Source organism: Pelophylax lessonae, assembly GCF_965119305.1.
Source record: "Pelophylax lessonae genome assembly, chromosome: 5".
Classification (NCBI taxonomy): domain Eukaryota; kingdom Metazoa; phylum Chordata; class Amphibia; order Anura; family Ranidae; genus Pelophylax; species Pelophylax lessonae.
The window spans coordinates 40,204,055-40,276,143 of record NC_138772.1 but is presented as its reverse complement, the minus strand read 5'-3'; the positions used below and the strand labels follow the sequence as shown (position 1 = coordinate 40,276,143).

At 44.0% G+C, this 72,089-nt stretch overlaps 1 protein-coding gene across 1 annotated transcript; it reads left to right on the top strand.

The window, feature by feature from the left end:
- The first annotated feature begins 37,841 nt into the window (after positions 1 to 37,841).
- LOC309556636 (uncharacterized protein C7orf78) lies at positions 37,842 to 64,462 on the top strand. Its single transcript, XM_082259077.1, has 6 exons — positions 37,842 to 37,958; positions 45,828 to 46,284; positions 48,630 to 48,714; positions 56,157 to 56,299; positions 61,406 to 61,483; positions 64,243 to 64,462. Exons 2-6 carry the CDS (start codon positions 45,838 to 45,840, stop codon positions 64,252 to 64,254), a joined length of 765 nt encoding a protein of 254 aa, XP_082115203.1. The 5' UTR covers positions 37,842 to 37,958; positions 45,828 to 45,837; the 3' UTR covers positions 64,255 to 64,462.
- Positions 64,463 to 72,089: the final 7,627 nt, after the last annotated feature.

The window sequence follows — 72,089 nt, the reverse complement described above, 5'->3', positions numbered from 1 at the left end:
GTAAAGGTGATGTTGGCATTCATGGTTCCCTCAATGAACTGTAGCTCCCCAGTGCCGGCAGCACTCATTAAGCCCCAGGCCATGACACTTCCACCATCATGCTTGACTGTAGGCAAGACACACTTGTCTTTGTACTCCTCACCTGGTTGCCGCCACACACGCTTGACACCATCTGAACCAAATACCTTTATCTTGGTCTCATCAGACCACAGGACATGGTTCCAGTAATCCATGTCCTTAGTCTGCTTGTCTTCAGCAAACCATTTGTAGGGCTTTCTTGTGCATCATCTTTAGAAGAGGCTTCCTTCTAGGACGACAGCCATGCAGACCAATTTAATGCAGTGTGGGGCATATGGTCTGAGCACTGACAGCCTGCCCCCCCACCCCTTTAACCACTGCAGCAATGCTGGCAGCACGTCAATTTCCCAAGGACAACCTCTGGATATGACACTGAGCACGTGCACTCAACTTCTTTGATCGACCGTGGTGAATCCTGTTCTGAGTGGAACCTGCCTGTTAAACCTCTGTATGATCGCGGCCACCAAGCTGCAGCTCAGTTTCAGGGTCTGGCAATCTTCTTATAGCCTAGGCCTTCTTTATGTTGAGCAACAATTCTTTTTTCAGATCCTCAGAGAGTTCTTTGCCATGAGGTGCCAGGTTGAACTTCCAGTGACCAGTATGAGAGAGCGAGAGTGATAACACCAAATTTAACACACCTGCTCCCCATTCACACCTGAGACCTTGTAACACTAACGAGTCACATGACAACGAGGAGGGAAAATGGCTAATTGGGCCCAATTAGGACATTTTCACTTAGGGGTGTACTCTTTTTTGTTGCCAGCAGTTTAGACATTATTGGCTGTGTGTTGGGTTATTTTGAGGGGACAGCAAATTTACACTGTTATATAAGCTGTATACTCATCACTGTATATTGTAGCAAAGTACAATTTCTTCAGTGTTGTCACATGAAAAGGTATAACAAATATTTATCAAAATGTAAGGGGTGTACTCACTTTTGTGAGATACTGTATATAAATGTAGCACTCTCCCCGTAGGGCTTGCTGTGTGATGACTTCTTGGGTCTCCCACACAGTCACTAGGGGAATTTTCACACGTCCATCCTTATTCCCGTTTGCTCGTTACACAATACACAGTCCAGGGGTTTTGGTTTTGTGTTTATTGTGGAACTTGGATGGGAGAAGGGAATAGTGGGATACTCCAACTGAACTATTCATAGTAGATAAGGACAACTCTCATTTGGCCTCACCAGGTTATTTGTGGAAGGAGACACACTTTGACCATACTGCCACTTGTATGGAAGATTTAAGCTGTGGGGATTTTTTAGTTCTGTTTTCTTACCTGCAAAGTAAAGGCATAATGTGCTAGTATGCATCGCATACTAGCACATTTTGTGACACTTACCTGCAAACGAACCCCTCGTCGCCCCCGCTGGGGGCCGCATCTATCTTCGCCCGTCTTCCTTCTGGGTCCCTGGACTCCGGCTGTGTGACTGGCCGGAGCCGGTTGACGTCACTACCGTGGATGCACGTGAGAGCCATTGGTCATGGCACAGGGCTCTGAAGAAACTGCACGGGTGGCCGTTCCTTCAGAGCGAATATGCCGATGACGTCATTGGTGCAGTATACAGTAAATATCTCCTAAACAGAGATATTGATTATTGACAGTAACTATAGGTAAGCCTTATTATAGGCTAAGTCTTCTTGTTCACTCTGGCAACACACTGGATGCAAACAACTTTATCTTCAGGACACTCTCTAGCATCCCCTTTACTGACACCTGTCCACTGACTCTTCCTGTGAAGGGATGGCCCTCACATGACAGGCCCCATGACAAAGATCTGTATACACTGTAGGCAGAATCAAAACTTTTCCAGTGTCTCCCTTCCAGTCAGCTCTGCAGGACCTCTGGGTTCAGCTCCTCTGTGACATTCAGGCCCTCAGGTCGACCACCTGAGGCCAAATGGCAGCTTCTACAGAGGAGGGGAGCCTCCCCCTCCCTCTGGGAACCCAGCTCTCCAGCCGAAGACCACGAGCACATGTGCCCTTGGCATTTATACAGTCACCCAGCATGCATTTAGGCACTTTCCTCTGCCAATCACCATGGCTGTAACAATGTCTGTGCCCTGATGAGACCGAGATAATCTTATTTGGTTCAGATGGTGTCAAGCGTGTGTGGCGGCAACCAGGTGAGGAGTACAAAGACAAGTGTATCTTGCCTACAGTCAAGCATGATGGTGGAAGTGTCATGGCCTGGGGCTGCATGAGTGCTTCCGGCACTGGGGAGCTACAGTTCATTGAGGGAACTTTGAATGCCAACATGTACTGTGACATACTGAAGCAGAGCATGATCCCATCCCTTCAGAGACTGGGCCGCAGACCAGTATTCCAACATAATAACGACCCCAAACACACCTCCAAGACGACCACTGCCTTGCTAAAGAAGCTCCTACCTCCTTCCACTGTACCAACACACAATACCTTACTTCCATCCACTGCACTGACACACACTACCCTACTTCCTTCCACTGCACCGGCACAAACTACCCTACTTATTTCCACTGCACTGACACACACTACCCTACCTCCTTCCACTGTACCAACACATACTACCCTACTTCCATCCACTGCACTGACACACACTACCCTACTTCCTTCCACTGCACGGAGTGGTGCTTGCAGCCTGTCAGGGGGGAGATGTTGGGGTGCAGCTTGATACCTCGGGGGTGGGGGGGGGTGCAGGGGGTTTGCAGCTTGTCAACTCGGGGGGGTTGCTTTTAGTCTGACACCTTGGGGGGGATGGAGCTCATCACCTGAGGGGATGATGGTTGCAGCCTATCACCAGGGGGAGGGGGTGATTGCAGTCTGTGCACCTGGAAGGGGGATGCAGTTTATTACCTGTGGGGGTGGTGGTGTCGCCGGTCATGTGTGTATAGTGGTTGCAGCCTATTACCTGAAAGGGGGGGTGGTGGTGCAGCCTGGGTCTCACCAGTGCTATGAGATCTTATCCCCGGCCTGACTCTCCTCCTGCTTCTTCTTCTTCATGACCACAGAGAGGGAAGGGAGTAGTGGTGCTAGGAGAAGGGGAGCTCTCTGGTGGTTGGAAAGTGGCAGAGCAGGTTGTGCCAACTTGCTCTGCCCGTTGCAACCCCCACCGTGCGGCCTGGCTCCTAGCAGGCCGTGGCCCAGGGGTTGGGGACCCCTGCACTACCCCATTTGCAGCCCCTGCACCAAGACACATGTCTGTACTCACAGACACTGCACTAATGCACAACCTCATTTTCTGACACGACACCAACATGCACTTCTTCCACCTTCATCCCTTTCGATAAAGTGGCACACTTTTGCTGTATAAAAGGTAATTGCCAAAAATATTTGCTTGGATTTTCTCCACTCAAAACAGGACTCCAGAAAAACAGCTAAACACACAGATCAAACACTTATATCTAAACTATTTTTAAAACTTCAGCTGAACCAAAACTTATCGGAAGGTCATCTCTAGCTGAAATAAAGCAGACCCCATACTCTCCTCAATAACACATTTAAACAATGTATATAATAGAATATATTTATACCAGGGGAAGAGGTTCAGAAAAGCCACCATTGAGGGTGACTAAAACCTTTCCTGATCATACTGCTTGCCACCTTTCCATTGAACTTCATAGATTTCCCACAGGGCTCCTCTGAGAATAAATTCCCACCTACTAAGTAGTCTCCAAGGATTACTATGGCTGCATGGAATTTCTTTATAAGGGAACTGTACAGTTCACAGCCTGAAAGGTTAGGAGTGGAGATCTTATTTGTTTGCCTGTCTCCTCGAAACACTATACTGGTTTCCAATGAAATGTTTATCATTCTCATTCTTATGTTTTAAGTTGCTTTTCCAGCAGTTTACTATGCTCCAGTTCAGATCTCTTTTTGCTAATTGCTAACTCATGCTCGGTTGTGGAAACTTTAACGGCATCAATTCACTAAACTCTATCAGCAATTTTATTGTGGTTGTTATTTTATCAAACTATACTTCATTAGTGTTCACTTTTACAAAGACACCTTAAAATTTCATGCAACTATTGTTCATTATTCCTTCCCATGAGACCGAGGCTTGTTTTAAGAAGCCAATTAGTTGTGCTGCAGTGCTCATGTGCTAACAAGGAGCACGCTGATAGGAGGAGAGAGCAGAGTAAGAACGAGATCAGTCTGCTGCTTCTTTTTTCATTGTCCAGTCACAGTCTTAGGGACAAGCAGGGACGCTGATAAGGGGGTAGCACCTGTCCTTCTGTACAGGGCCCAGGCTCCATAAGGTCATCAGGGGGGCCCAGAGCTATAGGAGTGGGCACAATTACTGGAACCATACCCCTGCAGCCCTCCCTGTGTTTACAATGCTTTCGTTTGTGAATGAACAGGGAGCCTCTGTACAGAGTGATTCCTGTTCATTCACTCTGCAGCTGAGGCTGCAGAGAAAGCATTGAGGAATTTGTGTCCTCAATCTCTTTCTCCGCCTCCAAAGTGAGACACTGGGTGTCCTTTTAGACTTCTGATATTTCACCAACCCCCACAGGGCTGTTAAAAAATGTAGCAAATACAAAACTAAGATTGCAAAAAATATAGTAAAAAAACATAAATAAGGGCTCATTCTCACAGGTATTCAGGTTACATGGATGAGTGGTTTGTAATTGTGCCTGGAGCTGCCTGTTAGGTTTGGTTCACTGTTCCTGTCAACTAGCTATATGGGGCCCCATGATTTCTAACAGCAGCTCTGAGGACAAAACCTATAAGGGTAGATTTAGACGTGCATTAAAATCTCCCATTCCTCTGAAGTCCAATCCGTGTTCAGATTACGCTTCAGCACTTCCCCATTTGCTTGAATGTGTAGCATTCGATGGGCTTGCCGACCACAGACCGCTACATGTCGGGTAAACTTTGCCACAGGCTTTTTAATGGCACCTCAATTGACTTGCGGTTTTGCCACAATTGTCATGCGATCTATCGCAGAAAACCGCAAAGATGGTCGCCACAAAAATGAACAGAAGCATTAAAAATCAATGGCACCCAAACATGTGTGGTGCATTGCCAGAATTGCAGTGCGATCCCAAATCACCAGATGTGAACGGGGCCTATTTGCTACTGAACTCCAGCGGTTCAGGCCTCCTGCCCTGCCAGCAGAGCTGTGCTACCGTGTTTCACCAAAAGTAAGCCCTACCCTGAGAATAGGACTTAGCGTGAGTTTCTGGGATGGCGGAAATATAAGCCCTACCCCCGAAAATAGGCCCTATTTAAAGTCCTTGTAAAATCATGTAATCCGTTCTGTAAAAAGATTATATAATGTACATTGTTTCTCCTTGTGTAACTTTATTGTGGAAAATACCTTGTTTACAGTGCAGCTGGGCACTCACGTGACCCGCCAGAGCTCTTCTCTTCTCCTCCAGGCTAATGTCAGCAGCCCCTCCCTCTGCAGTGCTCGTAGTGGGCTGACGTCAGCGCGGATCTCAGCCTCTCCCTCTGCAGTATTCAGAGCGGGAAAGATGAGCTTTGGCAGGTCACGTGAGCGCCCATCAGCACTGTAAATAAGGTATTTTCCACAATAAAGTTACACAAGGAGACACACTGCATATTATACAATCTTTTTACAGAACGGATTACATGATTTTACAAGGTCTTTAACTAAGTTGTATTTCTGGGATCACAGAATTTAACAATGTTGACTCCTAAGCTGGGAGGTGGAGGAACTTTTTTGTAAATACCGTAAATTTGTTGTAGCCAAAATTAATATAAGACCTGGTCTTATTTTTGGGGAAAGACGGTATGTGGCAGAGCAGTGTAAATCTCAGAATTGGATAGACAGAAAAGCAAATCCATTGGCAGGTAAAACAGCTTCCATATGCATATTTTATCAGGTTGCTTAGCTGTCTGGAGTTCAACTTTAACATTAGTTACTAACAGTACATTGGATGTAACTCACAACACAGATTTTAAAGTGCTCTGGTTTCACTTATTGGCCGAGGATCCTCACAACTCCAATGAGACTAAAATCCTCTTATGCTTTGTTTTACATGGATGACATCCAGATGTAAGTTATGTTCCCCAAACTGCTCTCCGCTTGTATTTAAATAAAATCCATACAGGTGTAGGCAGTCTGCATGCTGTCCCGATTCCCACAGCTATCCAATGTATTAAAAAACATCGTCTATATAACTTCCACAACCCGGAGAATTGCTGGAGTTGTGCTGTGTGCGCTGATCAGGTGGGGAGGGCGGTATATTGTGCTCTCCAGGCTCAAATTAAACAAAGAATAGACAAACAGCCACAGCTAGTACATGTTCAGTACGGCTTAGCCCGTTGGACTAAGGATGCGATTAGGTCAACGTTTAATCAAAAACTCCAGAATATTGCTGTCATGTTGCCAAAACTGAAGTTGAAGGTCACTGTTCTTATGTGTTCCCCTTAATTTCATCAGAGACATATAAATTACAGTTCTTTATGTATGTTTTATATATATATATATATATATATATATATATATATATATATATATATTGAACATTTATTATTTTTATTAGTAATAATTAGAATTGTTTTTTTTTTTGTAAAGCCCAACCAAAAATTCAGTTGAATGCTCCATTCACATCGAAGCATTTGGTAAATGCACACAGTTGTGTATTTTCCCCTTCACACCATAATTCTGTGCGGTATGTGCACGTTTTCAGTTGTGATATTGCCGTGGATGTCAATGTTATGTCGACGACACCCCAAACGCAGTGCATTTGCTTGCACCGGATCACAAAAGTACTATGCGAACCAATTGCAATGCTTTTTTTTAACCCCTTAACACCAATGTAACGCAAATTTGCATCCTTCGCCTTCAAGGGTCTGTACCGGGGTGATGCCTTCAGCTGCAAGCATCAACTTGGTACCGTTTTTTAGAGCAGATGGTTGGCTTTCTTGTGATCACAACCGATGCAGCTAAGCAGCCTCTTGCCCGTCATTACAAGCATTGGGAGGGGACGTTTCCCCCCTCCCACCGCCTCTCCGCCCAGGTCTCCTGTCCCAGCGGGAGACCCGAGAGTCCCCAACAAAGCCAGATTCGGAATTGATCGGGTCTCTGATGTAGAACCCTGGAATGTCATGACATCACTTTCGGTTACTGGAGCCTTAAAGGAGCCAGTTTAAAAAAAAAATGACAGTATTCAAAACAGCCAAACTTGGCATTTTAAATGCTTTTAAGTGCAAAGGAGGGATTTGGGGTCTTATAGACCCTTGATCCCTCCATAAAGAGTACCTGTCATTGCCTGATGTCTATATTCCTTGTGACAGCGATAAAAGTGATAAAAAAAAAAAGGTACAGAGTAAAAATAAAAAATACAATAAAAAAGAAAAAAAATTTAAATTGCCCCATCCCTCCGTGCTTGCGCGCAGAAGCGAACTCATACGTAAGTCGCTCCCTCATATGTAAACATTGTTCCAACCACACATGTTAGGTATCACCACGATCATTAGAGCGAGAGCAAAAATTCTAGCACTAGAGACCCTCAGTAACTCTAAATTAATAACCGTTAAACGTTTTTAAATCATCGCCTATGGAGATTTTTAGCCTCTTTACCCCCCGGAGGATTTGGCTGCTCAATAATGATCAGGCCCTATTTTGCGATTCGGCACTGTGTGACTTTAACGGACAATTGCGTGGTCGTGCGACACTGTACCCAAATGAAATAGACGTCCTTTTTTTCCCACAAATAGAGCTTTCTTTTGGTGGTATTTGATCACCTGTGCGATTTTTATTTTTTTCGCTATAAACAAAAAAAGAGCGACAATTTTGATAAAATAACAATATTTTTACATTTTTTTATACAAAATTCTCAAAAAAAAAATGGAAAAATCTAAATTTTTTAACATTTTTGGCCAATTTGTTTTCTGCTACATATTTTTGGTAAAAAAAATAGCAATAAGCGTATTTTGATTGGTTTGTGCAAAAGTTATTGCTTTTACTAACTACGGGAAAGATTTGTCATTTTTATTGTTTTTTTTTTTAACTAGTAATGGCGGCGATCTGCATTTTTTTTTTGCGGGACTGCGACATTGCGGCGGAAAGATCGGACCCCTAACTGACATTTTTGACAATTTTGGGGGTACCAGTGACATTACTACAGTAATCAGTGCTATAAATATGCACTGTTACTGTAAAAATGACACTGACAGGGAAGGGGTTAACTTTACTGGTGATCAAGGGGTTAAGTGTGTCCCTAGGGGCGTGATTATAACTGTCAGGGGGCGTGGCTTGTGAGATCATCACAGAGACATGCGATCCTATATAGCAGAATCGTATAGCCTCTGTGATAATCTAAGGGAGAATGACAGACGGCTGTGTTTACATCAGCTGTCTGTCTTTCTCCCTCTGCTGCGGGAGATCGTGAGTGACCGGCGGCCATCGGAGCCGCTGGTCACACACGCTGGCTCCCCAGGGAATGAGCGGGGGCAGGAGCGCGCCGCCAGTGGCGCGCACTCGCCCCCCACAGGCGACTGAGCGAGCGACGTAGCCCTATATCGCTTTTTACGGTGGGCGGGGTTGAAGTGATTAAGTACTGTAGTTTTTTCCACGAGTGTGTGCAATTTTAAAGCGTAACATGTTAGGTATCTATTTACTCGGCGTAACATCATCTTTCACATTATACAAAAAAACAATTGGGCTAACTTTACTGCTTTTTTTTTTTTTTAATTCATGAAAGTGTATTTCTTTCAAAAAAATTGCATTTGAAAGGCCGCTGCCCAAATACGGTGTGAAATATATTATTGCAATGATTGCCATTTTATTCTCTAGGGTCTCTGCTAAAATATATATATAGTATTTGGGGGTTCTAAGTCATTTTTTAGCTAAAAATACTGATTTTAACTTAAGCAACAAGTGTCAGAAAAAGGCTTAGGCATGAAGGGGTTAAAGTAATATGTGCACTACTTTTTGTGCGGTCCAGTGCGAGTCAGCCCATTTAAAATGAGTGAACTCAAATCGGCCCAGACTGCACCGCATGTGAATCGCACAGGATTCCTGTTGTGAACTGGCCCTTCAGACGCGCGTCACGTTTGCAGTGCCATTCGTTGTTAATGGCACCCCAAATGCATTTTGCTACATGCAAATACACGCAGCAAACAAGGTAAGAAACATGCAAAACTGAATAGGGGAAAAAGCTACATAATCTACTTTGCTGCATTTGTCATGTGTAGGCTGGCCCATTGAAAGGATGGGCTGCCCTATGTGTGTCATGTAGTGCACAACCCCGCCCCCCCCTCCACATGTTTAGAAATTGCTATAAGAGAATGGGGCCTTAGAGCTCCTGCACATGTGCAGCAGGGGCAGCTTGGATTGCTTTTCAGAGGTGTTTGATGTATCACCTCCTCGCTGTCTGCTTTATCCCCTTGGACTCTGCCCTAGTGTGCCACAGTCCCAGGTGTTGCACACATTTGCACGCTGTCTGCAGAATGGCCCCATTCATTTGAATGATTCACTATAAGCGTGCGGTAGCAACCAGGGCTGCTGTTAGAAATCACAGGGACCCGTACAGTCTAGCCACCCCCCCCCCCCCCGCCCAAACATATTAAGACGATATGCCCTAAAAATACACTAAAATCATTATTAGTAGATACAAACATAACAGAGAACCTGTGTGAATTAGCCCTTTTTATTGTTTTTTTACATTAAAAAAATTGTAATTTTTTTATGTTACAAATGTTTACAATTATTTTATTTTACAATTTTCTTAAAATTATTTATTACAATGTTTAATTATTATTATTTTTTTATATACATTGTTATTGTTTTACAGGACAGGAAAGCCTGCAGCACTGTGCGGTGGAAGGTGGGAGGCAGTGAAGGGGGGGGGGGGATCAGAAGAAGGCAGAACAGGGAGGGTGGTCGGTGTCAGAGAGGCAATTACAGGAAGAATGCCCTGTGTCTGTGTCTCTCCCTGCAGCAGCTGAAAGCTGTCAGGAGGGGGAAAAACTGGCTTTCAGCTGCTGCAGAGAGCCACAAAGGGCTTCCTTCTGTAATTGCCCCTCTGCCCGACCGCACCGGTTCCCCGTGCTGTTGGGGCCCCTCTGTGTGCCCGGGTTCCCTACAGGACCATTGGTGGTCCCCCCGTCTCAGGGGCCCAGGTAGCAACCTCCGAAAGTGAAAGGTGATATAATTCCTGCCGTGGCCACAAAGCATCACTACTGTGGCATGTGTACACCCCCAACCACTACCTCTGCAACTAAAGGGGGAGCAGTTTGGGGTAGTAAAATGGCAACTCAACTGCTGGGTTTTACCGCCCCCAATGGCTAGTGTGAACAAGTTCTAAATCAGCTAAATACATTTCAGATGCATCAAAACAGGCATATAAAGTTCTGCAGTTTTCTTTCCTCTAATAATTAGCCACAGCCTGAGTAGAAAGGCCTATCCCTGCCAGCATTCTGCAGTGTGGGTTCCTTGCTCTCTCTAATGCCCCATACACACGTGCAGATTATCTGCAGACTTTTGTCTGCAGACTTTCCTTTTCTATGTAGTGCAAGGGCCTGCCGGATTGCATACAAATTGAAAGTGTTTAGGTTTGACCTCATATTATATGGTTTTGGTAAGTCTGCAGACAAAAGTCTTCAGATAATCTGCACGTGTGTATGGGGCATAAGAGGCCATACACACTATACAATTGTCTTTAGATTTTTTCCTTTAGATTTACCAAAACCATATAATATGAGGTCAAATCTAAACACTTTCAATTTGTATGCAATCAGGCAGGCCGTTGCACTACATAGTTGAAGGTAAATCTAAAGGAAATCTAACAACAAAAGTTGTATAGTGTGTATCCAGCTTAAAGAAGCAGTGGCTACTCTGCAGAGGTCTGACACACCCTCAGGGCTGTGGCTGCCTTTAAATGAAAATGAACTGTACGAATTTACACACCATGTGTTTTGATGCACCTAGAATATACAGTATTTAGCTGATTTATTCTGAAGGTTCCATGGGGCTTTATAAAAAAATGCAAATAATAGATGGATATTTTATCAACAAGGCAAAAACTTGACAACCCTGATGATATTAAAAACATATCTAAACCCCAAAACAAAAAAGTAATATATACTGTAACATCTTACCAGTTGTTCTGTCCCACCTATATGTATTTTTTCTTCTGTTGTTGTATTAAGCTGTATCAGGTTTTCTTCACAGGGGCGTAACTATAGGGGGTGCAGTAGTTGCAATTGCAACCGGATTCCATGCTCCAGGGGGGCTCCCCTGTACACCTGGATAGGAGAGGGGCGGGGCGGCATGTAGAGAAATCACTGTCCTCCTTTTTCCTTCTGTAGCTGCAGGAGGAAAATGGAGGAGATTGGTTCCTCTGTTTGCTGCCCCCACCACTCCTCCTATCCAGTTCACTTGTGTTCTGCTGTCTCTGGGCCCCTGTGTGCTCCCCCGGCCCCCCCCCCTCCCCCTCATCACTGTCCTGCCCCTCTCCACTGTGCTCCCTCCCCTCTCCTGCCGGCTGCTGCAGGGGATGTGTCACAATAGAGAACCAGGAAGGGGTCAGTAAATATGTAATTTACCAGCTCCTTCCTTTTCTGAATGGACAGAGTCATAGTCAGTGACATTGTAACAAAATAAAATAAAATAACAAAAAAATACTATTAAAATACCAAAAAAACAAAAAACTACTGACACCAGTGGGTGAACTTCCAGGTTCGGAAAGGTCACACTTGCGACCAGGCCCTGGCATTCCACCACTGTGGGGAGACCCCAAGATGGCAGGAAGGGGGCCCACTGCAGAACATGTGAAAGGGTCCCGCTGCGGGAACGTAATAAAGGGCCCCACAAGAAGAGTAAAGGGCCCCAGGATCAGTGGGAAGAGCCCCAGGCTTGAGGGGAAGAGCCCTGGCCAGGGGTCTGGGGGCCTTTGATGGTTTCTTGCACCAGGACCCTTATTATACCCCATTATATATTTATTGTATACCTTGGAAAATTATTATTTTCATTGCATATAGTTTTTATCATACTCATAATAATAAAGTAGCATGTGTTTCTTTTTTTTTTTTATATAATCAAGGTTGGATGTTACAGAGTAGCGACCACATCAATGCTTACAGTCTAATATCTCCATAATCATACAGACTTGTATATACCCTCTAGGGATAATTTGGGAGAATGCTGATTAGCTTGCTGGTATATTTTCAGATTTTTCCCAGAGGAAACCAAAAACAAACCCAAGGAGAACAGATGGATTTCGGTCACATTGAAAAAAAGAAACAAGAATTGGTAATGTGAGAATTTGGGGGCAAAAATGATGTCCTGCTGCTATATGCATTCCTAGAATGAACAAAAGTAACTCAAAATAAACATTTTTATTTTTTTGATGGCAATACCAACTATCAACAACAGATGGCACTGCAGGGCTTTGTTTAACCACTTTGCCTCTCACACCTGTTCACCCCCTTTGGACCAAAGCAATTTTTACATTTCTGCTATGGACCTGTTTATTTGGCAATACCTTTTTCATTACTAAAGATAACAAGGTAATACAAATACTGTATTGTAGGAAAAACAAGGCTTTCTTTTCATGATATTGTCTTGCAACAATGATTTTTGCAATCTTTAGGCTCCATTCACACCTGGGCGTTTTTGAGTGTTTTTCAGCTCCAAAAACGCTAAAAAAAAAACGTTCCTAAACGCCCAACAAGTAAAACCCCATTCATTTAAATGGCCCCTGTTCACATCTGAGCATTTTGCAAGATGCCTGTAGCTGAAAAAAGTACATGAGCTTCTTTTTTGGGCTGATTACCAGCGTTTTTGATAGATGTCAATGCCTGCCTCCAAAAACGCCTGAAAAAAATGCCTGAAAATCGCGGTAAAATGGCTGTAAAAATCACGGTAAAACGCTACGCTCAAGTGTGAATGCAGCCTTAGGGCTCTTTCACACGGTCCGCCTCCGTAGGCGGATCCGTGCTGCTCAGCGGGGATCGATCCGCGATCCCCACTGAGTCGGCGGATGACAGCTCCGTCTCCGCTTGCAGTGCGGAGAGGGAGGTGTCACAGCTCCCGCTGCTCTCTATGGGGAATCGGATGAGAGCGGACCGCCTGTCCGCTCTCATCCGATCCCATCCGATCCGATCCCCAGGACGGATGGAAAATAAGCCCCCGTTCACACTAAGGCGACCTGTGAGGCGACCTGGTCGCCTCACAGGTCGCCGCAGGTCGCCTCCCATAGGGAAGCTGCGGACCCGTTCTAATAGGAGCGACACAAGTCGCTCCGACTTAGAAAAAGGGTCCGGAGCTTCTTTGGGGCGACCAGGAGGCGACCGCCATAGACTTCAATGTTATGAAGTCCGTGGCGGCCGCTCCGAGGTCGCGGCGTGCTGCTCGCACCGCGATCTCGGAGGTCACCCCGGGAAGTAGCGTCGCGTGTATGTGAACCGGTGTTAAGGGTTTCCATCCGCCCGGATTTAACGGACAGGATCGGATGCGGATGGCAGCGGGTGTCAGCGGAGGTGTCACCGCTGACATCCGCTGCTCCATAGGGCTGAATGGAGCATCCGATCAGATCCGCCTAAAAAACTGACAGGCGGATCTGATCGGACCGCCCGTGTGAAAGAGCCCTTAGACAATAAAACACAACAAAACTAAATAAAATGCACTTTTTTAAATGGGAAATGTAAAAATATATGTTACATGTGTAAAAATATTAATAAACAAAACAAAAACAAATAAATATTTAAATGTTAATAGTTAATAAAAGAGAAACAAGCAAAAGCCAGGAAAATAATAGAGAAGTAGACAAAGGAGTTAATTAGGGCTGATTGGAGTAAACTAAGGGTTAATAAGGTGGTTAAACAGAGGAACATTTTAACATTAACATTATAAATAAATAAATAAATAAATAAAATATAATTGGTTTTTTTTTTTTTAACTCGTCAGGTTGCTTTAACTACTTATACTATTATAGATATACTGTGGCAGGCTGGCTTGGCTGCGCGAACCTCCGTATGGATATGTCGGTTCGCGGGAGCGCTCCTGTGGGCGAGCGCGTGCCACTGGAGGTGCGCGCCCGCCCCCAATAGGCAGCGGGGATTGCCGCCGGAAACCCGTGATCACTCCTGCTGAGAGAGAGAAGGACGGTCTGCTGTTGTAAACACAGCTGACCATTGTTCTCTCTGAAATGATCACAGAGTGCCTGTGATCCTCCTATATAGGATCATATGGTCTCTGTGTTCATTTCACAAATCCCTCCCCAATACAGTCAGAAAACACTCCCCTAGGCTCACACTTAACCCTTTGATCGCCCCTGGGTTAACCCCGTCCCTGCCAGTATCATTATTACAGTAACAGTGCATATTTTTAGCGCTGATTACTGTAGTAATGTCACTGGTCCCCCCAAAAATGTCAGTTAGGGGTCCGATCTGTCCTCCACAATGTAGCAGTCCCGCTAAAAATCGCAGATCGCTGCCATTACTAGTAACAAAAAATAAAAAATACAAATGACATAAATCTTTCCCCTAGTTTGTAGATGCGATAACTTTTGCGCAAACCAATCAAAATACGCTTATTTGGATTTTTTTTACCAAAAATATGTAGCAGAATACAAATTGGCCTAAAGGGATGAAAAAAATTAGATTTTTTTTTTGGGGGGGGGGGGGGGGGGGGGAATGCTATATAGCAGAAAGTAAAAAATATTGTTTTTTTTTTTCCAGAATTTTCCCTTCTTTATTGTTTATAGCGCAAAAAATAAAAATGACCAAAAATTGCCAAATTGTCAAAAATGTCAGTTAGGGGTCCGATCTGTCTGCCACAATGTCGAGTCCCGCAAAAAAATCGCAGATTGCCCCATTACTAGTAAAAAAAAAAAAAAAAACAATAAAAATGACATAAATCATTTGCGTAGTTAGTAGATGTGATAACTTTTGCGCAAAACAATCAAAATACGCTTATTGCAATTTTTCTTTAACAAAAATATGTAGCAGAAAACAAATTGGCCTAAAATGTTAAAAAATTTAGATTTTTAAAATTTTTTTGAGAATGTTATATAGCAGAATGTGAAAAATATTGTTTTTTCTTTTTTCAAAATTGTCGCACTTTTTTGTTTATAGCGCAAAAAATAAAAATTGCAGAGGTGATCAAATACCACCAAAAGAAAGCTCTATTTGTGGGAAAAAAAGTACATACATTTTATTTCGGTACAGCATCGCATGACTGCGCAATTGTCCATTAAAGTAATGCTGTGCCGAATCGCAAAAAATGGCCTGGTTATTAAGGGGGAAAATCTTCCGGTTTAGAAGTGGTTAACTGACATCTTCAGATTTAATTTCATCCCTTTGATTGCAAATAAATGAACAGAAAGATACAAAAGTAACAATATGTAACATTGTATATTTGCAGCCTGGAACTGACTTGAAAAGATTGCTTTTTGAAAGCTACAGCCGCCAACTTCTTCTCGGCAGGAAGTGGGGGGGGGGGGTTATAGGGGTGTAATGGGGTTTGGGTGTTCCAGGAGCAAGGCAGACAGAGAGACTAGACATGCTACACACGTCCTGTGTACAATGATGCCATTTTTGGGGTGTGTGCAGCATGCTCAATGCAGCGGTGGCTCACGGCTTCTCCGGCGCGGCGGCGAGTCCTCTGTCCTGCCGGCTCCCACCTCCTCCCCAGCCAATGGCATGGGGTTTGCCTTTCGGCCAATCAATAAGCGCATATCGGACGCGCTTCCTGATTGGCCAGGAGTAGGATCCGTGTGACAATAGCGAATTTTCATTCGCTATTGTCACACAATGGGTGGGCTCGGGACGAACTGCTCTGTGCCCCGGGTCTTCACCTTTTTTTTAGCCATGTGAGAGCCTCTGGCTCTAATCACATGGCTAAAAAAAAAAAAAATCCCATTGTACTCCATGCGTTCCGCGCCCCGCATGTAGATTAGGGGGCCGGACGCATTGGTTTGGGGGGGGGGGGGGGCGGCGCCCCTGCGCCCCCAACACACCGGCCGCCACTGGCTCAATGTCTGCAACTGAAGAAAAAAGGTCACCACATGATCAGGCCATTGCAAGCATTGCTCTGTGTACAAGCAGTCTGTAACTCCAGACCAAGACTGAGAACTAGAAAACAAAACATTTGCTTTATAAGGCTATATGATTCAATATTTTTAATTTAAAGGTTTTTTCTTTTTTTCTGCATTGGTACATCTCCCTCCAGCTCATGCCCTTTTTTTTTTTTTTTTAAAGTGTGCCTGTTAGCCTTGAAAATGGCCAAAAAATACAAAAAAATTTGCCTCACAAAGACTTCAGTAGGGTTCAGCGCTAAGTTCAGGGTTTGGCTTCACCAAACCTCCTGTGAATAAAAACCTGGCCCCTGCCCTGAGAAAAAAGAAGACATTTGGCATTCTTTTCGGCTTGTTGGGTGAGGTAGAGATTGGATATGTTCCACAAACCTTGTCCAGCAGCTACAGCTGCCAATGGGGTCTGTAGGGTGATTCCCAACCTTTCTCCATTGGATAAACATATGGTACACACAAAGGCACAATGCAAATTATCATATTTAGTGATCTGGTGGTTGGCATAAATCAGCCTTTCTTAACCTTTTTTACACCAGAGAAAACCATAAAATAATTCTCAGGTCTCAGAGAACCCCTGCTAAAACCAATTCATTGGGGGTCAATGGGAAATATTCCCACCACCACTCAAAGGTGGCCATACTTGCAAGTGGCCACCCTTACATTGTGGTCAGTGGTCAGTATGCCCCCGTTACAGTGGTGGTCAGTATGCCACCCTTACATTGTGGTCAGTGGGAATTATGCCCCCATTACAGTGGTGGTCAGTATGCCACCCTTACATTGTGGACAGTGGGAAGTATGCCCCCGTTACAGTGGTGGTCAGTATGCCCCCTTTACAGTGGTGGTCAGTATGCCACCCTTACATTGTGGTCAGTATGCCTCCGTTCCAGTGGTGGTCAGTATGCCCCCGTTACAGTGGTGGTCAGTATGCCACCCTTACATTGTGGTCAGTGGGAATTATGCCACCGTTACAGTGGTGGTCAGTATGCCCCCGTTACAGTGGTGGTCAGTATGCCACCCTTACATTGTGGTCAGTGGGAATTATGCCCCTGTTACAGTGGTGGTCAGTATGCCCCCGTTACAGTGGTGGTCAGTATACCACCCTTACATTGTGGTCAGTGGGAATTATGCCCCCGTTACAGTGGTGGTCAGTATGCCCCCGTTACAGTGGTGGTCAGTATGCCACCCTTACATTGTGGTCAGTGGGAAGTATGCCCCCGTTACAGTGGTGGTCAGTATGCCCTCGTTACAGTGGTGGTCAGTATGCCACCCTTACATTGTGGTCAGTGGGAAGTATGCCCCCGTTACAGTGGTGGTCAGTATGCCCCCGTTACAGTGGTGGTCAGTATGCCCCCGTTACAGTGGTGGTCAGTATGCCCCCGTTACAGTGGTGGTCAGTATGCCCCCGTTACAGTGGTGGTCAGTATGCCACCCTTACATTGTGGTCAGTGGGAATTATGCCACCGTTACAGTGGTGGTCAGTATGCCCCCGTTACAGTGGTGGTCAGTATGCCACCCTTACATTGTGGTCAGTGGGAATTATGCCCCTGTTACAGTGGTGGTCAGTATGCCCCCGTTACAGTGGTGGTCAGTATGCCACCCTTACATTGTGGTCAGTGGGAATTATGCCCCCGTTACAGTGGTGGTCAGTATGCCCCCATTACAGTGGTGGTCAGTATGCCACCCTTACATTGTGGTCAGTGGGAAGTATGCCCCCGTTACAGTGGTGGTCAGTATGCCCCCGTTACAGTGGTGGTCAGTATGCCCCCGTTACAGTGGTGGTCAGTATGCCACCCTTACATTGTGGTCAGTGGGAAGTATGCCCCCGTTACAGTGGTGGTCAGTATGCCCCCGTTACAGTGGTGGTCAGTATGCCCCCGTTACAGTGGTGGTCAGTATGCCACCCTTACATTGTGGTCAGTGGGAAGTATGCCCCCGTTACAGTGGTGGTCAGTATGCCACCCCTTACAGACAGCTATAAAGATAATTTGTGTCATGCTGCCTGCTCTGCCAAGAGGCATTGGCCCCAGAACTTTGCAGGCACCATCAGATGGAAGGTCAATCAGCCACAGTTCATGAACCCCTAGCAACCTCTGGAGGAACACAAAGGTTCTACAGATCCCCGGTTGAGAATGGCAGGTGTAGATGCCCTAAGGACAGGTAGCCTTCTTGTAAATTCGGCCATCCTCTATTACAGGTGGCAGCCTTTAGTCACTCTTCTGGCTCCAACCTTTGTCACTATTGTCGGAAAGAATTCAATTGTAAGAAAGCCAGATAATTGTCTCTAGAGGGGAGAATGACAAAACAAAACTTCCTTAGATGTGAAAGCTATCAATAAAATGTAAAGAATTTTAAACAGTTCCTTTCTCTTTCTCTCGTATGTGAAGGATGTATTGGATCTGCGTTATATAACAACACAACATCTGAGCACCCCTCTACTTCCCCGATAGGTACCCCCACCTTGGTTAAGCCGCAGCAGGTCCACAGGCACATAAAAAGAAGTGGAGTTCAGCGAAGGAGCTCAGATCTGACTTATATATCAAATTAAATATCTGTTACTAAAGACAGATGTGTCTTCAAAGGGTTCACCTAACACCGCTTTGGCATCGGTACAACATTGGGGTCAGGGGCCCATGTGGGTGTGTCTCTAGATGCATCTAGTGGGTGATAATGTGTTATTGGCTCGGCTGAAAGGAGATTGAATATTAATGTAACAGAACACACTTGTTTAGTGTCTGTGACTTTAAGGGCTTGGAGATTTGTCTAAGGAACTTTATTCTGCTAAACCTTAGAACAGTGATGGAGAACCTTGGCACCCCCGATGCTTTGGAACTACAATTCCCATGATGCTCACATACCCTGCAGTGTAGTTGAGCATCATGGGAAATGTAGTCCCAAAACATCGGGGGTGCCAAGGTTCACCATCACTGCCCTAGAATATCAACTCTCATCTAACACAACTGTAATGTTATTAGAAAAAAAACAATATATGTAAATGTAGCGCTACCTGCACCTCCCTCCTTCTTCCTCATACACTACAATAACCCACTACTATGTGTTCAAAATATATACAGTATAACCATGTGGGTAAATCAACCCATAAAACCTATAGAACAGTGATGGTGAACCTTGGCACCCCAGATGTTTTAGAACTACATTCCCCATAATGCTCAACTACACTGCATAGTGCATGAGCATCATGGGAAATGTAGTTCTATAACATCTGGGGTGCCAAGGTTCACCATCACTGCTATAGAACCTCCTTCCTTCCTAATATCCTAACCACTTGGCAACCACAATACATATACACTGGTCAAAAAAATTAAAGGAGCACTTTAAAAACACATCAGATTTCAATGGGTAAATATATCATGCTGGATATTTATACTGGACTGGGTAATGTGTTAGGATCTATACTGGTGTGGACTGGGTAATGTGTTATGATCTATACTGGTATGGACTGGGTAATGTGTTATGATCTATACTGGTATGGACTGGGTAAGGTGTTAGGATCTATACTGGTATGGACTGGGTAATGTGTTAGGATCTATACTGGTGTGGACTGGGTAATGTGTTATGATCTATACTGGTATGGACTGGGTAATGTGTTAGGATCTATACTGGTATGGACTGGGTAAAGTGTTAGGATCTATACTGGTATGGACTGGGTAATGTGTTCGGATCTATACTGGTATGGACTGGGTAATGTGTTAGGATCTATACTGGTATGGACTGGGTAAAGTGTTAGGATCTATACTGGTATGGACTGGGTAATGTGTTAGGATCTATACTGGTATGGACTGGGTAATGTGTTCGGATCTATACTGGTATAGACTGGGTAATGTGTTAGGAAGGAAAGGATGCCACGTCGTTTGATGGAAATAAAAATTATCACCCTACACAGGGCTGAATTCAAAGACACCCCGAAAATCAAAGTGAAAAAAATGATGCAGCAAGCTAGTCCATTTTGCTGAAATTTTATTGCAGAAACTCAGAATGGCACTCAGTAGTTTGTATGGCCCCCACGTGCTTGTATGCATGCCTGACAACGTTGAGGCATGCTCCTAATGAGATGACGGATGGTGCCCTGGGGTATTTCCTCCCTGATTTGGACCAGGACATCACTGAACTCCTGAACAGACAGAGGTGCAACCTGGTGGTGTCAGATGGACTGAGGGGTGTTCTATTGGATTTAGGTCAGGCGAGCATAGGGACCATTCAGTGGTATCAAATCCTTCATCCTCCAGGAACTGGCTGTATACTCTCATCACATGAGGCCGGGCATTGTCGTGCATCAAGCAAAACCCAGAACCCACTCCACCAGTGTATGGTCAGACAATGGGTCCAAGGATTTCATCCTGATACCTAATGGCAGTCAGGGTGCCATTGTCTAGCCTGTAGAGCTCTGTGTGTCCCTCCATGGATATGTCTCCTCCGACCATCACTGACCCACCACCAAACCAGTCATGCTGAACGATGTTACAGGCAGCATAATGTTCTCCACGGCTTCTCCAGACCCTTTCTTGTCTGTCACATGTGCCCAGGGGGAACTTGCTCTGTGAAACGCACAGGGCGCCAGTGGGGGACCTGCAAATTCTGGTGTTGAGTGGCAAATGCCAATCGAAGCTCTACGGTGCCGGGCAGTGAGCACAGGGCCCACTGGAGTACATTGGGTTCTCAGGTCACCCTCATGAAGTCTGTTGTTTGGTCAGAGACATTCACACCAGTGGCCTGCCGGAGGTCATTCTGTAGGGCTCTCTCATCCTTTTCCTCCTTGCACAAAGTAGCAGATACCGGCCCTGCTGATGGGTTAAGGACCTTCTATGGCCCTGTCCAGTTCTCCTAGAGTAACTGCCTGTCTCCCGGAATCTCCGCCATGATTTTATTTTTTTCACCAAAAATATGAAGCAGAATACATATTGGCCTAAATTGATGAATACATTTGATTTTTAAATTGATTTATTTTTTGGATATGTTTTATAGCAGAAAGTAAAAAATATTGTTTTATTTTTTCAAAATTGTCGGTCCTATTATGTTTACAGTGCAAAAAAAAAAAAACATTCCATAAATATATCCCCTAGTGTGTAGACGATGTAACTTTTGTGCAAACCAATCAACAAACACTTATTGAGATTATTTTTTTACCAAAAATATTTAGCAAAATACAAATTGGCCTAAAATGATGAAGAAATTTGATTGTTTACATTTTTTTATTGGATGTGTTTTATAGCAAAAAGTAAAAAATATAGTTTTTTTTCAAAATTGTCGGTTTTTTTGTGTGTACAGCGCAAAATAAAAACCGCAGAGGTGATCAAATACCACCAAAAGAAAGCTCTATTTGTGGGAAAAAGGACATCATTTTTATTTGGGTACAGCGTTGCATGACCGCACAATTGTTAGTTAAAGTAGCACAGTGCCGTATCGCCAAAAAATGGCCTGGTCATGAAGGGGGCAAAAACCTTCCGGGGCTGAAGTGGTTAAGTTGCTTTAGCTGGTATGTACAATATTCCACTGTTGTCATTAGTCTGCAATCTGGTGGACATTTTTAGCAATTACAGGTGTGATTCCTATCATCTGCTCAGTGCTGACAGTAATCCTATGGAGAGCTGAGCGTTTCCAGACACACATTGTAAACATTAGATACAATAGGAAATATATTAAAGGGTTGTTGGCCGGGGGTAGGGGGGGTCCTGATCGATGGACAGCAGGTCGCTATGATTACAAACATGGCCGGAAAGCCAATGAAAGACTTTTCTGCTATTTTATCCATTGACCCGCAATGGGTTAGACACGCGTTTCACAATCCTGCTTAAGATTACAGACATCAGTTCATAGACCATCTTCTGTGCAGATGCTGCATAGTGCAGGGGGTGCAGCTGGGAGCATGCTGCAAGTGTTTATTCAACCTTCACCATATGGTGCGGTCTTATAACCAGAGTTCACAGGACACACACCGTACATCTTCTATACCCACTTATCCCAAGATATACTAAACATTAAGCGGAACTCCAGGCAGTGCTAAAAAATGAAAGTGGTTGTAAGACTCAGACATGAAATATGAACAAAGCATATCCTTCTACAGTGTGTACTTGTCTCAGTCCAGAGCACTACGTGGGATTTCTGTCTGCTGCTTTATTCCTCTTCTATCTGCATGAGTTGTGTCCGACAGGTTTTTCTGACACCCAGAGAAAAAAGGGCTCTTAAGCCCCGTACACACGTACCGATCGTCGGCCGACGGAACGTCCTACAAATGTTCGCGGCTGGTGTGTTTGTTGTTTGTCTGTTGAAAAGTGCTCCAAACTTGCCCAGGACATTTGTCTTCCGACAGAAAATGACGTCACTACGTTCCACGCACGTTCGCCACTACAAAAGAGGAAGTGAGTGTTTGGCCGTGACCCTTCTGGGCATCTCGCGCTGATTTCGGTAGCATTTGTTTGGTTGACGACATTTCGCTATTTTCCGAGACATCGTTCGAGAATTTATTATGGCGACCGTGAATTCGTCCGTTGCTGTCGTTAGTGTTGGAGTTTTGGCTCTGAGACGACGTACGAGCAATAGGAAGAAGAAGCGGACCTCCTGGACGAAAAATTGGTTGCTTAACCGTGATCAATTTTCTCATATGTCCTTGCTGAGGGAGCTCCAGGAAAATAATCCTGATGACTTCAGGAATTATTTGAGGATGACGGATCCCATCTTTTACCGTCTTCTTGCCCTGGTGTCCCCCTATATTCTGAAGCAGGATACTTGTATGCGGCTTGCAATTACTCCTGAGCAAAGGTTAATTGCGACGTTGAGGTATCTTGCAACAGGGAGAAGCCTGCAGGATCTGAAGTTCACCACAGGCATCTCCCCCCAAGCACTTGGAGTCATCATCCCTGAGACCTGCTCTGCCATCATCAAGGTCTTGCAGAAGGACTATATCAAGGTATGTTTTATTTTTTACATTACATGTATTACTAGTTTCACCTGAATTATGATGTTTTTGGATGTACAGCAATTGACACAGGCCATTATTTTGTAACTACCCTCTGTCCGCATGCACATAGTAGTAAAGATATAGATTATCTTTAACCATTTGTAAAATTACCCACTAACCACCCCACCATTCTCTCCTATGTGTCCCTAAACGCATTGCCTGTTAACAGTATTTAGAATTTGGGTCATTTTATTGCTTTCCCTCAAACAATTATTCCTTGGCCAATGTTTTAGTACCTAGTTAATGATTTATCTAAAATACATCAGTCCATCCATTCCCACCTATGATTCTGTATGTTTATGTAATGATGTTAAAACCTTCACTGACCACAAGCCCTAATTGATGTATAAATGCCCAGTTTTACTTACCCATCCCCCCACCCACATGCTAAATCTCAAAGTCAGCATATACCAAAGCTCAAGTTCAGAGGTCTTCAAACTATGGCCCACCAGTTGTTCACGAACTTCAATTTCCATCATGCCTAGTCATGTCTGTGAATGTCAGAGAATTACAAGGCCTCATGGGATGTGTAGTTCTGCAACAGCTGGAGGGCCGTAGTTTGTAAATCTCAGCTCTAGCTGGTGAGTATAATGGGCCATACACACTAGAAGATTGTCAGAACAATTTATCCTTCCGATTTACCAAAACCAAATAATATGAGGTCCAACAAACACTTTCAAATCCTATGCAATCTGGTAGGCCCTTGCACTACATAGAAAAGTTAAATCTGCACGAAAAAGTCTTCAGAGAATCTTCTAGTGTGTATGGCCCTTTACAATATAAGAACAATAGGAGGTTGAAAAGAAATGTATGTAGATGTTACATCCCCATATCCAAACCTTTGCCTTCCTGTTGTATATTTTTTTAGCAAGTTGCATAAGCATTTAACAGACAACTGTGTGTGTAATTAATAATGTGATGTGCTCAAGCACTAATTTTTTTTTTTTTTTTATTTTTATTTTTTCCCCACAGTTTCCTTCAAACGCAGAGCAATGGCTGGAGATTTCTGATCAATTTCTGGAGAAGTGGAATTTTCCCAATTGTGGGGGTGCTATTGATGGGAAGCACGTCCGCATTGTCCCCCCTCCGAATTCCGGCACATTTTATTATAATTATAAAGGTTTTTTTAGTATAGTCATGCTAGCCATAGTTAATGCAAACTATGAGTTTATTTTTTTGGATATTGGCAAAAATGGCCGCAATTCGGATGGGGGAGTTATTGATCAGACGGAGTTCGCTCGTCGTCTAAAGAACGGCACTCTGAACCTGCCATCCAGGGAGCAAACTGTTGAGGGTATGAGCTTTGTGTTTATCGCAGATGAGGCTTTTGCGCTTGGGGAGCATCTCATGAAGCCCTACCCTCAGAGGAACCTCACCCCAGACCAAAGGATTTACAACTACCGGTTGTCCAGAGCTCGCAGAGTTGTGGAGAATGCCTTCGGGATAATGGCCAACCGGTTCCGGATATTCCTGACGTCCATAAACCTGGCACTGTACAAAGTGGATAATGTGGTCTTGTGTTGCTGCATTTTGCACAACTTCCTACGCAGGAATGCACAAAATTATGTCTTGCAGCAACTGGATACTGACCCTGCTATGCCAGGTACAAGTGGAGAGGCCCAACCTTCTAACCAAGTGGAGTCCATGACGTCAATGGAAGTTGGACGGTCAGCATTGGCATCACACAGGGCCCGTCAGATCCGCCAGGAATATCTGGACTATTTCGTGGGGAGAGGAGCTGTGTCCTGGCAGCAATCACTGTCACAAACACATTAATCTTGTTAAAGATTGGACACACAAGATAAATGTCAGAGATATATTATTTTTCAACACATTAAACAAAAATTGCAATGATTCTGTATTGTGGATTATAATCATTTGGGCACATATGCCAAACACAATTATTTGGGTTAATCATGTGTTATATATGTGTGACTTTGGAAGGGTTAATACATTCATCAGTGTGTTTCTTGACTGTAGTCTCTCACCAGCTGATCCAAAGTGATGATGGCCATGTGTTATTTTTTAGCCAGTGGTGTAAATACAAGGGCCTTCTGCACCCCACAAAATGTACACAAACCCTGTCACATTGAGAACTAGGTCACACCCAAGGTTCATCTAATGTCACCTTATATTGGTGTTCATTGTCCAGAAGTTGCCCATACTATATATTTCAGATAATACATTAGGGTATTAACAAAGTACCTACACCTGTTATGTTGTGTTCATTTATGACATCCTTCTCACTGCCCACCAATGTTAGGATATGTCAGTGTTATGTGAAACTTGATCATTGTTCATCTCAAAGTGTTATATATATATAGGTAATGGAAAGTGAACTAGAGCAACGAACAAGCAATACACTATAGATTACACTGATCTCCCTACACTGATTGCTACTGGCAATATCAATGCCATATTGAATCCTAGGACTGCTAGTACCTTGAGTGTTGAGTCACACTTATGCGATGCGGGAAGTCTGCGACTTTGCAGCCTTCCAGCATTGCATAAGGGTGACCCGCCACTTACTTTTTCCACAGGATTGTATTCCACAAGTGTTAAGCACTGTGCGATCCAATCCAGATACATCAGAAATAAAGGGTCATGTGCGACTTGTATGCGTGTTCAGTGCGAATGTAGCCATACAAAGTGTATGTCTCAATTCACACTGCACATCTGATGGCATGTAATATCGTAGCGCACTGCTCCTTTATTACATGCGATCAGATGTTCAGGCGAAAATCAGCTATACAGTTTGTATGGCTCAATTCGCACTGCACTCGCACAAAAGTCGCACATGATGCATTTATTCAGCCGCATCAGGATAGGATCGCACAGTCGTTCAAACTTGTGTGCTCCGATCCTGTGTGAAATGTCAGATCGCACTGTGATATGCGTTAAAACTGGGGGTATCTTTAACATTTCATTGACACCTCCAGCAACTTGCATATGGCAGTGTCCAAAATGCTTTCATTAACATGTAAATATGTGAATAGGACAGCCATCATACATTTAGTGCTTCTTTACACAGCTTTAGACCTCGACCCCCCAACGAAAGTCTAATAAAGAATTGAACACACATTGTTGAATGTAAAAATGTTTTAGTATCAAACATTCACAGGGTTAGGGTTAGGGTTAGGGTTAGGGTTAGGGTTAGGGTTAGGGTTAGGGTGTTGGAAAGTGCTTTTCCCAAACTTGGGTACACTCTTTAACATCTGAGTGTCATAAAACTGGCCTAAAATATTATATAAAAATGGGAACATCCCAATACAAACTGTAAAAAATTTTAAAATAATTATTTTTAAAATTTGGCAAGCATGTCCACAAAATCACGCATCTTTCCTTGCAATGCCGTTGCAGTCTCTTTTATTTGCTCGAGGTCTGAGCAGCATTGAAGAGCCTCACGGGTCAATTTGGCCAATGTGCAAGTGTGTAATACATGATCTGGAAAATAAAATACAACGGAGTCAATGTGAATCACCTACATGAGGTCATAATATAGAAACATTTGGTGTGCAGGTAATCTTTAAATTCCTCTCGAGTTAATACCTACCCTGTTCTTATGCTCTTTTGCCCTAGGCTCTTCATCTTCCTCCTGACCTCTTCCAATGCTGTTGCTGATGATTCTGCCGGTCTCCTGAGCTTACTATATATTCATTAGGGGTGTGAACGCATGATGACGTCATTGTGAGGGCATGGTTGTAATGTATATATATTAAGATGCAGAGACCAGAGACGGGCAGAATGCACGGCAACAGCATTGGAGGAGGACAGGAGGAAGAAGAAGAGCCTAGGGCAAAAGAGCAGACAACATAAGAGCAGAAGATTGGACAGCAGAAGACTGGAGAGGAGAAGATCCAAAGAGCAGAGTGGAGAAGACCGGATGAAGATCTTTAAGAACATTTCATAAACGTCTCCTGTCGTTATTCACATACACTTCCATTTATGTGGTTAATGTGTAGGGGTACTATGTACCCCATACCCATTCACATAGTGATTGGGGTCTGGGATCTGGGGGCCACCCTTTGTTAAAGGTTGCTTCCAAAGTCCTAGGAACCCCCTGGCCGCATGACCCCCCAAAACCACCAGACAGGGTTGTGGGGATGAGGCTCTTGTCCTCCTCTACATGGGAGTAAGGTGCTTTTGGGTGTGCGGTGCAGAGGCCCCCTGGCCCAAAGCAACAAAACCACCCCATGTTGAGGGCATGTGTCCTGCTGTGGTCCAGGGGGTGTTTGGTCCGCTTGCTCGTTCTCTTTCCTGGCCTGACAAGCTGCATGCTTGTATAAGGGTCTGGTAGGGGTTTTGGGGGTAACCCACGCTGTCTTTTTGTTGTGGGCATACCCTCAAACTCAATACCACACACAAAAGGCCTGGTTGTGAACTTGGGGGGACACCCACGGTGGGTTCTTCAATTTTTTGGTGTAGTTCCCCCTCAAAAATCTTCACAACGCAAGTGGCCCCGCAAGTCAGAGCATCCTGAGCCGACTTACGGTGCGACTTCCATTCAAATAAAGAGGCTCCCATAGGGAACTAGTGTTGTAAATTGGAGGCTAAAAATAACACTGATAAAAATCATTCTGAAAAAACCTACGTGGGCACACAATTGGCTCTTGGACACTTGGTCCTGGTTCCTCCACAGTTTCTGAACTGGCTTCCATGCTGCTTGGCACGTTGCCAGGAGATCGGGCTTCTGACCTGGCTGGGGATGCCACATCCTGGCATGATGCAACATCTGCAATGTAAATTTGTAAGGGAATACAAGAATATAAGGTTAAACAATCATTGCAAATACACATATTTCTATGATCCCACTACACAAAAATCTGTGACTACCAACCTTCTTGTTGCTCTGGTGTCTGGTCACTTGTAGGCTCCACCAGGATTATTTCCGGCATAATGTCTTCATCTACATAATACAAAACATTGGCCATATCATAAAAGTCACAAGAGGTACATTTGTTAGGACATGGTGCCCTGCTTGATAGCTCTTTTAGTAACAAATATGAAGACATGTACATGGTTATCTACGAAAAATATGGTACATTAATGTTTGACAGTGCATAGGAACCAATTACCTTTAGTGGAATCTGTGCCACCTTCTGTGCCCATGTCCTCCTCTTCTTCCTCCACTGCAGATGGAGCTGCCAAACCTCTCCTCCTCCTTTCCCACTGTTTGGCACGGAGTTTACGTTTTTCTCCTATTTAAAGGTTTGAATAATAATCTGTGATTAATAGGAATGTTTGCTGAGAAGATTCGTGCAGGAAAGAACGTTCGTTGCAACACAATACATATATTTTTCACTATGGCTTCCTGACTTTTAATGTCATATACTAAAACATCAACAATAGATCGATCAAATCACGACATGACAACTAAAATGAGTAATCTAACTTTTTACATAGACATTATAATCTAGACATGTTAATACAACATACACAAAATTATAAAAAACATATTGCATGATTAAAAAAATAAAGAAAAAATAAAACTTACTTTTTTTCAAAATCCGATGGATTTGGGAAAGCTGATCCTGCTCACGGTGTTTGAGGTCAGACCATCGTTTCCTAATCTGATCTTTCGATCGCTCGACACCGAATTTTCTGACCAAACAGGCCACCACCTTGTCCATGATGCCATCTTTCCTGGCATTGGGCCGCTCGTAATTTGCCAACTTTCCATCGTAATCCATTTTTTCTAAAATGGAGACCATCTCCACCATTTCTGGCTTTGACATGGGTGTAGCCCTTGATTTTCGGGTGGCCCAATCACTTCGGCCCCCACTAATTGAGCTCCCAGATTGTTGAGACATGGTTCCTAATTAAACAATTATTATTCCACTGCCTCAGGTGTGAGTGTCGCATGTAGGCCTGATCTTCGGCACGTACACACCCCTGCACAAGCCCGCCACTGGAGGAGGAGTTGACGCCTGCGCTGTATTTAAAGGACGCCAGATCGTTCGGCCGACGATTCGCTAGCGGACATATCGAGAGTTGGAGCACGATCGAGCGGCGAATCACGACTTTTCCCCACAAACAAAGGTACGACTCTTTTAATAGAAAGTGTGTGTTTTGGGCCCTATACAGCTTTTATTAGGAATATCTTTATTATGTGCCAAAATACATGCTATTTTAATATGTTTTGTGTTGTTTTGTGTCTTGCAGGCATATACTGTCCTGCAATATGGTGGACAATTTCACCACCCACAACTTTTTAATAAGTTTTATTGATGAGTTCAGGCAACTGCCGTGTTTGTGGCAAGTGAAGTCCGCGGATTATAAAAATCGAAAACTCCGAAAACAGGCCATGGAACATTTGGTGGCCTTCTACAAGCCCGTCTATCCTGGGGCAAATTTTGAGTATATACGCAAAAAAATAAACAGTATTCGTACTGCCTACAGGCGGGAGTTAAAAAAAATAGAGGAGTCCACCCAGTCTGGAGCAGGGGCACGGAATGTACATGTACCACGGCTGTGGTACTATGATAACATGCGGTTCCTGGCAGACACCTTGGAATCCAGGCCGTCAATTTCTACACTGCCTTCTACATCGGCAGAGGGCTCAGTGTCGGTAGATCCAAGCCAGGATGAGGATTTCCTGGAGGAGAGTTTTACTCAGGTATGGCATTTCACAATATATTGTCTGCTAAAATGTAATCATGTAACAAAATTATAAGCTAAACCATAACTGACCCTTTAGGTAAACGGGCATAGCAAGGGGTTGGCATGACAGGCAACCGCCAGGGGCGCAGGCCAAGGGGGGTGGGTCACAAAAACATTGGCATTGTTTTATTGTTTATTTTAACAATCCACTCAGCCTGCACACCCCAGAACCCCCAGTTTGCAGGCGGATTCATGCAGGTGTAAAACATTGAGAGCTGCTTCATGCAGGTGTAAAACATTGAGAGCAGCTGAGCCAAAAGACCAGGAGACTGAGACTGCCTCTCACTGCATCCCCAGCACCCCTCCGGTCTTACAAACACTGCTGCATCCCCAGCACACCTCTGATCCTAAGAAACACTGCTGTAGCCTCAGCATTCCTCTGGCTCAACCTTTTTTAATACAAAACTAACAGCTCCTGCAAATGATCCATCCATCCTTGCTTCCATGTCTCTGGTCTCTCACTCTGGGTCAGCAAGGCAGGTGGCTTCCTTATTCATGTTTCCCTGCACTGCTTCACCCTCAATGCCCTACATCAAGCCCTCTGCAAGTTCAGGCCCCTCTCTCTCTGCAACCCCCTCCTCTCTCTCTCACACCCCCTCTTTCTCTCCCTCTCTCTATCTCTCAACCCTCTCTTTCTTTTTCACACCTGAGACAATGATTGCCCACTAGAGAGCTCTACACTGGGCAAACAAGGGGCAAATTAGAAACTTTTAATGCCCTTTAATTTTTTTTTGGGGGGGTGGGTTACAGTTTTCCATTGATCTTGGGGGGGGGGGGGGTTGTTGCCAAATACAGCTCCTCAACAAGGGCACTGGAGACCCTAGATATGCCACTGTATGTAAAGTCTGCTATTTGTTCACAATAATATAACAAACATGACTTTTTATATACACTATAACATTCTAATCAATTGTTCATTTCATCAACAGGGAAGTGTCACTGAGGAGGAGCCAGGTTGCAGCCAGGAGCCTGGGGAGCCTGTGGAGCCTGAGGAGCCTGCGGAACTCTTTCCACCACCACCTCCTCCTGCCAAACGGAGGCAAAAGAGGAAACACATAGACGACATCACAGATGAATTCATACAGGAGGCCACCATAGCCCTCCGTAGGAAACCGGAGGCAAATGAGTCCTTCGGGAATATGACTGCCAAAATCCTGGATAAGGTGGACCTCAGGCAGTGTCAGTATGCCAGAAAAATTATTCTGGATGTGCTGCAAAACGCTGAAAACGGCATACTTAATGAGCACAGCCATGCATGCCAGGAGCACCCGTGCCCTCCACCTCCACCTCCACCTCCACCTCCACAACACCCACCACCTCGCCAAATGCCACATGGCCAGTGGCAATATGGCCAGCAGGATCCAAACCTGCCCTCATGGCAACCTGATTATAGCTATCACCAACTTTAATTTGTGTAACCCCCTATTATTTATTTTACCCCTGTTTGCCAGTTTCTAGTTTAATTTTGTCCAAATGGACCTTTTTTATGTTTAGTTATACGGAAAGTATTGATGTTTGCTTTGTTTTTTTTTTGCTGAGATCCAAAAAATAAAGAAAATTGAAAATAAAAAATGGCCTATCTGAATTTGTTAACATGTTTAATATTGTGCATAACCTGAAAAATATGTTTTAGACATTAATTCATAAAAGAATAAAGGGTCATATCAATAGTTAGATCTTTGGTGTGAAAATACAAAAATAATGGTGAAGAGTTCAAATTATTTAATTCTAAAATTTGATAGAACAGATAGAATAGACAAACATTATCTTCATCATAACAGAACACATGCCTTTTTATTAGAAAAGTATGGCATTATGAGCAGCATCTTCCTTCTTCTCACATTTATCAAGATGAGCATGTGCTCCGCATTTCACCTATTTCTTGGACTTCCGCGAGCCGAAAGTTCTTTCTGAATAAAATGTTGAGTTTACTAGAGAAAATTCTTCCGGGAACTCATTTGGTTTGATCATGCGTGTTGGGATTTGTAGCTGTGTGTCGGCAGAATTGCGTACTGACAGGCGAACAATCGTCCGTTCTGGTGTCGGCATACAAATATTTTCATGTTTGCAAGAAAGACTTTTGTCCGCGGATTGTGCGCAGACATCTGTCGGAGGCACCATACTAACACGCGTACAATCGGCAGATCCTTCGTCCACCGACGTTTGTATGCCGACGATCGGTACGTGTGTACGGGGCTTTAGACCTCTTCTCACTGAGCTCTGCAGAGTGTAACTTCAGCTCTCCACCCCCTTTTTGTTTCCTGAACTCTCAGACAAGCTTAAAAAAATTCAGCACTTAGAACGTATGTAAAGAAGACTGCAGCTAAACAGGTACAACTTATGTAGGAGGATTTTTTTCATCTCTGTGTATTACCTGAGGCCAGTCACTGCACTGGGTATATTTAAGGGTTTACATCCACTTTACATTTTTTAAGGGATGAGATAACAGGTACTACTTACCTTAAAGGCAAACTGCGGCCTTCCCTTTAGTCTTGCACAGTTGTACCGCCTCCTCTCCTGGAATGAAATTGCTTACTCTGGTTTCAATGCACACTGTGAGCTTCTCACCAGTTTTTTTTTTGTTCAGCCCGCTGGGCTAAACATAAAGAAAACGTACGTAGCAGGCATTAGTTAAAGATTTGGCAGACACTAAGTGCAGGAAGAAAGATTTCTATAAATATTGTAATGTGATAGATAACTGGGATGTATGACTTGCTTGTTCCAATCACCTATCTAATGTGTATTCTTACAGTCAATGCATATAGAAACATATCACACAAGTGTCTTCTTTAGAACCTAACCTATATATACACTGTATATATATATATATATGTGTGTGTGTGTGTGTGTGTGTGTAAGTGTGTGTGTGTGTGTGTATATATATATATATGTGTATGTATGTATATATATATATATATATATATATATATACAGTAAAAACGTTGGATTGCAAGCATGAATCGTTCCGGAAACATGCTTGTAATCCAAAGTACTCTTTCATCAAAGCAAATTTCCCCATAAGAAATAATGGAAACTCAGATGATTCGTTCCACAACCATTTATTTATAAATCCTTCAGTTTATAGTCCATATAAAAAGATTATAGCAATGGTATTGGTTTTTTAACCATAAAATGTCCATCCACAAATGGCGCCTCCACAAGGGGATTAGAAGCAAAATCCAGCAGGATTTACTGAGTATAAAAGAGAAGAGGGGCACCTCTAAGTGTAGCAATATGGTTACATTTAATGAAGGTTCAACATTTAGCAACTCACATGGCTGATGATAAAACAGGCACATCTAAGTATGCAGGCATCCAGGTAAAGCTGTCCACATAGACCGTCCTCCGGCTCTCACCACCATCCCTTCTGCGGTAGTGACCGGGAAGACTCCCCTGCAGTAGAGCGATCTGAAAGCGAGGCTTGAAGCGCTCGTTGAGCGCAGTGTGGTAGGGATGAAGTTGATGGGGGTGCGGAGGACGGTCTATGTGGACAGCTTTACCCTGGATGCCTGCATACTTAGATGTGCCTGTTTTAATCATCAACCTTGTGAGTTGCTAAATGTTGAACCTTCATTAAATGTAACCATATTGCTACACTTAGAGGAGCCTCTCTTCTCTTTTATACTCAGTTGTGACGCTACTTGTACATCAAGTCAAATTTTTTTTTTTAAATGTTGCTTGTCTTGCAAAGCACTCCTAAACCAAGTTACTCGCAATCCAAGGTTTTACTGTAAATATATATATATATATGAATTTTGAAAATTATTGCCAGAGATTTAAAACGGTAAGAGGCACCACATCCCTGAAACATATGGTAACTACAATAGGAGGGGGCAAAATGGGACTTTAAAGGTGCAAATGATGGAGAAAAATCGGAATTCTCAAAAAATTAACATTTTATTTAACATATAAGATTAGTGTCTTGTCCTAATCTTATATGTTAAATAAAATGTTAATTTTTTGAGAATTCAGATTTTTCTCCATCATTTGCACCTTTAAAGTCCCATTTTGCCCCCTCCTATTGTAGTTACCATATATATATATATATATATATATATATATATATATATATATATTTTTTTTTTTTTTTTTTTTTTCAAAACAAAAGTAGTTTATCATTTATTTCAGTTACATTTTTTATTTGTCACATAATTAAAATTCTATTGTAGCACCCTCCTAGTTAGGTGCTAGAGAGAGAGAGTATAGTTTTGGATCTTTTCTTCTTACCAGAAAGATTGCCAGGTAAATTTATATTGTTCTCTGCCTACCAGAGAGCAGGATCTGCTAGTGAGGTCTGCTCATGGTTCTCAGGTGCAGCTCAGTTTGTCTGAAGTGTTTCACACTGGTCCAATAGGGAGGCATATTGGACAGTGGGAGGAAACCTAACAAATGAGTGCACAGCCCTGATGATTGGCAGAGGAAAGGGCATTGGTGCATGCTGGGATACTGTATAAACGACAAGGGCACATGTGCTTGAGGACTTTCAGCTGGAGAGCGGGGTCCCAGAGGGAGGAGGCGTAGAAGCTGCCATGTGGCCTCAGGTAGTCGACCTGAGGGCCTGAGAGTCAGAGAGGAGCTGAACCTGATGGTCCTGCAGAGCTGACTGGAAAGAAGTGACTGGAGAGGATCTGATTCTTCATACAGTGAGTACCGGACTGTGTCATGGGGCCTGACCTGAGAGGGCCATCCCTTCTGCTAGAAGAGTCAGTGGACGGGTGTCAGTAAAGGAGATGCTAGAGAATGTTCTGAAGATAATGTAGTTGCATCAAGTCTGTTGCTGGAGAGAGCAAGAAGACTTAACCCCTTCTATACAAGTGGCAGTATGGATAAAGCAGTGTGAGTGCTTCCACAAATAACCTGGTGAGACCAAGTGAGAGTTGTCCTTATCCAATATAAATAGTTCCAGTTGGAGTATCCCCACTATTCCCTTCTCCCACAGATACTTCCACAATAAATATAAAATCAAAACCCCTGGACTGTTTATTGAGTAATGAGCGTTTGGGAGTAAGGATGGATGTGTGAACTGTCCCTAATTGACTGTCTGCAGGTAATCAGAGGAGGCCTAAGAAGTCATCATACAGCAAGTCCTACGGGGACAGTGCTACACTATGTTGAGGGGCCTCTGAACTTGGAGAGCCACAGGTCCCCCAAGGATAAGGTGACCAGATTTTTGAAATTAAATCCGGGGACATATTTTTTTTTTCTTTGGCATCAGCTCTGAAACCTCCCCCCCCCCCCCACTGCCCTCACCTATGTACAAACAAACTCCCCCCCAAATGCTCACCTCCCGGTCTCAGCCATCCAAACGTTAAATTTTTGGCTCTGCCTCTCCTGCAATGAACAGGAGTGGCAGTGAGATTGTCCAGCAGGGGGCGGCGGCATCCGAGCCACCAGGCTGTTTCTCAGCCAGCATGTAATAAGAAAAGAGAAAACAGGTGCCTCTGAGTAAGAATGTAAAAGGTTTAATAGTGCAGGATACAATAAAAACTTACATATAAGTGGGTACAGGTGTATGGGTAGTCCGATGTCCGGGGTCTGCATGGGGCCAATAAATAATAAAAGGGTGTTTCTGCGCTAATGAATGATAAATAGATGTGTGAAAAATTGAAAATGAAAAGAAGCAGCTGCACAAGATCTACAGACGGTGATCAAAAAGTACAATAATTATAACAAAAGTGCAGCGCTAATAATAAACATCATAGATAATACAATGACAAAGCATCATCCAGCAAATGAAAAAATGCCAAAGAAAAATATAAAGTGAATAAAGTCCCAAGGAACAAACAAGGTGATGATGAAAATCCAAAAAAAGCGGAGAGATAGTGTTATAACAGTCCTTCTTTCCTGTGACACCCAGGGAATGTGTGGAATGGGGACACCACAGTGCACAAGTAAAAGGAGCAGCTTACCAGAGCGCCATGGCTACTCAAATGAATGAGAAAGCCTCGCCAAGTAAAGATGTATTCACATAAATCTCAAGGACTCCAAGGGAACATGGATAGCGCCGTGGAAGGGTTAATCCCTCAAAATGCCTCCGTGATGGTCAAATTAGTGTATAAAAGGAAATATACAGAAGACCATAGCGTAATCCCGTAAACACATATATAAAATGTATTAAAAAACTACTCACAATAGTACAGGACAAGCAGGCACATAAAAATGGTAGCTGAGGATCCAATTGCGGCGCCGCGCGTGTAACCGATCAGCATAGGAAGTAGTAGGCCGGCTCAGTAAGGGGGCGTGTGGACGTTGCGTCTGGTGTCGCCGACGCGTTTCGTCATCAAAAGACGTCGTCAGGGCGTCTGCATGGGGCCGCCTCGTGGGTCAACAGATGGCGCTCCTCCCGTGGTCCTGTCCAGCAGAAAGTGATGATGATGTGGAGGGATGAATCCGAGGACTGGACTGCAAGGTGAGCCGCAGCGTCTGCCGTGTAGAAGTCCCCGGCGTGCTCGCGACATGTTTCAGAGCATGCACACTGTGGTAAACTACCAGAGCTTGAAAAAGGAGCGAGGGCTGGTAGTTTACCACAGTGCGCATGCTCTGAACATGCGCACCCAAACATATAATAAAAACAGGGCTGTGTCTGAGTAAGAATGTAAAAGGTTTAATAGTGCAGGATACAATAAAAACGTACATATAAGTGGGTACAGGTCTATGGGTAGTCCAATGTACCGGAGTCTGCACATGTGTGCGCAAATGCACGTATTTGCGCGTATTTGTGCGCATGAGGCGTAAATTACTGACCAAAAATGCTGATTTTTCTATTTTGTTTCTACTGAAGAATGCACGGCGCTCGTTTATGTGCCTTATTATTAGGCTGTATTAAAATAAAATAATATAAAATAAATAAAAAATAAATAAAATAAAGCTCAGTTAAAAAAAAAATAAAGGCTGTACTGAGCTTTTTTAACCGCTTGCCGACCGCCGCACGACTATTTACTGCGGCGGTCAGCCCCTCACAGGCAAAGCGACGTAGAACTACGTCGCTAGCCTGTGAGGCTCTAGGGAGCGAGCGCGCGCCGCCGGAGGCACTCGCGATCGTCCGTTACCCCGGAAGAAAGGCAGGCGGCTAATGTAAACAAAGCCGTCTGTCATTCTTCCATGTGTAAGAGAGATCATACGGTTCTATGTAGGACCGTTGATCACTGTTCTTACACATGTAGCCACAGCCAATCACAGTTAGAAACACGCCCCTAGGGACACACTTAACCCCTCCCTCTCCAATAGAGTTAACTCCTTCACTGCCAGTGCCATTTTTACAGTAACAGTGCATATGTATAGCACTGGTTACTGTAGTAATGTCACTGGTAACCCCAAAAGTGTCAAAAATGTCAGTCAAGGGTCCGATCTGTCCGCCACAATGTCGCAGTCCTGCAAAAAAAAATTGCAGATCGCCGCCATTACTCGTTAAAAAAAAAACAACAAAAATGACAAAAATCTTTCCCTTAGTTAGTAAATGCAATAACTTTTGCGCAAACCAATCAAAATACGCTTTTTGCGATTTTTTTTTTACCAAACATAGGTAGTATAAAACAAATTGGCCTAAAATGTTAAAAAATTTTGATTTTTACATTTTTTTTGGGGGGAATTTCATATAAAAAAATGTGAAAAATATTGTTATTTTTGCAAAATTGTCGCTCTTTTTTTGTTTATAGCGCATGATCAAAAAATCGCACAGGTGATCAAATACCACCAAAAGAAAGCTCTGTTTGTGGGAAAAAAAGGACGTCAAATTTATTTGGGTACAGCGTCGCACGACCGTGCAATTGTCCGTTAAAGTCACGCAGTGCCGAATTGCAAAATAGGCCCTGGTCAGGAAGGGGGTAAAATCTTCCGGGGCTTAAGTGGTTAAGCTGCAGTGTACAAGAGGCCAGACAGCCTGCAGCCATTTTCCGGGAGCTTTGCCTTCTGTACATAGATCTGGCCTTTGTAGTTAGAAGGTTCCTCCAGTCCTGTCCGGACATGCTGATCCTGATCGGCACTTCACATTCTAGAACAATGGTAGTTACATAGTTGCTAAGTGCTGGTCAATGCTCTTTTCACAAGCAACCCAGCAATTGCTCTTCCAGTTTTTGTCAATGAAGGAAAGTAGGCAGTTCTTATTATTCTGTCTCCTAGTAACTCAGTTTGGCGCAGAGCTCCGGTGGTGTCTCCGGGGCGGCTGACAGCAGATCAGAATTCTATATGTAGCTGACTGCAGCTGCTCTGGAGCCTAAATGAAGCCCGGATAGCGATAAATAATTCATTTCCCGGGAGGTAAGAGATTTCACCACATTACTACTATGATGTGAATAGCAAAGTGTGTGCATTCAATATATTTCACACTAAAGGCCAGTTCACACTGGTGCGATGCGGGAAACCCTGCGAATCCAGTGCGGGTTCCCGTATCGCACCTGAATCGCCGGCAGTTCACACTGCCCTCAGCGAACCGCTAAGGGTGTCAATACAAATGTAGATCAGTTTGCAGTGCGGACTGTGAATTTGAACGTGCGATCCAATTCTGGTGTGGGCAAAAAAGGGTCCTGCATGAGTTTGGTCTGAATGCGATGCGAATTCAGCCATACAGTTTGGTTAAATTTGCATTGCAGAGACATCGTATGTGATCTGCACAGCAATGTCTGTGCGATGGGAACTGTATGGCTGAATCCGCATCGCATTCAGACCAAACTCATGCAGGAGTCAGGACCCTTTTTTTATCCACACCAGAATTGGATCGCACGTCTGAATTCACAGTTCACACTGCGATCTGTGAACCGATCTGGGGGTGTCAATAACCAGTTCTGGACCGGAAGGATTTGCCCCCTTAATGACCAGGCCATTTTTTTGCAATCCAGCACTGCGTTACTTTAACCACTTAAGCCCCAGAAGATTTTACCCCCTTCCTGACCAGGGCCTATTTTGCGATTCGGCACTGCGTGAATTTAACGGACAATTGCGCGGTCGTGCGACGCTGTACCTAAATGAATTTGACGTCCTTTTTTTCCCACAAACAGAGCTTTCTTTTGGTGGTATTTGATCACCTGTGCGATTTTTTGTTAATGCGCTATAAACAAAAAAAGAGCGTCAATTTTGCAAAAATAACAATATTTTTCACATTTTCTTATATGAAATTCCCCCCAAAAAAATTTAAAAATCAAAATTTTTTAACATTTTCGGCCAATTTGTTTTATGCTACATATGTTTGGTAAAAAAAAAATCGCAAAAAGCGTATTTTGATTGCTTTGCGCAAAAGTTATCGCATTTACTAACAAAGGGAAAGATTTTTGTTGTTTTTTTTTAAACGCGTAATGGCGGCGATTTGCGATTTTTTTTGCGGTACTGCGACATTGCGGCGGACAGATCGGACCCTTAAATTACATTTTTGATACTTTTGGGGGTACCAGTGACATTACTGCAGTAATCAGTGCTATAAATATGCACTGTTACTGTAAAATTACACTGGCAGTGAAGGGGTTAACTTTTTTTGAGAGGGAGGGGTTAAGTGTGTCCCTAGGGGCGTGATTCTAACTGTGATTGGCTGTGGCTTGAGGTGTAGAAACAATGATCAACAGTCATACATAGTAGAACCGTATGATCACTATTCCTACACAGGGGAGAATGACAAAAATAAATACGCAATAAGCGGATTTTGATTGGTTTGCGCAAAAGTTATCGCGTCTACAAACTACGGGAAAGATTTATGTCATTTTTATTATTATTTTTTTTTACTAGTAATGGCGGCGATCTGCGCATTTTTGCTGGACTACAACATTGGACCCCTAACTGATATTTTTGACACTTTTGGGGGTACCAGTGACATTACTACAGTAATCAGTGCTAAAAATATGCACTGTTACTGTAATAATGACACTGGCAGGGAAGGGGTTAACACAGTAAGCGATCAAGGGGTTAAATGTGTACTTGGGGAAGTGTTTCTAACTGTATGGGGGCGTGGCTTGTGAAACGATCACAGAGACATGTGATTATTCCAGAGAGAAGAACGGTTGGCTGTGTTTACAACAGCTGACCGTTCTTCTCTCTCAGCGGGGAACGATCGCGGTTGTCAGACGACAATTGGAGCCACGTGCATCGGAGTCCCCGCTGACAAATGGGGGTGGGAGCGTGCCACCAGCGGCGCGAGCTTGCCCCCTAGCTGCAGGCGCTCGACCTTCATAGACCTACGTCGGTTCACGCAGGTGGGGCTGCCTGCCGCAGGAAAACTGTGGCGGGCGGTCTAGAAGTAGTTAACTTTGTATTGATACCCTTAGCCGTTCGCTGAGGGCAGTGTGAGCTGCCTCTGGGTCGGGTGCGATGCGGGAACTCACACTGGATTCGCAGGGTTTCCCACATCGCACCAGTGTGAACTGGCCCTAAATTCAGTAATTAAATAAACCATTCTAAAATATATTACATTTATTTTAACCACTTTAATACCGAGCCCTTCCACCCCCTTCCTGCCCAGGCCAATTTTCAGCTTTCAGCACTGTCACACTTTGAATGATAATTGCGCCGTCATGCTACACTGTACCCATATGAAAATGTTATAATTTTTTTCACACAAATAGAACTTTCTTTTGGTGCTATTTAATTACTGCTGGTTTTTTTATTTTTTTACAAAAAAAAAAAAGAAAATAGACAGAAAATTCTGAAAAAAAAAGTTTTTCTCACAAAATTTTGTAAATAAGTCATTTTTCTCCTTCACTGATGTGCGCTGATGAGGCAGCACTGATAGGCACTAATGGGCTGCACTGATGGGCACTGATGAGGTGGCACTTATGGGCACTGATACAGTGGCACTGATGAGGTGACACTAATATGCCACACTGATGGGCACTGATAGGTGGCACTGATATGCAACACTGATAGGCAATGACAGGCGGCTTTGATGGGCACTGATAAGTGGCACTGATGGACACTGATAGCTGGCACTGATGGGTACTTATAGGCAGCACTGGTTAGCACTGATTGGCGGCACTGATAGGCAGCACTGGGTGGTGGCACTAATGGGCACTGAATGGCTGCACTGATGGGCACTGACTGGCAGCACTGATGGGCACTGATAGGCGGCACTGATGGGTACTGATAGGCAGCAATGGTTGGCACTAATAGGCGGCACTGGTGGGCACTGACTGGGGGCATGGGTGGGCACTGATTGGCGGCACTGATGGGCACTGTGGGCAGCACTGATGGGCGGCAATGGTTGGCACTAATAGGCGGCACTGGTGGGTGGAACTGATGGGCACTTACTGGGGGCACTAATGGGCACTAAATGGGGTCACTGATTGGCACTGATTGGGTTCACTGATTGGCACTGATTGGGTTCACTGATGTACCATGTTTTATGTCATTGATGTGCATTTATTTTACTGTATTGTAATGATGATCAGTGCCCTGATTATCTGTCCTAGACTCAGGGCCGGTGCTTCCACTAGGCAAACTAGGCAGCCGCCTAGGGCGCATTGCCACCTAGGGGCGCAGCCAGGAGTCGGCACTCTCTCTCCATCATGAATGATTATTGTGAGCTGAGGGGAGAGGTGGCGGTAGGGGAGGAAGAAGGGACAGAGAAAGAAGCCAGGTGGGCAGTGGCTTTCCACCACTGTTGGAGGGGCCCCAAGAGGCAGGAATGGAGAGTGCTGCCTGCATGATTATCCACTTCAGCTGGAGCTGAACGGCCTTAACCCCAGGCAGGAAGTTACTCTCTGCACTGAGCTGGTAGGTAGCCGTTCATTTCCCTGGGTAGGTATTAAGCAGGGAGCGGAGGAGAGCTGAACCCTAGCTCGCCACTGGAGGGCGGAACCTTTACTGGGGCAGAAGCGACAAGGCACCGGAATGGTCTGAGGAGGTTGGTGATGAAGGACAAGCGGAGCTCTCTGACTGTTGCTTTTCCCTCCACCAGGAGCCGGTTGGAGCTGTGGTGAGCACTGTGGTCCAGGAGAGAAGCGTCCTGGGAGAAGGAATCAGCAGGATCACTGTGAAGGAGGGCAGAGTGGGGGCCACTCTCTTCATACCGCCCAGTTAGTGTCCCCAGAACAGGGGATCAGGGTCCCTGGGTGTTACATGGAGCATCCCTGGTATGAAAGGCAATCGGAGTCACCAGGTGTGACATGGAGGATAGGGGTCACCGGGTGTAACAGGAGTTCGGGGTCACCAGGTGTGCCATGAGAAATTGGGGTCCCTGGGTGTGCCATGGGGGATTGGGGTCCCCAAGTGTGACACGGAGGAACATCAGGGTCCCCAGGTGTGACATGGAGGAACATCAGGGTCCCCAACTGTGACATGGAAAAACATCAGGGTCTGACATAGAAGAACATTGGGGTCACTGAGTATGACAGCATGACATGGAGAAACATGGGGGTCCCTGCGTGTGACATGGAGGAACATCAGGGTCAATGGGTATGACAGCATGACATGGAGGAATATTGGGGTCCAAGGGTGTGACATGGAAAAACATCAAAGTCCCTGGGTGTGACACGGAGGGACATTAGGGTCCCCGGGTGTGACATGGAGGAATATGGGGGGTCACTGGGTATGAAAGCATAACATGGAGGAACCATCAGATCAGGGTCACTGGGTATGACATAGAGGAGTTTTTAACCCCTTTCCTTTATTTTATTTTTTTGGAGGGGGGGGGGCTCAAGTAGCTGGTCTTGCCTAGGGCGTGAAATAGTCTAGCTCCGGCCCTTCCTAGACTCCCCTGAGAGGAGGAGCCGCTGATCGGCTCTCCTCGCCACACACTCTGACAGTGTGAGGTGAGGAGAGCCGAAAAATGACAACTCATTTACATGTGACCGGGTTGTGATTGGACACAGCCGATCCCATGGGAAAAGAGCCACGTCATTGGCTCTTTACCAAGTTCGGGGTCGCGCCGTGTCCTAGGAATACTGCGTGGCCGCGATCGCCGCACTGCACGCCCCTCCCTGATGTGGATTGGGTTGGGACTGGGTTGATGGCCAACCTGTGGCATCGCTGGCACTGTCCTAAGCCTTGTTGCACTAGGAGCTTTATCATTGCTGATGTAATGGCACAGTGTGCTGTAATGAAAGCCACTCGCGCCTTCTACTGATCTTAAGTCCTTGTTCACACTTGAGCGATTAGGAATCATGAGCAGAATCGGTGCGATTACAAATCGTGGCAATACTTGCAACGCGCGTTTCGGTGCCATTCAATCTAAAAGGCATCCAAAACATGGTGCGATTTTGGCACAATTATGTCTCAGTAAAACACCATGCGAGATTCGCAGCAAAACGTGTCTATAAAATTGAGCCTGGCTCAGGGTCAATATTTGGTCCCTGAGCTTCTTTTTGGTGACAAAAGAGCATAGGGCCGCCCATTTAAGTGAATGGGCAGCCCTATGCATGACACAGGGAATCGTTTGAGAAACTCCCAAACAAAATCGCAAGTGGGAGCGTAAGTCCCCGCCCTGCGCAGTGTGAGCGGGACCTTAATCTTGATCGAGTGTTGTCTTTGACTGCTCGGTCGTTGTGCTCTCGGCACATAGACATTGGCTGCCCACTAACACATATGTACGTTGTGTGGATGTTGAAGCTAGGGATTGACCGATTATCGGCAAAGACGATATATCGAGGACCGATATGCACTTTCCCCCGATATATCGGAATCGGCCCCGGAGGTTACCGATATTGCCGATATTTCGGGAAAGTGCTTGTACCGGAGTGATGCCTTCAGCTAGAGGCATCACCCCGGTAACGGCGTCCATAGCCGAAGGTCGGCTGTCTTGTAATGACAACCGATGCGACTGAGAAGCCACTCGGCTGTCATTACAAGGAGCGGGAGGGGACGTTCCCCCCTCCCACCACCTTCCACGGCTCGCCCGGGTCTCCCGTCCCACTAGGAGACGCGGGGCAACCAGCCTGCACGGCCGCGGAAGACCCAATCAAAGCTGCATTTGGCTCTGATCGGGTCTCCATGCAAAAACCAGGAAGTGATGTCAGATTAAAAATACTTGGCGTTTTGAATGCTTTTAAGAGCTTTTAGACCCCCAGATCCCTCCACAAGAGTACCTGTGAAGAAAAAAAAAATGAAAAACATTTTTTTTTAAATGTACAAAAATATCGATGCATACCGGCCGATACCGATATGCGTTGGCCAAAATATCGGTATCGGTATTGGCAACGCAAAACCGATATCAGTTGATCAATAGTTGAAGTCCACCTATTTGCTACTGCACATACCATGGGGAAAATAATTATTCGATCCCTGCAAATTTTGTAAGTTTGCCCACTTACAAAAAAATAAAGGGTTTGTAATTTTTATCATAGGTATATTTTAAATCAGGGTTTCTCAACCAGGGTTCCTCCTGAGGTTGCTAGGGGTTCCTTGAGCAATGGGCAATTTCTGCCTCTTAGATAAGTTTCCAATGTTCCTTTTAGCTATCTGTAAGGGGGGTAATTCTTCCCAATGATGACAAGAGTAGGGAGCATTCTTCCCACTGACTGTCACACTAAAGTGTCACGAGTTGTAGATTTTAACATTTTTAGCAGAGGTTCCCCGAGACCAGACATGTATTTTAAGGGTTCCTCTGTGTTGAAAAGGTTGAGAAAGGCTGTTTTAAATGATAGAGACAGAATATCAACCAAAAAACACATGACACAAATGTTATAAACTGAATTTCTGTTCAGTGAGTCAAATAAAATGATCCCCTACCAACCAACAATAATTCTGGCTCCCACAGACTGGCTACAGTATGTGCTCATGTGGTACACAAATTAGTCCTGCCAACTTAAGAAGGTGCTCCTAAAGACAATTCATTATGCGTATAAAAGACACCTGTCCACAGAATCTCTTTCTTCCATTCAAACCTCAACATCATGGGCAAAACCAAAGAGCTGTCAAAGGACATCAGGGACAAGACTGTAGACCTGCACAAGGCTGGAATGGGCTACAAGACCATCAGCAAGAAGCTTAGTAAGCAGGAGACAACTGTTGAAGTGAATATTCGCAAATGGAAGAAATATAAAAAAATAACCATCAATCGCCCTCGGTCTGGAGCTCCATGCAAGATTTCGCCTCATGGGGTAAGGATGATTATGAGAAAGTGAGGGATCAGACCAGAACTACACGGGAGAAGCTTGTGAATGATCTCAAGGCAGTTGGGACCACAGTCACCAAACAAACCATTGGTAACACAGGACGCCACCATGGATTGAAATCCTGAAGCGCTCGCAAGGTCCCCCTCCTCAAGAATGCGCATGTACAGGCCCGTTTGAAGTTTGCCAATGAACATCTAAATGATTCAGAGAAGGATTGGGAGAAAGTGCTGTGGTCAGAAGAGGCCAAAATTGAGCTCTTTGACATTAAATACACTAATGACCCTAAGAACATTGACTCTACAGTCAAGCATGGAGGTGGAAACATTATCCTTTGGAGCTGTTTCTCTGCAAAAGGTACAGGATGACTTTGCCGCATTGAGGAGCCAATGGACAGGGCCATGTATTGTAAAATCTTGGATGAGAACCTTCTTACCTCAGCCAGAACACTGAAGATGGGTCGTAGATGGTCTTCCAGCATAACAATGACTCAAAGCATGCCGCCAAGGCAACAAAGGAGTGGCTCAAGAAGAAGCACATTAAGGTCATGGAGTGGCCTAGTCAGTCTCCAGACCTTAATCCTATAGCAAATTTATGGAGGTAGCTTAAACTTAGAGTTGCCAAGTGACAGCAAATAAACATTAAAGATTTAGAGAAGATCTGCAAAGAAGAGTGGACCAAAATCCCCCCTAAGATGTATGCAAACCCGGTAGCCAACTACAAGAAACATCTTACCTCTGTGCTTGCCAACAAGGGTTTCTCCACCACGTATTATTGTTTTGCTTGGATATCAAATACTTCTTTTTCTCACTGAACTCAATTTATAACATTTGTATCATGTGTTTTTTCTGGATTTTTGGTTTATATTCTGTCTCTATCATTTAAAATACTCATATGATAACAATTATAGACCCTTTATTTCATTAGTGGGCAAACTTACAAAATCTGCAGGGGATCAAATAATTGTTTTACGCACTGTATGTCCTGGACAATTGTTAAGGGGTTGAGATGAACTTATAAGCAACAAAAAATGTTATCTGATGATTGGGAAATAATATTTTTGGTGTTTTCTTACTTTGTTTTATAACTGTTTGTTTAGGGGATCATCTATGATGTCTGCCCAGGTGAGACCTCCATCTGAGCTTGACAATCGCTATTTCTTTACCAGACAAGTGAAATTTAGCGCCAATAGAAGACTGACAATGGAAAGAAGTGAACATGTCACAAACCCAAAACTGATCCCAGAATATAATATCTGGATGAAGAAACCTCCCGACTTCAGCGTCAGGCTGTACAAGTCACTGCCATTGCCAAGGAGGTCCGAGGACTTTGATATTGAAGAGAAGAAAAATGTGACCAAGGACACCAAGCAGTGGAATAAGCTGGAAGTGATTCCAGGTCCCCTGAACCCCATACAGCGCCCTACAAAACCACCCACGAAGTTCTTAACAAAGTTTAGACATATTGGTCCCTTCGAGGCCAGCCTTATGTGTGTTAAAAAAGGCTTTTACCCAAAGGATAGATACCAAGATCCAAAGCCACATGACTTTAGACAGGTAAGTCAATTTAGTGACAAAAGCAATGAACATAATGTGAACTACTGTATATACTGATTAGAAGGTTGAAACGTCAGTAGCACTCTGATGTGAATGTTATACACTTTTATTGGTGCAAAGTTACATACGTCATGTTTAACCACAATTTTAAGGCCACGCGGGGTCCCTTGCATAAAAGCATCAGTATATCACCTTGGGGAAGGGTTCCTACATAGTCCGAAATGTTGGCTACACATGACATATGTACGTGTATGCAGCAGGATTTCCAGCCTTTGTGCTGGATGTGGGTCTGCCAGGGTTACCACTAGCAACAACAGCACATTTAACCACTTAACCCCCTGGAGGATTTGGCTGCTCAAAGACCAGGGCCTATTTTGCAATTCGGCACTGCGTGACTTTAACAGATAATTGCGCGGTCGTGCGACGCTGTACCCAAATTAAATTTATGTCCTTTTTTTCCCACAAACAGAGCTTTCTTTTGGTAGTATTTGATCACCTGTGCGATTTTTACTTTTTGCGCTATAAACAAAAAAAGAGCAACAATTGTGAAAACATAACAATATTTTTCACTTTTTTTTATATGAAATTTAAAAAAATTTTTAAAAATCTAAATTTTTTAACATTTTAGGCCAATTTGTTTTTTGCTACATATTTTTGGTAAAAAAAAAATCACAATAAGCGTTTTTGGTTTGCGCAAAAGTTTTTGCGTTTACTAACTACGGGAAAGATTTATGTCATTTTTATTGTTTTTTTTTTACTAGTAATGGCGGCGATCTGCGATTTTTTTTGCGGGACTGTGACATTGCGGCGGACAGATCGGACCCTTGATTGGCATTTTTTACACTTTTGGGGGTACCAGTGACATTACTACAGCAATCAGTGCTATACATATGCACTGTTACTGTAAATATGACACTGGCAGGGAAGGGGTTAACTTTATTGGTGATCAGTGGGTTAAATGTATCCCTAGGGGTGTGATTCTAACTGTGGGGGGGCGTGGCTTGTGATGTAACCACAGAGACATACGATCCTACATAGCAGGATCGTATAGTCTCTGCAGTTACATCAGGGAGAATGACAGACGCCCCAGAGGTTACGCCGCGTGGCCAGGCGGCGTAACCTCTAACCAAGTGTACGAGGAGTCTGAACATCCGGAAGGCGCGCGATCCACGGCGTGGAGTCTGGACACGGGTCCCGATGGGTGTACACCTCCATTTATGCGGATATTCAACTGATTACATGTGAGTGCATTTTATGTTGCTTATTGGAATAAAGTGAGTGTCAAACGTTATCACACTAGTGGAGCTCTATTCCTTTCCTTACATGTTATTGTACCTGACTGAGCCTATGCCATTGGTCCTGCTCCGAAGCCCTTAGTGGATGTGGTGGATATTTGGCTGGTTTGCTCAGTGACGAGAGTTACTGGGCTGGTGGAGTTTGTGAGTGTGCATTGCCTTCCCCGCTCTTTCAGAGCACAGTGGTGGTGGTCGAGGTGATCCAATATATCTGCACCAACAAATTTCCCCAAGAGATACATCAGTGTGGATTTTCGCCATCCATATATATCTATTCTACGCTGCTTTGGTGGACTTATTTGTGCAGGATTTCCTGCACTGGGACTGATTATTACTTTGAATTATTATATTGAGTTATATTAAGTTATATATTCATTGCTTGGTAGGTGGAGAGTGTGTATCTTCTCCTTTTGCGCTACTGGAATATATTTTATTTTGATCTACACATATTCAATTTTGATACACAGCCATTAATGTCTAACAGAAGTGTCCACAGAAGTACCATTGCTGGAATTAAATGCGTCGGTGGCCTGGCTGCGTCTGGTGCTCTTCCCCCCTCATTGGATGTTGTAGCCTCAGGAGGCGGCTGCTGCAGCACGTTAGTGTGCGGCCCCCAACCGAATCTTTGATATGAAAATCGTAATCAAATCAAATCATGAGGCCAGTGAAGATGCGCACCTCTAGTGGGAAGTGGTCCTCCTCCTACAGGACCAATTGGTCACATTTCTGGCACAGTCTACTCTCCTCCTTGGGTTTGTAGGTCTGTCTGTACCATCCTGATTTAATTTCCAGGCTGTATGCACTCAGTCTCTACAGGTTCAGGGTCTGTCTTTGGGGTCTTGTAGCACCTCCAGGTATGGGGGCCAGTTTATTGTCTCTCTATAGTGACTGATAAGGAGTTTTGGTAACTCTTCCTCTCTCTTTTTGAATCTGGATATTTACAAGATCACTCCAGTACTTTTTAGTACAATCGGTTTTAACATGCAATTAGTTTCAAAATGTACGAGTAACAATGGAGACATACTAATTTTGTGTTTTTCTCCTCCTCAGTATGAAGTAGGAATCCTTGATTTTGCTACAAGTTATCCACGGGATCCGTTCAACCTAAAGTTCAAATTGCAAGGCTTAAGCTCCTGTAAGTATCTCTAGGTATATATTACTGATTGAATGAAGCAGAGCTCCTGAAACTATTACTTAATGTTCAATTGAACTTTCAATTTAAATCATCCGCGTACATAGAGACAAAAGCTGTGCAAAGTCTTGCAGTTAATTATTTTTCGAAAGCAGCTACAGCCTGAGTTTACTTGACAGGTTGCATTAACCACTTCAGCCCCAGAAGGTTTTACCCCCTTAATGACCAGGCCATTTTTTGTGATTCGGCACTGTGTTATTTTAACTAACAACTGCGCGGTCGCGCGGTGCTGTACCCAAATACAATTGATGTCCCTTTTTTCCCCACAAATAGAGCTTTCTTTTGGTGGTATTTGATCACCTGTGTGGTTTTTAGATTTTGCGCTATAAACAAAAAAGTGTGACAATTTTGAAAAAAACACAATATGTTTCTACTTTCTGCTATAAAACATTCCCAATAAATTTTTTTTAAAAAAATCACATTTTTTTTATCAGTTTAGGCCAATTTGTATTCTGCTACATATTTTTGGTAAAAAAAAAATCCCAAAAAAGCGTATAATAATTGGTGTGCCCAAAAGTTATAGCATTTACAAACTATGGGATAGATTTTTGGACTTTTTTTGTTTGTAATGGCGGCAATCAGCGGTTTTTAGCGGGACTGCGCCATTGCGGACAAATCTGACATTAAGTGACACTTTTTGGGGACCAGTAATACCAATACAGTGATCAGTGCTAAATAATACTGTATAAATTACACTGGCAGGGAAGGGGTAAATACTGGGGGTGATCAAGGGGTTAAGTGTGGGCCTAGTTGTGCTTACTAACCTAAGAGGTGGGGCTCTGTGAAAGGCTTGCAGAGATTGGTGATTCAGTGTAGCTAAGACACACAATCTCACTGTGCCTGTCTGACAGGAGAGCCGCCTGCTTTGTTTACATAGGCAGGCGGATTTCCTGTCAGTTTCCCCCAAGATTGCTGGAGGCCGGCAGCGATCGAGCCCGCTCCTCCCACTGCCTGACTCCCGCTGTGTCTAATCACAGCGGGAGCGTGACTCCGGTGGTGCGCTCCGCCAAGACCGCATGCACATAATCACGTACATGTACATGATTATGCGCAGCCGAGCTGCCCTTCCCCCCTGCCGCAGTCAATCTGCGTGGGGTGGTCGGTAGGGGGAAAAACTGACTTCATCTGCAGATCGAAGTTCATCCCTTTGATCTGTAGATGAAGAAACAGAAACATACAAAAAGCAACAATGTTTCTTTATATCTTAGTGTTTCAGAAGCTGAGCAATGTTTTTGATAAACATTGTCTGGCTGCTTTTTTTTTTTTACAGCTCCAATTGCCGAACTTCTTTAACACTTCAGCTGTCAACAGGGTAACCCCACTGACAGCTGCATGTGCCATCAGTTGTTAAGGACATGGCGGCCCCCGCTCCTTAACAACTAATAATTGCTAGCTTTTTGTTTTACCTTTCAGCTGTCAGTGGGGGAATCCAGCTGACAGCTGAAAGAACCGAGCCTTAAAATATTGGTTTCAGGTATCGGTGCATGTGCATGAGTACCTCAAATGCTTAGTATCGACACAGATACCAGTATCAGTGCAACAACAGTATACAGCTGCAAGAAAAAGTATGTGAACCCTTTGGAATGATATGGAATTCTGCACAAATTGGTCATAAAATGTGATCTGATCATCATCATCTAAGTCACAACAATAGACAATCACAGTCTGCTTAAACTAATAACACACAAAGAATGAAATGTTGCCATGTTTTTATTGAACACACCATGTAAACATTCACAGTGCAGGTGGAAAAAGTATGTGAACCCCTTGACTAATGACATCTCCAAGAGCTAATTGGAGTGAGATGTCAGCCAACTGGAGTCCAATCAATGAGAGGAGATTGGAGATGTTGGTTACAGCTGCCCTGCCCTATAAAAAACACACACCAGTTCTGGGTTTGCTTTTCACAAGAAGCATTGCCTGATGTGAATGATGCCTCGCTCAAAAGAGCTCTCAGAAGACCTACGATTAAGTATTGTTGACTTGCATAAAGCTGGAAAGGGTTATAAAAGTATCTCCAAAAGCCTTGCTGTTCATCCGTCCATGGTAAGACAAATTGTCTATAAATGGAGAAAGTTCAGCACTGCTGCTACTCTCCCTAGGAGTAGCCGTCCTGTAAAGATGACTGCAAGAGCACAGCGCAGACTGCTCAATGAGGTGAAGAAGAATCCTAGAGTGTCAGCTAAAGATTTACAAAAGTCACTGGCAAATGCTAACAACTCTGTTAGCGAATCTACAAGACGTAAAACACTAAACAAGAATGGATTTTATGGGAGGATACCACAGAGGAAGCCACTGCTATCCAAACAAAACATCGCTGCACGTTTACAGTTTGCACAAGAGCACCTGGATGTTCCACAGCAGTACTAGCAAAATATTCTGTGGACAGATGAAACCAAAGTTGAGTTGTTTGGCGAAAAAGAGGCACAGCACACCAACATCAAAACATCATCCCAACTGTGAAGTATGGTGGTGGGGGCATCATGGTTTGGGGCTGCTTTGCTGCGTCAGGGCCTGGACGGATTGCTATCATCAAAGGAAAAATGAATTCTCAAGTTTATCAAGACATTTTGCAGGAGAACTTAAGGCCATCTGTCTACCAGCTGAAGCTCAACAGAAGATGGGTGTTGCAACAGGACAATGACCCAAAGCATAGAAGTAAATCAACAACAGAATGGCTTAAACAGAAGAAAATACGCCTTCTGAAGTAGCCCAGTCAGAGTCCTGACCTCAACCTGATTGAGATGCTGTGGCATGACCTCAAGAAAGCGATTCACACCAGACATCCCAAGAATATTGCTGAACTGAAACAGTTCTGTAAAGAGGAATGGTCAAGAATTACTCCTGACCGTTGTGCACGTCTGATCTGCAACTACAGGAAAGGTTTGGTTGAAGTCATTGCTGCCAAAGGAGGTTCAACCAGTCATTAAATCCAAGGGTTCACATACTTTTTCCACCTGCACTGTGAATGTTTACATGGTGTGTTAACATTTCATTATTTGTGTGTTATTAGTTTAAGCAGACTGTGATTGTCTATTGTTGTGACTTAGATGATGATCAGATCACATTTTATGACCAATTTGTGCAGAAATCCATATCATTCCAGAGGGTTCACATACTTTTTCTTGCAGCTGTATATCATATTGCATCTATTCTGCACGTATTCTACAAGTGCATGGCAACTAGCAGCTTGCAGTAAAAACAGTTTTAATCATAAAGACTTTTATAATCCCCTATAGAAGGCTGAAACCATAAAACAATTGTTCATTAACAGTTTATAACATGATTATTGAATGGAATTTAAACTATTCATATCTCCACCAATTTTTTACAATTGGGTTATTTATTTAATCCTTTGGTCTCACCTTGAAGATGTTTTCAAAGAGAAAATATGCAGCAAACAGCTTTATACCTGGTGGATTATAATCATATGGGTTTACCAGCAAAATAAAAGAGAATGTGTGATTAAAATCAGGATCAATTTTAAAAATGACCAATTAAAATATTACGGTCACGTACCTGGTTGAGATCGAGCTGTAGAGAGGGCTTCTCTTGCACCTCCTGTCCAACATCCCTGGTAGGGATGACAGGAGGTGTGAGGACCAGTGGCAGACTGGCAACTTTCGGCCCAGGGGGCAAGTACAAACCAGAGGCCCATGGTGCAGCGACTCGGCCTCCTTCCCACTTTCCCTTACCTCCCCTCCCCCTCTCCCAATCCTCCTCCTGACCCCCATTACAAGCTGAAGCCCTGACCCCCATTCCGAACTGTAGAGAGGGCTTCTCTTGCACCTCCTGTCCAAAATCCCTGATAGTGATGACAGGAGGTGTGAGGACCAGCGGCAGACTGGCAACTTTCGGCCCAGGGGGCAAGTACAAACCAGAGGCCCATGGTGCAGCGACTCGGCCTCCTTCCCACTTTCCCTTACCTCCCTTCCCATTCTCCCAATCCTCCTCCTGACCCCCATTCCAAGCTGAAACCCTGCTCCAGATACTCTCTACTTAATGACCTGGTGGGGGGAGGTGGGACAGCTCGTTTGGGGCTGGCCGGGGCAAAAGAGTCTCCATTGGGGCATGGAGCTGGCCTCTGCTCAGACACAGTTTACACCATCAATGCTGGGGGAAGGGGGGGGGGGAGCCTGTGCTTTGTCCTTGCCTTCAATTCGCACTCAGTAGGCCAGCAGCAGGGGACTTTTTACTTCTCTTCATCAGGAATCCTTTAGGCATGTCTGTGGTAGAAGCGATGCAGTCTTTTTACGGGGCATCAGAGTGGCCCAGGGGGCAATTGCCCCCCTGCCCCCTGGCCCAGTCCTCCCCTGTTGAGGACACGGAGAGGCACGAAGGCCAGTATATCAGGCAGCGCCAGCTGAGATTTGCAGGAAACAGATGACCGTGGAGCAACAGGCAGGAACCAGGAACTGCAACACAGTGAGGCTTGATCAGCAGGCAGGAACGTAGCCAGGACACAAGCCACAAGGTCATCAACAGCCGGGCAGAGAATGTACAGGAACATAAGACAGAAGCAGAGTCAGGATACAGGCCCAGAGTCAGTATACATTTGGCAAAAACAGGAATTGGCGCAAGTTCAGACATGCAGTATATTCTCGAACAGTCTATATTCAATTGTTGAATGATATTGGATAAATGGGCATAAATAGGCATAAATCCAGGAGTATCAGTGGGTGTCCAGTGGTGGACGGGTGTTCCTGGAAAAAGGGGGGACATTTTCTGGTCTGGTACCTGTACACTGGTGGCTGCTGGTGATGACGAGGGAAGCGGCACTGTCGAGGAAGCAAGAGAGGAGAAAACCACAAGCGCCTACTAAGTGTAGCAGTAAAAGCTACTTTACAACATGTAGATTAAAATTACTCACAAAGGTGGGTAAAAACAGACATGTAATGGCAGGAGGTGGTCCTTCACTTCCGCAAACGAAGGGGGGGGGGTTCCTTGGGGACGATGTCCGGCATCAGATATAGGCAGCAGAATTCACCATGGTTTGAACCGAGGGTGAAGGCCATTTACCCTCACAAGAGCTGCTGAATAAGATGGGTTCTCTGTTTTGCCACGACTCTTCTAGCTGCTAGGTCCCCACTAACACACCTGTGTAACTTTAAATGTTAGCATGCTACCACTATACCACCCTTTTTCAACTAGGGTGCCGTGGCACCCTGATGTAATGTGCCTCCTGGGTTCTTCAGGGGTGCCTTGGCAAAATGCCTATAAATTGCAACAAATTGCCACAGGTTTTAACTTTGCAGTATTACAACCCCGGGCACCGTGCAGGTCAAGCCACTGGCATCCTGACAACCAATTACATCACTGGTTGATAAGGAGAATGACAGGTGCTTGCATAGCATCCTCGTTTATTCTTCCCCTGTCCATCAGCGCATGGGTCACATTGGCAAGTAGAAGAAGAGACACTGAAGGGGAAGAGAAGCGCTAGAATACTAGTCAGTACCAGTTTGCAATTGTGAAGGAATAATTCACTTCTAATGTTGGATGGCCCATGTGTATGGATGTTGCTGCTATGTGTAAAACTATTAGTTTAATTTTTTTTTTACATTTTAGAATGGGGCGCCTCATGATTGTGCAGAATTTTAAAGGGTGCCGCAACTGAAAAAAGGTTGAGAAATGCTGACTATACAACAGTACACAGAAAATAGGTCACAAGCAACTGCATGTTAGATAAAATAAGTACATTGTAATAAGGCAGGTCAAACACAAAACATAAAAAAGTAGGCAGGCAACTGAACACGGTCAAAGATACTGAACTAATTAGACTGAACACTGGCAAGGGCTAAAAATATGAACACAAGATACTTACTGGGGGGGGGGGGGGGGGGGGATGGTGAACCTTTGGTGGAATCCAGGATGCAGAAAGATCTGGGGGCCCTAGTAGATCACAAGCTCAGGAAAAGCATGCAATGCCAAGCTGCAGCAAGCAAAGCTAGCAAAATATTAACATTAAAAAGGGTATAAACTCAAGAAATAAGACTAGTAATTCTACCACTCTACACAAAACTCTGGTCTTTCCATATCTTGAGTATGCCATCCAGTTCTGGTCACCAGTCCTCAGGAAGGATTTGCTGAAGCGGGAGAGAGTCCAGAGAAGGGCAGCAAAGCTACTTAAGGGGGCTTGAGGATCTATGAATATATCTCAATGGTAATTCTAGCATAGAGAGAAAACTATTTAGACACATGGCTACTCTATGAAGCTAGAAGAAAAGTGATTAACCTTAACCTGTGTAGGGAATTCCTTACTGTCATAGCAGTACTGGTGTGGAACTCCCTTCCACAGTTGGTGGTATCAGAGGGGAGTGTCGATAATTTTTAGAAACTCTTAAATGGGCTTCTTAGTGAACACAGTATACAGGAAATGGTATTGACATCAACTCGCCCACACAGGTTGGATTAGTGTCTTTAGTCAGCCTTACCAGCTACACTATATGGTCAAAAGTATTGGGACACCTGCCTTTACACGCACGTGAACTTTAATGGCATCCCAGTCTTAGTCTGTAGGGTTCAATATTGAGTTGGCCAACCCTTTGCAGCTATAACAGCTTCTGGGAAGGTTGTCCACATGGTTTAGGAGTGTGTCTGACCATTCTTCCTGAAGTGGTTTTGTGAGGTCAGGCACTGATGTTGGACGAGGAGGCCTGGCCTTCGCCCTAATTCACCCCAAAGGTGTTCTATCAGTTTGAGGTCAAGACTTGACTTGATCAGGTTGAGGCAGGCCAGTCAAGTTCCTCAACCTCAAACTTGCTCATCCATGTCTTTATGGACCTTGCTTTGTGCACTGGTGCGCAGTCATGTTGGAACAGGAAGGGTCCATCCCCAAACTGTTCCCACAAAGTTGGGAGCATGAAATTGTCCAAAATGTCTTGGTATGCTGACACCTTAAGAGTTCCCTTCACTGGAACTAAGGGGCAAAGCCCAACCCCTGAAAACAACCCCACACCATAATCCCCCTCCACCAAATGATTTGGACCAATGCACAAAGCAAGGACCTCACAAATGCGCTTCTGGAAGATTGGTCAAACACTCCCATAGACACACTCCTAAACCTTGTGGACAGCCTTCCCAGAAGAGTTGAAGCTGTTATAGCTGCAAAGGGTGGACCAACTCAATATTGAACCCCACGGACTAAGACTGGGATGCCATTAAAGTTCATTTACGTGTAAAGGCGTCCCAATGCTTTTGACAATATAATGTAGTAAGGTATATTCATAGTCATTAGTTACTGTAGAGAGGCAAAGTAGAATGATAAGCATATGGGTTTCCTTTAATTTTTATTGTTTTGAATGAAAAGCTTTACTTTACTATGCCTTGTAGTTTTTCTTATACTTTTTTTTGCGTGCTTACATACCGTATTACTGTCCTTATTCTAGCATATGAGCTTCCACCGTTAGAAGAAAAAAAGAAGAGAGGCAAGGTGAAGCATTTTGTGTTACATAAGCCTGCAGATCCTACATGGGATAGGAAACTCATTTTACCGAAAAATCCCTGGCCACCAAAATCTGCCTCCTATACGGTTAGTGTATAATATTTTTATTTGTATTTTTTTTTTCCAAGCATGAAGAAGCCCGGAGGTGCTGTGTGGCAGGGGTTTCCTGGATCACAAGGCTGTGCGAACAGAATCACAAATATTACTATTGTACCATCAAATTAAACAAGCAAAACTAATTTTTGTTATTGATGGATTCATTTGCATCAGATTTTAGTCACATGCAAGTAGGCAATAACATATTTTGCATTAAGGGGATCACCTTGTTTTTTTTTTTTTTTAACCACTTCTGGACCGGAAGATTTTCCCACTAATGACCAGGTCATTTTTTGCGATTCAACATTGCATTACTTTAATGGACAATTGCGTGGTCGTGCGATGCTGTACCCAAATAAAATTGATGTCTTTTTTTTCCCACAAATAGAGCTTTCTTTTGGTGGTATTTGATCACCTGTGCGATTTTTATTTTTTGCTCTATAAACAAAAAAAGAGCAACAATTCTGAAAAAAACACAATATTTTTCACATTCTGCTATAGAACATTCCCAAAAAAAAAAATTTCAAAATCAAAATTGTTTAACATTTTATGGCAATTTGTTTCCTACTACATATTTTTGGTAAAAAAAAAAAATCGCAATAAGCGTATTTTAATTGGTTTGCACAAAAGTTATCGTGTCTACTAACTACGGGAAAGATTTTTTTTTTTTACTAGTAATGGCGGCGATTTGCGATTTTTAACGGGACTGCGACATTGCGGTGGACAGATCTGACCCCTAACTGACATTTTTGACACTTTTGGGGGGACCAGTGACATTACTACAGTAATCAGTGCTAAAAATATGCACTGTTACTGTAATAATGACACTGGCAGGGAAGGGGTTAACACAGTGGGTGATCAAGGGGTTAAATGTGTACATAAGGGTGTGTTTCTAACTGTATGGGGGTGTGGCTTGTAAAATGATCACAGAGACCTGTGATCCTATATAGAAGGATCACAGGGGCTCTATGAACATTCCAGGGAGAAGAACGGCCAGATGTGTTTGCAACAGCTGACCGTTCTTCTTTCTCAGCGGGAAGCGATCGCGGGTGGCAGGCGGCAAAAGGAGCTGCCTGCCCCGTGCATCGGAGTCCCCACTGTGCGCTCGCCCCCTAGCTGCAGGCGCGCGACCGACGTAGCCCTATGTCGGTTCACACAGGTGGGGCTACCTGCCGCAGTATATCTGCGGCGGGCGGTCCGGAAGTGGTTAATAAGTTACTACAAAGACCCTCGATGTGCAGTAACCAGTGCACCCAGTATATTCTCACCTTTTATTCCTGACATCTTGCTAAATAGCTGCTTTCTATTGTCAAACATAATAAAGGTACAACTAACAGGTACAATTTCGGATGCCACATTAGGATATATCCATCGAGATGTACAACTACCTAAACTGTGTTGTAACTCCGAAGCAGAAGCACTTAGGTGTTTACATGTACCTTTGCCGAGCATTATGAGCGCCTCACAAACCCTAAATCCCAGGAATGCTGTATTTTGCACAATTTTAAATTTTGCTAGCCTGGCCCCTCTCACCTTCTGCAAGTTCATGGGCATTCAGAGCCAGCAACAGATACAGACCAGACAGGGGGCATTGTGACATCAATTAGTTGTCATCCTTCCCTTGGAAGTGCTATATGTAGGAGGTGTTCATAGTTCACTTTAAACAGGTTGTAAACCTCAGACATGAAATGTGAACAAAGCATATCCCTCCATAGTGTGTACTTGTCTCAATCCAGAGCACTAAGTGTAATTTCTGTCTGCTGCTTCGTTCCTCTGCTATCAGCATGAACAAGTTTTCCAAACACCAAGAGAAAAAAGGTGACAGGGGAAGGACCTCCAGCTGATTGATGGCCACAGTTCTGGTCCTGTGTGCTGTGTAAATGGGGGTCCCTTCCATCCAATCAGCTCTCAGAGTTCTCCTCATTGAGCTCTGCTGAGTGTAACTTCAGCTCTCTGCCCCTTTTTTCTGACAGCACAGGCAAGCTGTATAATTTCTGGACTTTGAAGGGTTGTAGTGAAGAAAATACTGCAGATAAACAGGTACAACTTATATAGAAGGATTTGTTTAAAGTGGAAGTAAATCCTCCTCTGCAACTTGTACCTATAGGTAAGCCTATGATAAGGCTTACCTATAGGTACTGTAAATATCTCCTAAACTTGCACCATTTAGGAGATATTTACCTTGCATGCAGCGAGTGACATCACTGGCGCCTGCGCTCTATAGGAACAGCCGCTCGTGCCGTTCCTTCAGAGCCCTGTGCGGTGAACGTCGGCTCCTGTGTCGAGTGACGACATCACGGCTCCAGCCAATCAGATGGCCGGATGCCGCAAACCGGGAAGAAGGGCGACCGAACATGTCACCCATGAGGGTAGGTGAGCGGGCGGCACTGCGGGGCTTCGTTCTAAGGTAAGTATTTCATAATGAGTTAGGATGCGATGCATACTAGCTCATTATGTGTTTGTCTTTCAGGTGTTTTTTTTTTTTTTTTTTTTTCGGAGGTTTACAACCTCTTTAATCTCTGTGTATCACCTGAGGCCAATCACTACACTGGGTATATGCAGAGCCGGTGCTAGACTATTATGTGCCCAAGGCAAAACCAGCTACTTGTATCCCCCCAAAAAAATAAAACTTCACCTGTAGTTCTACTCTACCCCTCCTAGCACACATCCTCTTTCTTGCAAATTTTCAACCCTAGCACAATTCCCCCCCCCCCCTGAATCCATCCTCCTAGCACAAATCCCCCCTCCTAACACAACCCCCCATCCCCTCCCCTAACTAACATACCCCCAATCCCCTAGCAGAAATCTCCCCCCAATCCCCCCTCCTAGTACAAAACCCCCCTAATCCCCTCTCTTAGAACCCCCCCCCCAATCCGCCATCCTAGCACAAATACCCCCAGCACCAATCGTCTTCCTTCAATCCCCCCACCTAGGATAAATTCCCCCAAATTCCTCCCCTAGCTAAAACCCCTCCAAATTACCCGTCCCAGCATACAATCCTCCCACCTTACCCAAATCCCTCCCCCTTTTAGCACATATCCCCTCAAACCTCCCTCCTACTCATAGCAAATATCCCCCTATTTCCTCTCCAAGCACGAACCCCCCCCCCCCCATCATCCCCAATACCCTTCCCAACACAATTAGCCCCCCTGCACAAAAGTCTCATCTCAGAACAAATGATTGTTACCCCCCCCCCTTTCATTGTGTACAGTTCCCCCAGCCTGTAAGCTCCCCCACCCCTAACTTACAGGTGGGAAACCAGGTAGAGGTGTGGGTTGTGCTGTGCTCTCTCTCCTGTCAGTGGAGCGATCCTCCATACAGCAGATGACACACAATCGCTCTTCGATCGGGCTGTACACAGTTTGATTACCAATTCATAGAATATTGGTTCTGTGCTGTCACATACCAGCTCTTAAGCCTCAAACAAACTAGTAAGTGCATATAATAAATGAAGAAATGTGAATGCAAACATACGAGATCCCAATAGATGAAAACAAATAACTCACACGAGTGTACAAAAAACGAACAATTATAGCTCAAAGAAGTGAAGAAAATATTGAATCAATATATACAATATAAAGTATACAATTTAAATGAAGAAATGTGAATATATAATTGCCAGATCGTGATCGATGAAGAAAAATAGCCTACATTGAAAATATTGAATCAAAAAACATCCAATGAAAGAAAATAATCAATGAACTATAGTGCTACATAATCATAATAAGTCCATGCATGTAGTGAAAACAAGTGATGGACCAAAACATCAAAAAGTCCAATGTAAATAGAAGTAGGTGCAAGCAGTGGCGTCACGGTGGGGCAACATTATACTGTGCCCCCCTATGTGCCCCCCCAACAGGATCCTGGCCACCTCCTGCTCTGGGATAGGGGGTCGGTAAGCCCAGATTGTGGGGGTCCTGACCTGCCATCCCTGAGCATCCCTGTGAGGAACGGAGCAGGCTAGCACTAGAGGAAGTGGAGCCGTTGCTTCCTATATAGCGCCGTCTCCTGTCACAGGCGGAGTGATACCAAATGTACTTCGCCTGTGACAGGTCACAGGAGCAATACGAGAAACATCAGCTCTGCTCTCTTCTGCAGCTGCATGCATCCACCAGTGCTGCACTCCATTGGTATCTCAGAGGAGCCAGCAGTACCCACCAGCAGTACCAGCCAGCGTTTCCCACCAACAGTACCAGCTAGCATGAAATTGATAAAAGTGTTAAGACCGCCGCCACTATCGCGGCTGGCCTACACTTTCATAACTGTGGTTGGCAGGTCTCACTATTCTTCCCTACCTCCTCTGCGCTGAGAGCATAATCAATACTAGCCTAAATTACTGCGTAAACTGGCACCAATATTTGACTTTATTGCTGTGTAAACTGGCACCAATACTAGGGGTTATTACTGCATAAACTGGCACCAATACTAAGGGCTATTACTGCGTAAACTGGCATAAATTCTAGGGGCTATTACTGCATTGACTGCCACCAATACTAGGGGTTAATACTGCATAAACTGGCACCAATACTAGGAGCTATTATTGCATTAACTGGCACAATACTATGTGCTAATACTTCGTAAACTGGCACCAATACTATGAGCTATTACTGCGTAAACTGGCACCATTACTAGGGGTTATTACTGCATAAACTGGCACCAATACTAGGGGCTATTACTGCATAAACTGGCACCAACACTAGGGGTTATTACTGCATAAACTGGCACCAATACTAGGGGCTATTACTGCATAAACTGGCACCAATTGAAATCTGGGGGGGCTTAGCAAACTACAACACCCCTCTAGATCCGGCCATGGCAGGGAGAAGGAAAACCTGCGGCCGTGGCTACGCCCTAGGCGGACGTGCACCCTAGGCAGCTGCCTAGTTTGCCTAGTGGTAGCACCAGTTTTCAACCACTTTAAGAAGAAATTTCTGCATTATGCTCTCCTTAAATGATGGCTCTTGATGAAGTCACAATGACCAATAAAAAGCAATTGGAGGCTGAAAAGGGTTGGCCAGCTCTCAATTTTCTCATAAAGGTAAATTTGCATGTTAAAAGCAGCAGATCTTTAATGTTCTGATAATATGTTGTGTTTAGAGACATAGAAGACAGCGGGGTGTCCATAGCGCATTCATGGATCGAGTTGAAGAAAAGTTCAATGCCAGTAACCAGCAAGTAAGTGATGTACGTTATATGTGTCTATGGGGAGACAGCTGATGAGGGTTTAAGGGGTTGTTCTAAGCATTCCCCCCTATAAAGGTTCACAGGTGCTAAAGAAATTCAATTTCCAGAATGTTCTGGCAGGCCAGGCCAAGAAAAGACATTCAATGACCCTTTACTATCTCAGCACTAGAGGTCAAAGAAAAACATTTTGTGAGGATGTTCCCAAACCAATATCATACATTTACTGCACCACCAGGACTTACAGGAGCCAGTATATGCCTTTGGTAGACATGAGTTGGATAATGGAAAATGTGCTCATTCACCTAAGTCAATTGCATTATTTACCCCTTGGGTGAATATTTCTTTTCACCCAGTGGTAATAGTAAACTGGAAAAAAAGTAGTTCCAAAGCACTTTGGCATTGAAAATGGGGTGAACCAATGAAAACTATCATTAAAGCGGAGTTCCGGCCTATTTTGCAACTTTAGTGATTCCTGGAGTGCTTGCTATGCTGATCAACAATTGGGCATTTTCAATTTTTTTCGGGGGTCCCTTACCTTATTTTCAGGGCATTTTTTGATTCTTCTTCCTCCTTCTCCCCCTCTGTGGCCACCACTTCCGCCTTTGCATTGCATCCTGGGAGCTGTTTGTCATCACTCCCAGGAGGCTGGAATCAGGAAGAACTCCCAGAACACTCCCTGGAATCAGGAAGAAGGACACATCAGATTACACTGCAGCTTCAGATGCCCATATCCAAGATGGCCGCGCCCACACAGTGTTTTTAAAAGTAAGATTTTGACTAAAATCCAATACTGTACACCTTGTAAGTATGAGAATAGTGGTTCTGTAAAGGGCGATGGATTAGTATTATAGGGATATTTTTAGTTAAAAAAGGTATTTGAGGCCGGAACTCCGCTTTAATATCCAACAAACCCTAGCTCACAATAAACGAAGGACAGATTTACTGCAAAACGTGACTATGTGACAAATTATTTCAGTCATCTCTAGCCTTTGATTTGCCTTTTCACCAGGATATTCTTAAAAAGTCAGTCTTGGAAAAACAAACCAATTCATGTATGTGTACAAAACCAAATGTTTCCAGTCTTGATGGAGCAGTGGTTGAATTGTGACCCTCAAACACAACATGCATAGACAGCATAAAATAACCTACATCCAAAACTATTTTTTGAGTGGCCTGAAACAAAGTTCCAGGTCTTCACTGCCTTTTCAGCTGGACTACTGTACTTGTCACTGCAATTGGAATACAATATACTCAAAGGGGTTGATTTACTAAAGGTAAACTTTGCAAAGAGCAGCTGCTCCAGAGCTAAGTAAATGAGCAGAAGCTCTGCTAACTTCCATCATCCAATCATGTGTAAGCAAAAATGCTGTTTTTATTCCCTTGCATGTGATTGGGTATTCTTTGCAAAGTGATGCCTTACTTCATTTACTAAACTCTGGAGCAACTGTACTTGCAGAGTGCACAGTCTTTTTGCCTTTAGTAAATCAACACCAAAGGCTGGTGGCACAAGCAGTTCAGCTGGAAACCAGTGAACACCAGGCAGGTGGTCAAACTATCCCAACCAATAAATCTATTTCGGGGATTTCTTTCGAACTTTTCTAGTGAGTTCAAATACACAAAGTCTGCTCCATAAAGACAGATTTTGATGAGTTTGCTGTGGAGGAACTCAAGTATCCTGCACAGGGCAGCCATCAGGGGGGGGACAGCCCATACACATGTAGGGGGCCCAGGCGTTCCGAGGGGCCCGGCCGCCCAGGCCCCAACCAACGAGACCGAGATGTTACTGCTGTAGTAACTAGCAATTGCTAAAGCAAGGCGGCTGCAGAGTAGGTCAATGCAGCTGAAGGGATGTCTCTTTGCTGGATTGCACTGTCTCTTTGCTTAAAATATGAGGCTGTCTCTTTGCTGTATTGGGATGTCTCTTCGCTGAATATACGAGGCCCTCTCTTTACTGGATTGGGATGTGTCTTTGCTGAATATATGAAGCCCTCTCTTTACTGGATTGGGATGTGTCTTTGCTGAATATATGAGGCCATCTCTTTACTGGATTGGGATATCTCTTTTATGAATATATAAGGCTGTCACTTTACTGGATTGAGATGTCTATTTGCTGAATATATGGGGATGTCTCTTTGCTGGATTAGATTCATTTTCATGTATTAAGTTGTAAAAAAGTTAAAATAGAAGTGGGTGCACTGAAGGACTCGGTGGGATGGCCAGTGGGCGGGCCCTGCGGAATGAGGTGCCCAGGCCTTAAGTTGTGTATGGGGCCCCACAATTTCTGATGGCTGCCCTGATCCTGCACAAAGCCCTAAATTCCACCCTACGGAATACCTTTGGAATAAATTGGAATGATGATTGTGAGCCAGGCCTTCTCGAGCAATATCAGTACCATCAGGCCTCTCAAATGTTCTTTTCGTTGAATGGTCACAAATTCCACGGATGCCTACAGGTTCTTTTGGAAAACCTTCCCAGAAGGGTGGAAGCTGTTGCATCCGCAAAGGAGGGGCATGTATATTAATGTCCGTGGTTTTGGAATCCAGCAAGCAACTTTGAGACAAGCAGCCCATATGGATTCAGTCACATCCCATTTCTTATGCCTCTAACCAGGCTTGCCAGATGAGCCATTAAAACGAAATTGTTGGCTGCAAGCTACACAAAAATGTCCTCTTTGAGATACTGTACTGTTAGATGCTCAATGACTTTCACTTCAGCTTTTCAAATGAATGATACGTCTTTTTTTTTTTCAGAATTTTTCTTAAGACCAGGGAGAGTTGGTCCAAGACTAAAGGAAGTTTCTTGAAGTTTCAGAACATAATGCTTCAGCTATGAAAAGTCAATGGGTGATGATACAATGGATCCATAGAATACAATTTATTCAGGGAGATAATAGATTATATGGATGGACCAGACTATGGCGCTGGTCCACTTAAATTTGTTTTTGGAATCTTATATTGAAGTGAGAACTCTCTGTCTATGTGTTGGTGGTCAATGATTTAAATGGCCTTATAATAATAAGGAGAAGAAAATGGTCACTGAACTTAGAGCGTAAATGTGCTTACTTAGTATACCCAATTATGTGCAGCAAAATATGAAGTATAACTGCACCTTTAGGCTCCATTCACACGGCTGTGACATGGAATCCAACTTGTGGGACCCCAAGTTGCATGACATGTCAAATTCAATGTTTTTCTATGAGAGCCGTCTTAACTGGTACTACACAAAACGCTCCAACTTTATACAGGCATACCCCACTTTTAAGTACACAATGGGACCAGAGCATGTATGTAAAATGAAATTGTACTTAAAGTGAAGCAATACCTTTTCTCATTTCTCAATGCATGTAAATACACTAACTGTATGGGAAATCTTGGTCAGCTTGACATGGCACTGCTCCCAAACCATAAGTGACAAGGACACCAAACTTGGGAATCACATTAAGGGGACCCAGGACTATGACATGGTAGATTACCTAGGAAAGCTGGCCTACCAAAAAAAATGGATATGTTGTAGTCCTGGAGCAGTGCCATCCCAAGCTGACCGAGATTTCCCATAGACGCTAATGTAAAAACCCTGGAGAAGTGACGTGTCTGTACTCGTGAGTATACATAAAGTGGGGTATGCCTGTAAAGGGTTCACCATCCTCAGAGCATGTGGAGAAACTTGAGAGTGGTCCTAAAGCCTAAACATTTTTTACCTTAATGCATTCCTTGCAATAAGGTAAAAAATGTTTAGGCATCAGCACCCCCCTTCTCCTTTTACTTACCTGAGCCCTCATTCAATCCAGCGCTGTGCATGTCTTCTCTACCCTTACTTCTGGGTCTAACTGGCATGCTTGGGCACCGGGAGCCAGCATTGGCTCCTGCTGCTGTCAATCAAAGCCAATGACGAAGGAACAGGGGGCAAGACTAGACTGAGTCCTGCTGTTTTTGTCAATGGATTCAGCAGCAGGGCTCGGGAGCGAGCACACACGAGTGACCCATGAGAAGTGACTTCCCGTGGTGGCACTGGACAGAAAGGAGGGGCCGGCGGGGGACCCGAGAAGAAGAGGTTTGGGGCCACTCTTTGCAATTCCATTGCACAGAGCATGTAAATATAGAGCAGTTTTTGTTATTAAAAACAATTACCTTTACAATCTCTTATATCTGATCTCAATTCACTCCAACCTTTTTCATTCATGTGTTTCTAGAATTGTTTTCTCTTCAAAAATAATACAGTTTAAATCATGAAAGTGAAAACCGATCATGGCTGTGTTGTATGTGTCAGTTTAGTATGTTTTTGTGTATATTACTTTGGCTTGTTATGTACAGTAGAAATTAATGTGGATAGTTGTTTCTTCTATTGTGTTATGTACATCCCAAATAAAAATGAAAACCTATTAGGACTCCATTAATTAGTTATTTTAATAAACAGCTCTGCACTGCAAACATTGACAAAAAAGCAACAGCTGTATAATCTACGAGTTTTAAATAAATTCTCGTTTTTATACACAACAGTTATATGAATTTAAATTTTGATTTATTTTATTTATTGTTTTTTTATTTTTTATTTATTTATTTTTTTAAGCATACATAATCTGCTACACTTTATAGAAAACATTAAAGCATTTGGATAAATTGTTGTCTACAAAAGAATTTACAGTCTGATGTTCCTCTATGGCAGGGGGTCTCTTAACAAAGGGCCAGTTTACGGTCCTTCAGACTTTAGGAGGACTGACGTTTTGGTCAGTGGGAATGGAAAAAGCCCAATTGTCAGTAGGATTAGACAATGTCTCACTCAGGCTTGGTGGTTGGTGGGAGGAGGAATAGTGCCCCATCCTTGGTGTCAGTGGAAGGAATAGTGCCCCATTGTTGGTATCAGTGGGAGGATTAGTGCCCCATTATTGGTATTAGTGGGAGGAATAGTGTCCCATCATTGGTATCAGTGGGAGGAATGGTGCCCCATGATTGGTGTCAGTTGGAGGAATAGTGCCCTATGATTGGTATCAGTGGAAGGAATAGTGCCCCATCATTGGTGTCAGTTGGAGGAATAGTGCCTCAATATTGGTATCAATGGGAGGAATAGTGCCCCATCATTGGTGTCAGCGGGAGGAATAGTGCCCCATCATTGGTGTCAGTTGGAGGAATAGTGCCCCATCATTGGTATCAGTGGGAGGAATAGTGCCCCATCATTGGTGTCAGTGGGAGGAATAGTGCCCCATCATTGGTGTCAGTTGGAGGAATAGTGCCCCATCATTGGTATCAGTGGGAGGAATAGTGCCCCATCATTGGTATCAATGGGAGTAATAGTGCCCCATCATTGGTGTCAGTGGGAGGAATAGTGCCCCATCATTGGTGTCAGTTGGAGGAATAGTGCCCCATCATTGGTATCAGTGGGAGGAATAGTGCCCCATCATTGGTATCAGTGGGAGGAATAGTGCCCCATCATTGGTGTCAGTTGGAGGAATAGTGCCCCATCATTGGTATCAGTGGGAGGAATAGTGCCCCATCATTGGTGTCAGTTGGAGGAATAGTGCCCCATCATTGGTGTCAGTTGGAGGAATAGTGCCCCATCATTGGTATCAGTGGGAGGAATAGTGCCCCATCATTGGTGTCAGTTGGAGGAATAGTGCCCCATCATTGGTGTCAGTGGGAGGAATAGTGCCCCATCATTGGTATCAGTGGGAGGAATAGTGCCCCATCATTGGTATCAGTGGGAGGAATAGTGCCCCATCATTGGTATCAGTGGGAGGAATAGTGCCTTATCACTGTATCAGTAGGAGGAAAAGTGTCCCATGATTGATGTCAGTGGGAGAAATAGTGCCCTATCATTGGTATCAGTGGGTAGAATAGGGATCTATCATTGGTATCAGAGGGAGGAATAGTGTCCCATCATTGGTTTCAGTGGGAATAATAGTGCCCGATCGTTGGTGTCAGTGAAAGGAATAATGCCCCATCATTGATGTCAGTTGGAGGAATAGTGCCCAGTCATTGGTGTCATGGAAGTCATAGTACAACACTCTTGGTGTCAGTGGAAGAAATGGTGCCTTACATAGCACCTGTGGTAAGTAGGAGGAGGAATAGTGCCTCATTATTGTTATCAGTGGGAGGAATAGTGCCCCATAAACTGTATCAGTGGAAGGAATAGTGCCCTATCATTGGTGGTAGTGGGATAAAAAGTGCCCTATCAAGGGTGTCAGTGAAAGGAGTAGTGCCCGATTGTTGGCATTATTAGAAGGAATAGTGCCCAATTGTTGGTGCCAGTGGGAGGAATAGTACTGCATAATTGGTGTCAGTGGGAGGAATAGTGTCCGATCATTGGTGTCATGGAAGAAATATTACCACACTGTTGGTGTCAGTAGAATAAATGGTGTCCTATTGTTGATGTCAGTAGTAGAAATAGGGTCTTGTGCCAGTGAAAAAAACAGTGCCCCAAGGGCTGGATAAATGCGAACAAAGGGCCGCACTTTGAAGACCATTGGCCTATGGCTTTACAAATTTTTCCATTTGTTTCCCTCTTCTGGCCACCTCTGGACATAGTGCATGATAACGATAATGGAAAGGGGTGAAAAAGCTCTTCATATTAAAGAAAATGTAAAATCGTGTCTCCTTTCTCTTGTTTTGTGGTCTGTACAGTTGAAAAGTGGCTTTGCAGAATACAGATTTCATGTTCCTTCCAAAACACATTCATATCTAAAGTTTTAACAAAAAAATATCACATGACATGGGGAGGAGCTTACACAAAAGGATGCAGTTAGGGAATTCAGGTATTCCGACCATCTGAACATGTCCATGACAGGAGCAATTGCGACTAAAAATGAATGGGCAGTTGAATTGTTCTTACACTATCAGACAGAGTGATCTCCTGCCTGACGGTGACAACATAGTTGTGGCTCCGCTGTCATCAGACAAGTAGCAGCACCGAAGCGTGTGCTCAGGTAAATAAAACCAGTGAACACCGATGTCCAGGGTTTAATATCGCTTCCACCGACACCAACATTTTGAGTTTTATTATTTCTTCCATTGACACCAATGTTTCGAGGTTTATTTTACTCCCTCTGACACCAACAATGGGTTATATTATTGCTTGCACTGACACAGACAGGGCTATTTTAATGCCTACTGACGCTGATGATGGGGTTTTTTCACACCTGCTTACATCATCAACAAGGTCTATTTTTACATAATTTTATACTAATGACAGGGTTTATTTTTACACCCATTGACACCAATGATAAAACCAGGGCTGGGCCAAGGGGTGGGCAGGAGGGATGGCTGCCCTGTGCACTGTGGTATCATGTGAAGTGGGGGGGCATCACAAGGAGATTGGGGGGAGAAGATTTGTGTTTGACACTTTTTTGGTGAATGAGTGAGGTACAGTGTACCCCATATTCATTCACATAGGTAATGGGCCGGATCTAGGGGGCCCCCTTGTGAAAGGTGGCTTCCAAATTCCAATAAGCCCCACAGACCCCAACAACACCTCCAGGGGTTGTGGGAAAGAGGCCCTTGTGCCCATCAACACGGGGACAAGGTGCTTTGGGGGGATCCCCCCATGCCCCAAATCACCCCCCTATGTTGATGAGCATGTGGCCTGGTATGGTTCAGGAGGGGCAGCACTCCCTACCCCCCCCCCCCCCCACACACACACACACACACACACACACACACACACCTTTCCTGGCCTGCTGGGCTGCATGCTTTTATTCGTTTTGTAATTTTAGCATGGGGCTTCCCTAAAAATTCATACCAGACCTGAAGGGCCTGGGGGAACCCCGCCCCAAAGCAACCCCCCCCCCCCATTTTAAGGGCATGTGGCCTGGTATGGTCCAGGAGAGGGGGGGCGCTCACTCTCCCCCCCCCCCCCCCCCCTTTCCTGACCTGCTGGGCTGCATGCTTGGATAATGGTCTGGTAGGGATTTTGAGGGGGACCCCACATCATTTTTATTTTAATTTGGTATGGGGTTCCCCTAAAAATCCTGTTTTCTTTTTAAATTTAATGTCAGCATTGATTGTTTACATTCTGCTGTCAGCGGGGAATCCCGCTGACAGCAGATGAGTCATGGTTGTTAAGGACGCCGTGGCTGGCTTGCCGACCCGCTCCATAACAACCAGCTATTCTTCGCACAGAATTCGGATCAATCAATCAATCTTTGACCAATTCAAATTGTAATTGTTATGAAAATTTGGAATTCATTTGAAAATGAATAAATAAAACCAAACAAAACTAAACTAAATGAATTCCGAAAAAGAATAATGAAACAAAATAAGTAACATAACATATCCATCTGAAATGTAACTAAACCCATTTTTCTATTCTATACTCCTAGCCACTGCACTCTGTATGCCATGTTGTACATTGCATAGTCTCGACAAAAGTGTTTACATTATTGTCTTGCTGGCTGCAATAGTAAGGTGACCAGATTTTTAAAATGAAATACGGGGACATATTTTTGCCAGACATGTCCAGATTTCCCATGTGAATGAGTCCTCAGGGCTCTTGTTCACATGTGAGGATGGGGGGACAATAAAACACTACAGTGATGTTCTTTACTGCCCTCACTAAACTGTTACCCCCTTTAGCTTTTTCCTGGGGGTGGCCACCACTGCAGGAATTATACCCCTTGTAACTGGCGTTGCCCCACAACTGTATGCAACGCACACTGTTGCGGCATGCTAGAGGGGGACTGAAAGGGTTAAAGCAGGCAGTGAGGAGGTGATATAACATCTCATTGCTGCCTGTCAGATGCTCTCTGAAGAGCGATCCAAGAGGCCATTGCTCTTGAAAGACCAAAGCATGTGTGAACAAACTCTTTTTTATTTATTTTTTTTAATTTAAGTGTTTTGCAATTTTTTTTTAATTTTAAGAATTTTTTATTTTAACATTTTTTGGAGGACTTTGGTAAAATATCAGGGATCTAAACAGACCCTTGATGTCTCACTTTTAAAACCATTTTAAACCTTTTAAAAACAGATTCCTCACTCCCTTGACTAAAGGATTTGTCAACCTGGGTCCTTAACCACTTTAAGACCAGAAGGATTCGTCCCCTTCCTGACCAGGCCCTATTTTGCGATTCGGCACTGAGTTACTTTGACGGACAAGTGCGAGGTCGTACCTAAATAAAATTGATGTCCTTTTTTTCCCACAAATAGAGCTTCCTTTTGGTGGTATTTGATGCAATTTTTTATTTTTTGCGCTATAAACAAAAAAAGAGCGACAATTTTGAAAAAAAATATATATATATATATTTTTTTCACATATATGACACTCTCAAAAAAAAAAATCTAAAAATCAACATTTTTAACATTTAAGGTCAATTTGTTATAAATGCAAACCACACTTTTCACATAATTATTTGTAAAAAAATTTGAAAACCATTTAACGTTTTCCTTCCACTTGACAATTATGTGCCACTTTGTGTTGGACTATCACATAAAATCCCAATAAAATAAATTGACGTTTTTCGTTGTAACATGACAAAATGTGGAACAAGGGGTTTCAAGAGGTATGAATACTTTTTTAAAGGCATTGCATATTCACTATTCTGGAGTAATATTTATATATTTTAAAAATGAACTCTAAGAAAGATAAGACACAAAATAATGCATCCTTTTATTCATTATTCCATCATTAAGGGCCAATGCTCACTTTTGTGATGTGGTGCATCATGGGAAATGCCGAATGCATTACAGGCATACCCCATTTTATGTGCAGTAAACCCCCGCTCCATCGCGGTTCAGTTTTTGCGGTCCCGGTATATTGCGGGTTTTTTTTTGTAATGTTATTTTACTATATAAATCATTAAAAATGAAATATTTTTGTGTTTTCCATAGCTCTTGCTATGTCTCTCAGTATCTTTTATGTGTTTAAATGAGTTTCTATTGTTTTAAAAGTGTGTTTTAAGACCTTAACCACTTACCGCATATCGACATACCGGTACGTCGGGTAACTTTGCAGGATTATACCGGGATGATGCCTCTAGCTAGAGGCATCATCCCGGTACCGTGGTTTGAAGCCGACGGTCGGCTTTCCGTCGGTAATGACCGATGCGGCTCGGGAGCCGCTCGATCGTTACCCAGGTGAGCGGGAGGGGACGCCCCCCCCCCTCCCGCTGCCTTCCATGGCTTTGCTCGGGGCTCCCGTCCCACCGGGAGCCCCGAGCACCCAGCCAGCACGTCCGCCGGCTGGATGGAGTCCCGATGAATGCCGGAAATGGCATCGATCGGGTCTCCGATGGCGTAACCCGGAGGCGGCGTCCATGACGTCACTTCCGGGTTACTGTGCTGCAAAAGGCGGCAGATTTGAAAAACGGCTGTATGCAAAAATGACGTTTTCGGCGTTTTGCATACAGGGAAGTGTAGTGGAGGGGTTTGGAGTCTTTTAGACCCTCGATCACTCCATAAAGTGTACCTGTCACTACATATTGGTGTCATAAGGGATGTTTACATTGCTTGTGACAGCAATAAAAGTGATCAGATTATTTTTTTTTAAAAAACTGTAATAAAGTTTGAAAAAAAGAAAAAATAAATAGGAAAAAAAAAAAAAAAAAAGAATTTAGCCGCCCCGTCACCGTTAGCTTGCGCACAAAAAAAAAAACGTATATGGAAGTTGAGCCGCG

Coding starts and splice junctions, on each gene's coding strand:
- LOC309556636 (XM_082259077.1), top strand. CDS start 45,838: ATGATGTCTGCCCAGGTGAGACCTCCATCTGAGCTTGACAATCGCTAT. Junction 46,285..48,629: donor AGCCACATGACTTTAGACAG/GTAAGTCAATTT, acceptor TCTCCTCCTCAG/TATGAAGTAGGAATCCTTGA. Junction 48,715..56,156: donor ATTGCAAGGCTTAAGCTCCT/GTAAGTATCTCT, acceptor TCCTTATTCTAG/CATATGAGCTTCCACCGTTA.